Raw genomic sequence first — 70,036 nt, 5'->3', positions numbered from 1 at the left:
GGCTGACATGGATCTTTGGGTACTTCTGGAGTCTCCCCAGGGGATTCAGGCCTCGTCTCGAGTGGGGGCATGCACGTGCGCTTTCCTTCCAGGCTGTAGCAGCAATGTCACGCTTTCCGTCGCGTGGATCAAAGGATCTGTGGTTTTCCCTCGAGGCTTTCCCTCGAGGCTTTCCCACATGGCTGTGCCACGTGCCACCGTGGTGTGAGTCGATCCTCGGCGTGAAAGATGAGCCAGTGCAGGGCAAAGAGGTTCCTCTGGAATGGACTGAGACATCTGGGGGACTCTTGGAATGGTGGTACGACCATGGAGTTCCTCTCGCCTTTCCTGTTGAGAGTGCCTCCTCTTGAGATGCGACGGGAATGACGGGAATACTTTCCCGTTGAAAGCAGGGAAAGGATCCCTCATCTCGAGCTACGAGGGGGAAACGGGGCTCCTCTGGATGTGGGCGGGACCATCGTGCTTCCTCTCGAGTGGAGACGGGTATGGCGGTGAACTTCTTGAGTTGCAGCAAGTGTGTGAAAGACCCTTTCGAAGTTCCAGAGGTTAGGTGTCATTAGTCTCCAGACGCCTCATCGGAAATAGGCCTCATCTCGCCTGCAAGGGAGAACTTCCTTGATTTTCTCGAGTTGCGGTAGGTGTTCTCGAGTTACGACGGGGACCTCAGGGACCCGCCCTGGTTGCCTCAAGAGGCCAGTCCCCATGCGATTTGCTACGGGGCCTCTCGGGATTCCTCTCCCGTCGATACCGGGGCCAAAAACCTTGTGTGGAGTCAGGGCCGTAACCGAGGATTCCTCTCAGGGGCTGACATGGATCTTTGGGTACTTCTGGAGTCTCCCCAGGGGAGTCAGGCCTCGTCTCGAGTGGGGGCATGCACGTGCGCTTTCCTTCCAGGCTGTAGCAGCAATGTCACGCTTCCCGTGGCGTGGATCAAAGGATCTGTGGTTTTCCCTCGAGGCTTTCCCACAGGGCTGTCCCACGTGCCACCGTGGTTTGAGTCGATCCTCGGCGTGAAAGATGAGCCAGTGCAGGGCAAAGAGGTTCCTCTGGAATGGACTGAGACATCTGGGGGACTCTTGGAATGGTGGTACGACCATGGAGTTCCTCTCGCCTTTCCTGTTGAGAGTGCCTCCTCTTGAGATGCGACGGGAACGCCGGGAATTCTTTCCCGTTGAAAGCAGGGAAAGGATCCCTCATCTCGAGCTACGAGGGGGAAACGGGGCTCCTCTGGATGTGGGCGGGACCATCGTGCTTCCTCTCGAGTGGACACGGGTATGGCGGTGAACTTCTTGAGTTGCAGCAAGGTTGTGAAAGACCCTTTCGAAGTTCCAGAGGTTAGGTGTCATTAGTCTCCAGACGCCTCATCGGAAATAGGCCTCATCTCGCCTGGAAGGGAGAACTTCCTGGATTTTCTCGAGTTGCGGCAGGTGTTCTCGAGTTACGACGGGGACCTCAGGGACCCGCTCTGGTGGCCTCAGGAGAGGCCAGTCCCCATGCGAGGTGCTAGGGGGCCTATCGGGATTCCTCTCCCGTCGATACCGGGGCCAAAAACCTTGTGTGCAGTCAGGGCCGGAACCAAGGATTCCTCTCAGGGGCTGACATGGATCTTTGGGTACTTCTGGAGTCTCCCCAGGGGAGTCAGGCCTCGTCTCGAGTGGGGGCATGCACGTGCGCTTTCCTTCCAGGCTGTAGCAGCAATGTCACGCTTCCCGTGGCGTGGATCAAAGGATCTGTGGTTTTCCCTCGAGGCTTTCCCACAGGGCTGTCCCACGTGCCACAGTGGTGTGAGTCGATCCTCGGCGTGAAAGATGAGCCAGTGCAGGGCAAAGAGGTTCCTCTGGAATGGACTGAGACATCTGGGGGACTCTTGGAATGGTGGTACGACCATGGAGTTCCTCTCGCCTTTCCTGTTGAGAGTGCCTCCTCTTGAGATGCGACGGGAACGCCGGGAATTCTTTCCCGTTGAAAGCAGGGAAAGGATCCCTCATCTTGAGCTACGAGGGGGAAACGGGGCTCCTCTGGATGTGGGCGGGACCATCGTGCTTCCTCTCGAGTGGAGACGGGTATGGCGGTGAACTTCTTGAGTTGCAGCAAGGGTGTGAAAGACCCTTTCGAAATTCCAAAGGTTAGGTGTCATTAGTCTCCAGACGCCTCATCGGAAATAGGCCTCATCTCGCCTGGAAGGGAGAACTTCCTGGATTTTCTCGAGTTGCGGCAGGTGTTCTCGAGTTAAGACGGGGACCTCAGGGACCCGCCCTGGTGGCCTCAGGAGAGGCCAGTCCCCATGCGAGGTGCTAGGGGGCCTCTCGGGATTCCTCTCCCATCGATACCGGGGCCAAAAAGCTTGTGTGGAGTCAAGGCCGGAACCGAGGATTCCTCTCAGGGGCTGACATGGATCTTTGGGTACTTCTGGAGTCTCCCCAGGGGAGTCAGGCCTCGACTCGAGTGGGGGCATGGACGTGCGCTTTCCTTCCAGGCTGTAGCAGCAATGTCACGCTTCCCGTCGCGTGGATCAAAGGATCTGTGGTATTTCCTCGAGGCTTTCCCTCGAGGCTTTCCCACAGGGCTGTCCCACGTGCCACCGTGGTGTGAGTCGATCCTCGGCGTGAAAGATTACCCAGTGCAGGGCAAAGAGGTTCCTCTGGAATGGACTGAGACATCTGGGGGACTCTTGGAATGGTGGTACGACCATGGAGTTCCTCTCGCCTTTCCTGTTGAGAGTGCCTCCTCTTGAGATACGACGGGAACACCGGGAATTCTTTCCCGTTGAAAGCAGGGAAAGGATCCCTCATCTCGAGCTAAGAGGGGGAAACGGGGCTCCTCTGGATGTGGGCGGGACCATCGTGCTTCCTCTCGAGTGGAGACGGGTATGGCGGTGAACTTCTTGAGTTGCAGCAAGGGTGTGAAAGACCCTTTCGAAGTTCGAGAGGTTAGGTGTCATTAGTCTCCAGACGCCTCATCGGAAATAGGCCTCATCTCGCCTGGAAGGGAGAACTTCCTGGATTTTCTCGAGTTGCGGCAGGTGTTCTCGAGTTACGACGGGGACCTCAGGGACCCGCCCTGGTGGCCTCAGGAGAGGCCAGTCCCCATGCGAGGTGCTAGGGGGCCTCTCGAGATTCCTCTCCCGTCGATACCAAGGCCAAAAACCTTGTGTGGAGTCAGGGTCGGAACCGAGGATTCCTCTCAGGGGCTTATATGGATCTTTGGGTACTTCTGGAGTCTCGCCAGGGGAGACAGGCCTCGTCTCGAGTGGGGGCATGCACGTGCGCTTTCCTTCCAGGCTGTAGCAGCAATGTCACGCTTCCCGTCGCGTGGATCAAAGGATCTGTGGTTTTCCCTCGAGGCTTTCCCTCGAGGCTTTCCCACAGGGCTGTCCCTCGTGCCTCCGTGGTGTGAGTCGATCCTCGGCGTGAAAGATGAGCCAGTGCAGGGCAAAGAGGTTCCTCTGGAATGGACTGAGACATCTGGGGGACTCTAGGAATGGTGGTACGACCATGGAGTTCCTCTCGCCTTTCCTGTTGAGAGTGCCTCCTCTTGAGATGCGACGGGAACGCCGGGAATTCCTTCCCGTTGAAAGCTGGAAAGGATCCCTCATCTCGAGCTCCGAGAGGGAAACGGGGCTCCTCTGGATGTGGGCGGGACCATCGTGCTTCCTCTCGAGTGGAGACGGGTATGGCGGTGAACTTCTTGAGTTGCAGCAAGGGTGTGAAAGACCCTTTCGAAATTCCAAAGGTTAGGTGTCATTAGTCTCCAGACGCCTCATCGGAAATAGGCCTCATCTCGCCTGGAAGGGAGAACTTCCTGGATTTTCTCGAGTTGCGGCAGGTGTTCTCGAGTTAAGACGGGGACCTCAGGGACCCGCCCTGGTGGCCTCAGGAGAGGCCAGTCCCCATGCGAGGTGCTAGGGGGCCTCTCGGGATTCCTCTCCCGTCGATACCGGGGCCAAAAAGCTTGTGTGGAGTCAGGGCCGGAACCGAGGATTCCTCTCAGGGGCTGACATGGATCTTTGGGTACTTCTGGAGTCTCCCCAGGGGAGTCAGGCCTCGACTCGAGTGGGGGCATGCACGTGCGCTTTCCTTCCATGCTGTAGCAGCAATGTCACGCTTCCCGTGGCGTGTATCAAAGGATCTGTGGTTTTCCCTCGAGACTTTCCCACAGGGCTGTCCCACGTGCCACCGTGGTGTGAGTCGATCCTCGGCGTGAAAGATGAGCCAGTGCAGGGCAAAGAGGTTCCTCTGGAATGGACTGAGACATCTGGGGGACTCTTGGAATGGTGGTACGACCATGGAGTTCCTCTCGCCTTTCCTGTTGAGAGTGCCTCCTCTTGAGATGCGACGGGAACGCCGGGAATTCTTTCCCGTTGAAAGCAGGGAAAGGATCCCTCATCTCGAGCTACGAGGGGGAAACGGGGCTCCTCTGGATGTGGGCGGGACCATCGTGCTTCCTCTCGAGTGGACACGGGTATGGCGGTGAACTTCTTGAGTTGCAGCAAGGGTGTGAAAGACCCTTTCGAAGTTCCAGAGGTTAGGTGTCATTAGTCTCCAGACGCCTCATCGGAAATAGGCCTCATCTCGCCTGGAAGGGAGAACTTCCTGGATTTTCTCGAGTTGCGGCAGGTGTTCTCGAGTTACGACGGGGAACTCAGGGACCCGCCCTGGTGGCCTCAGGAGAGGCCAGTCCCCATGCGATGTGCTAGGGTGCCTCTCGGGATTCCTCTCCCGTCGATACCGGGGCCAAAAACCTTGTGTGGAGTCAGGGCCGGAACCGAGGATTCCTCTCAGGGGCTGACATGGATCTTTGGGTACTTCTGGAGTCTCCCCAGGGGAGTCAGGCCTCGTCTCGAGTGGGGGCATGCACGTGCGCTTTCCTTCCAGGCTGTAGCAGCAATGTCACGCTTCCTGTCGCGTGGATCAAAGGATCTGTGGTTTTCCCTCGAGGCTTTCCCTCGAGGCTTTCCCACAGGGCTGTCCCACGTGCCACCGTGGTATGAGTCGATCCTCGGCGTGAAAGATGAGCCAGTGCAGGGCAAAGAGGTTCCTCTGGAATGGACTGAGACATCTTCGGGACTCCTTGAATGGTGGTATGACCATGGAGTTCCTCTCGCCTTTCCTGTTGAGAGTGCCTCCTCTTGAGATGCGACGGGAACGCCGGGAATTCTTTCCCGTCTAAAGCAGGGAAAGGTTCCCTCATCTCGAGATACGAGGGGGAAACGGGGCTCCTCTGGATGTGGGCGGGACCATCGTGCTTCCTCTCGAGTGGAGACGGGTATGGCGGTGAACTTCTTGAGTTGCAGCAAGGGTGTGAAAGACCCTTTCGAAGTTCCAGAGGTTAGGTGTCATTAGTATCCAGACGCCTCATCGGAAATAGGCCTCATCTCGCCTGAAAGGGAGAACTTCCTGGATTTTCTCGAGTTGCGGCAGGTGTTCTCGAGTTACGACGGGGACCTCAGGGACCCGCCCTGGTGGCCTCAGGAGAGGCCAGTCCCCATGCGAGGTGCTAGGGGGCCTCTCGGGATTCCTCTCCCGTCGATACCGGGGCCAAAAACCTTGTGTGGAGTCAGGGCCGGAACCGAGGATTCCTCTCAGGGGCTGACATGGATCTTTGGGTACTTCTGGAGTCTCCCCAGGGGAATTAGGCCTCTCCTCGAGTGGGGGCATGCACGTGCGCTTTCTTTCCCGGCTGTAGCAGCAATGTCACGCTTCCCGTGGCGTGTATCAAAGGATCTGTGGTTTTCCCTCGAGGCTTTCCCACAGGGCTGTCCCACGTGCCACCGTGGTGTGAGTCGATCCTCGGCGTGAATGATGAGCCAGTGCAGGGCAAAGAGGTTCCTCTGGAATGGACTGAGACATCTGGGGGACTCTTGGAATGGTGGTACGACCATGGAGTTCCTCTCGCCTTTCCTGTTGAGAGTGCCTCCTCTTGAGATGCGACGGGAACGCCGGGAAATCTTCCCCGTTGAAAGCAGGGAAAGGATCCATCATCTCGAGCTCCGAGTGGGAAACGGGGCTCCTTTGGATGTGGGCGGGAACATCGTGCTTCCTCTCGAGTGGAGACGGGTATGGCGGTGAACTTCTTGAGTTGCAGCAAGGGTGTGAAAGACCCTTTCGAAGTTCCAGAGGTTAGGTGTCATTAGTCTCCAGAAGCCTCATCGGAAATAGGCCTCATCTCGCCTGGAAGGGAGAACTTCCTGGATTTTCTCGAGTTGGGGCAGGTGTTCTCGAGTTACGACGGGGACCTCAGGGACCCGCCCTGGTGGCCTCAGGAGAGGCCAGTCCCCATGCGAGTTGCTAGGGGGCCTCTCGGGATTCCTCTCCCGTCGATACCGGGGCCAAAAACATTGTATGGAGTCAGGGCCGGAACCGAGGATTCCTCTCAGGGGCTGACATGGATCTTTGGGTTCTTCTGGAGTCCCCCCAGGGGAGTCAGGCCTCGTCTCGAGTGGGCGCATGCACGTGCGCTTTCCTTCCAGGCTGTAGCAGCAATGTCACGCTTCCAGTCTCGTGGATCAAAGGATCTGTGGTTTTCCCTCGAGGCTTTCCCTCGAGGCTTTCCCACAGGGCTGTCCCACGTGCCACCGTGGTGTGAGTCGATCCTCGGCGTGAAAGATGAGCCAGTGCAGGGCAAAGAGATTCCTCTGGAATGGACTGAGACATCTGGGGGACTCTTGGAATGGTGGTACGACCATGGAGTTCCTCTCGCCTTTCCTGTTGAGAGTGCCTCCTCTTGAGATGCGACGGGAACGCCGGGAATTCTTTCCCGTTGAAAGCAGGAAAAGGATCCCTTATCTCGAGCTACGAGGGGGAAACGGGGTTCCTCTGGATGTGGGCGGGACCATCGTGCTTCCTCTCTAGTGGAGATGGGTATGGTGGTGAACTTCTTGAGTTGCAGCAAGGGTGTGAAAGACCCTTTCGAAGTTCCAGAGGTTAGGTGTCATTAGTCTCCAGACGCCACATAGGAAATAGGCCTCATCTCGCCAGGAAGGGAGAACTTCCTGGATTTTCTCGAGTTGCGGCAGGTGTTCTCGAGTTACGACGGGGACCTCAGGAACCCGCCCTGGTGGCCTCAGGAGAGGCCAGTCCCTATGCGAGTTGCTAGGGGGCCTCTCGGGATTCCTCTCCCGTCGATACCGGGGCCAAAAACCTTGTATGGAGTCAGGGCCGGAACCGAGGATTCCTCTCAGGGGCTGACATGGATCTTTGGGTACTTCTGGAGTCTCCCCAGGGGAGTCAGGCCTCGTCTCGAGTGGGGGCATGCACGTGCACTTTCCTTCCAGGCTGTAGCAGCAATGTCAGGCTTCCCGTCGCGTGGATCAAAGGATCTGTGGTTTTCCCTCGAGGCTTTCCCACAGGGCTGTCCCACGTGCCACCGTGGTGTGAGTCGATCCTCGGCGTGAAAGATGAGCCAGTGCAGGACAAAGAGGTTCCTCTGGAATGGACTGAGATATCTGGGGGACTCTTGGAATGGTGATACGACCATGGAGTTCCTCTCGCCTTTCCTGTTGAGAGTGCCTCCTCTTGAGATGTGACGGGAACGCCGGGAACTCTTTCCCTTTGAAACCAGGGAAAGGATCCCTCATCTCGAGCTACCAGGGGAAAACGGGGCTCCTCTGGATGTGGGCGGGACCATCGTGCTTCATCTCTAGTGGAGACTGGTATGGCGGTGAACTTCTTGAGTTGCAGCAAGGGTGTGAAAGACCCTTTCGAAGTTCCAGAGGTTAGGTGTCATTAGTCTCCAGACGCCTCATCAGAAATAGGCCTCATCTAGCCTGGAAGGGAGAACTTCCTGGATTTTCTCGATTTGCGGCAGGTGTTCTCGTGTTACGACGGGGACCTCAGGGACCCGCCCTGGTGGCCTCAGGAGAGGCCAGTCCCCATGCGAGTTGCTAGGGGGCCTCTCGGGATTCCTCTCCCGTCGATACCGGGGCCAACAACCTTGTGTGGAGTCAGGGCCGTAACCGAGGATTCCTCTCATGGGCTGACATGGATCTTTGGGTACTTCTGGAGACTCCCCAGTGGAGTCAGGCCTCGTCTCCAGTGGGGGCATGCACGTGCGCTTTCCTTCCAGGCTGTAGCAGCAATGTCACGCTTCCCGTCGCGTGGATCAAAGGATCTGTGGTTTTCCCTCGAGGCTATCCCTCGAGGCTTTCCCACAGGGCTGTCCCACGTGCCACCGTGGTGTGAGTCGATCCTCGGCGTGAAAGATGAGCCAGTGCAGGGCAAAGAGGTTCCTCTGGAATGGACTGAGACATCTGGGGGACTCTTGGAATGGTGGTACGACCATGGAGTTCCTCTCGCCTTTCCTGTTGAGAGTGCCTCCTCTTGAGATGCGACGGGAACGCCGGGAATTCTTTCCCGTTGAAAGCAGGGAAAGGATCCCTCATCTCGAGCTCCGAGGGGGAAACGGGGCTCCTCTGGATGTGGGCGGGACCATCGTGCTTCCTCTCGAGTGGAGACGGGTATGGCGGTGAACTTCTTGAGTTGCAGCAAGGGTGTGAAAGACTCTTTCGAAGTTCCAGAGGTTAGGTGTCATTAGTCTCCAGACGCCTCATCGGAAATAGGCCTCATCTCGCCTGGAAGGGAGAACTTCCTGGATTTTCTCGAGTTGCGGCAGGTGTTCTCGAGTTACGACGGGGACCTCAGGGACCCGCCCTGGTGGCCTCAGTAGAGGCCAGTCCCCATGCGAGTTGCTAGGTAGCCTCTCGGGATTCCTCTCCCGTCGATACCGGGGACAAAAACCTTGTGTGGAGTCAGGGCCGGAACCGAGGATTCCTCTCAGGGGCTGACAAGGATCTTTGGGTACTTCTGGAGTCTCCCCAGGGGAGTCAGGCCTCGTCTCGAGTGGGGGCATGCACGTGCGCTTTCCTTGCAGGCTGTAGCAGCAATGTCACGCTTCCCTTCGCGTGGATCAAAGGATCTGTGGTTTTCCCTCGAGGCTTTCCCTCGAGGCTTTCCCACAGGGCTGTCCCACGTGCCACCGTGGTGTGAGTCGATCCTCGGCATGAAAGATGAGCCAGTGCAGGGCAAAGAGTTTCCTCTGGAATGGACTGAGACATCTGGGGGACTCTTGGAATGGTGGTACGACCATGGAGTTCCTCTCGCCTTTCCTGTTGAGAGTGCCTCCTGCTGAGATGCGACGGGAATGACGGGAATACTTTCCCGTTGAAAGCAGGGAAAGGATCCCTCATCTCGAGCTACGAGGGGGAAACGGGGCTCCTCTGATTGTGGGCGGGACCATCGTGCTTCCTCTCGAGTGGAGACGGGTATGGCGGTGAACTTCTTGAGTTGCAGCAAGGGTGTGAAAGACCCTTTCGAAGTTCCAGAGGTTAGGTGTCATTAGTCTCCAGACGCCTCATCGGAAATAGGCCTCATCTCGCCTGGAAGGGAGAACTTCCTGGATTTTCTCGAGTTGCGGCAGGTGTTCTCGAGTTACGACGGGAACCTCAGGGACCCGCCCTGGTGGCCTCAGGAAAGGCCAGTCCCCATGCGAGTTGCTAGGGGGCCTCTCGGGATTCCTCTCCCGTCGATACCGGGGCCAAAAACCTTGTGTGGAGTCAGGGCCGGAACCGAGGATTCCTCTCAGGGGCTGACATGGATCTTTGGGTACTTCTGGAGTCTCCGCAGGGGAGTCAGGCCTCGTCTCGAGTGGGGGCATGCACGTGCATTTTCTTTCCATGCTGTAGCAGCAATGTCACGCTTCCCGTCGCGTGGATCAAAGGATCTGTGGTTTTCCCTCGAGGCTTTCCCACAGGGCTGTCCGACGTGCCACCGTGGTGTGAGTCGATCCTCGGCGTGAAAGATGAGCCAGTGCAGGGCAAAGAGGTTCCTCTGGAATGGACTGAGACATCTGGGGTCTCTTGGAATGGTGGTACGACCATGGAGTTCCTCTCGCCTTTCCTGTTGAGAGTGCCTCCTCTTGAGATGCGACGGGAACTCCGGGAATTCTTTCACGTTCAAAGCAGGCAAAGGATCCCTCATCTCGAGCTACGAGGGGGAAACGGGGCTCCTCTGGATGTGGGCGGGACCATCGTGCTTCCTCTCGAGTGGAGACGGGTATGGCGGTGAACTTCTTGAGTTGCAGCAAGGGTGTGAAAGACCCTTTCGAAGTTCCAGAGGTTAGGTGTCATTAGTCTCCAGACGCCTCATCGGAAATAGGCCTCATCTCGCCTGGAAGGGAGAACTTCCTGGATTTTCTCGAGTTGCGGCAGGTGTTCACGAGTTACGACGGGGACCTCAGGGACCCGCCCTGGTGGCCTCAGGAGAGGCCAGTCCCCATGCGAGTTGCTAGGGGGCCTCTCGGGATTCCTCTCCCGTCGATACCGGGGCCAAAAACCTTGTGTGGAGTCAGGGCCAGAACCGAGGATTCCTCTCAGGGGCTGACATGGATCTTTGGGTACTTCTGGAGTCTCGCCAGGGGAGACAGGCCTCGTCTCGTGAGGGGGCATGCACGTGCACTTTCCTTCCAGGCTGTAGCAGCAATGTCACGCTTCCCGTCGCGTGGATCATAGGATCTGTGGTTTTCCCTCGAGGCTTTCCCTCGAGGCTTTCCCACAGGGCTATCCCACGTGCCACCGTGGTGTGAGTCGATCCTCGGCGTGAAAGATGAGCCAGTGCAGGGCAAAGAGCTTCCTCTGGAATGTACTGAGACATCTGGGGGACTCTTGGAATGGTGGTACCGCCATGGAGTTCATCTCGCCTTTCCTGTTGAGAGTGCCTCCTCTTGCGATGCGATGGGAACGCCGGGAATTCTTTCCCGTTGAAAGCAGGCAAAGGATCCCTCATCTCGAGCTACGAGGGGGAAACGGGGCTCCTCTGGATGTGGGTGGGACCATCCTGCTTCCTCTCGAGTGGAGACGGGTATGGAAGTGAACTTCTTGAGTTGCAGCAAGGGTGTGAAAGACCCTTTCGAAGTTCCAGAGGTTAGGTGTCATTAGTCTCCAGACGCCTCATCGGAAATAGGATTCTTCTCGCCTGGAAGGGAGAACTTCCTGGATTTTCTCGAGATGCGGCAGGTGTTCTCGAGTTACGACGGGGACCTCAGGGACCCGCCCTGGTGGCCTCAGGAGAGGCCAGTCCACATGCGAGTTGCTAGGGGGCCTCTCGGAATTCCTCTCCCGTCGATACCGGGGCCAAAAACCTTGTGTGGAGTCAGGGCCGGAAACCAGGATTCCTCTCAGGGGCTGACATGGATCTTTGGGTACTTCTGGAGTCTCCGCAGGGGAGTCAGGCCTCGTCTCGAGTGGGGGCATGCACGTGCGCTATCCTTCCAAGCTGTAGCAGCAATGTCAAGCTTCTCGACCCATGGATCAAAGGATCTGTGGTTTTCCCTCCAGGCTTTCCCACAGGGCTGTCCCACGTGCCACCGTGGTGTGAGTCGATCTTCGGCGTGAAAGATGAGCCAGTGCAGGGCAAAGAGGTTCCTCTGGAATGGACTGATACATCTGGGGGACTCTTGGAATGGTGGTACGATCATGGAGTTCCTCTCGCCTTTCCTGTTGAGAGTGCCTCCTCTTGAGATGCGACGGGAACGCCTGGAATTCTTTCCCGTTGAAAGGACGGAAAGGATCCCTCATCTCGAGCTACAAGGGGGAAACGGGGCTCCTCTGGATGTGGGCGGGACCATCGTGCTTCCTCTCGAGTGGAGACGGGTATGGCGGTGAACTTCTTGAGTTGCAGCAAGGGTGTGAAAGACCCTTTCGAAGTTCCAGAGGTTAGGTGTCATTAGTCTCCAGAAGCCTCATCGGAAATAGGCCTCATCTCGCCTGGAAGGGAGAACTTCCTGGATTTTCTCGAGTTGCAGCAGGTGTTCTCGAGTTACGACGTGGACCTCAGGGACCCTCCCTGGTGGCCTCAGGAAAGGCCAGTCCCCATGCGAGTTGCTAGGGGGCCTCTCGGGATTCCTCTCCCGTCGATACCGGTGCCAAATACCTTCTGTGGAGTCAGGGCCGGAACCGAGGATTCCTCTCAGGGGCTGACATGGATCTTTGGGTACTTCTGGAGTCTCCCCAGGGGAGTCAGGCCTCGTCTCGAGTGGGGGCATGCACGTGTGCTTTCCTTCCAGGCTGTAGCAGCAATGTTACGCTTCCCGTCGCGTGGATCAAAGGATCTGTGATTTTCCCTCGAGGCTTTCCCTCGAGGCTTTCCCACAGGGCTGTCCCACGTGCCTCCGTGGTGTGAGTCGATCCTCTGCGTGAAAGATGAGCCAGTGCAGGGCAAAGAGCTTCCTCTGGAATGGACTGAGACATCTGGGGGACTCTTGGAATGGTGGTACGACCATGGAGTTCCTCTCGCCTTTCCTGTTGAGAGTGCCTCCTCTTGAGATACGACGGGAACGCCGGGAATTCTTTCCCGTTGAAAGCAGGCAAAGGATCCCTCATCTCGAGCTACGAGGGGGAAACGGGGCTCCTCTGGATGTGGGCGGGACCATCCTGCTTCCTCTCTAGTGGAGACGGGTATGGAAGTGAACTTCTTGAGTTGCAGCAAGGGTGTGAAAGACCCTTTCGAAGTTCCAGAGGTTAGGTGTCATTAGTCTCCAGACGCCTCATCGGAAATAGGCCTCATCTCGCCTGGAAGGGAGAACTTCCTGGATTTTCTCGAGGTGCGGCAGGTGTTCTCGAGTTACGACGGGGACCTCAGGGACCCGCCCTGGTGGCCTCAGGAGAGGCCAGTCCACATGCGAGTTGCTAGGGGGCCTCGCGGGATTCCTCTCCCGTCGATACCGGGGCCAAAAACCTTGTGTGGAGTCAGGGCCGGAAACGAGGATTCCTCTCAGGGGCTGACATGGATCTTTGGGTACTTCTGGAGTCTCCGCAGGGGAGTCAGGCCTCGTCTCGAGTGGGGGCATGCACGTGCGTTTTCTTTCCAGGCTGTAGCAGCAATGTCACGCTTCCCTTCGCGTGGATCAAAGGATCTGTGGTTTTCCCTCGAGGCTTTCCCACAGGGCTGTCCCACGTGCCACCGTGGTGTGAGTCGATCCTCGGCGTGAAAGATGAGCCAGTGCAGGGCAAAGAGGTTCCTCTGGAATGGACTGAGACATCTGGGGGACTCTTGGAATGGTGGTACGACCATGGAGTTCCTCTCGCCTTTCCTGTTGAGAGTGCCTCCTCTTGAGATGCGACGGGAACTCCGGGAATTCTTTCCCGTTGAAAGCAGGCAAAGGATCCCTCATCTCGAGCTACGAGGGGGAAACGGGGCTCCTCTGGATGTGGGCGGGACCATCGTGCTTCCTCTCGAGTGGAGACGGGTATGGCAGTGAACTTCTTGAGTTGCAGCAAGGGTGTGAAAGACCCTTTCGAAGTTCCAGAGGTTAGGTGTCATTAGTCTCCAGACGCCTCATCGGAAATAGGCCTCATCTCGCCTGGAAGGGAGAACTTCCTGGATTTTCTCGAGTTGCGGCAGGTGTTCTCGAGTTACGACGGGGACCTCAGGGACCCGCCCTGGTGGCCTCAGGAGTGGCCACTCACCATGCGAGTTGCTAGGGGGCCTCTCGGGATTCCTCTCCCGTCGATACCGGGGCCAAAAACCTTGTGTGGAGTCAGGGCCAGAACCGAGGATTCCTCTCAGGGGCTGATATGGATCTTTGGGTACTTCTGGAGTCTCGCCAGGGGAGACAGGCCTCGTCTCGTGAGGGGGCATGCACGTGCACTTTCCTTCCAGGCTGTAGCAGCAATGTCACGCTTCCCGTCGCGTGGATCAAAGGATCTGTGGTTTTCCCTCGAGGCTTTCCCTCGAGGCTTTCCCACAGGGCTGTCCCACGTGCCACCGTGGTGTGAGTCGATCCTCGGCGTGAAAGATGAGCCAGTGCAGGGCAAAGAGTTTCCTCTGGAATGGACTGAGACATCTGGGGGACTCTTGGAATGGTGGTACGACCATGGAGTTCCTCTCGCCTTTCCTGTTGAGAGTGCCTCCTCTTGAGATGCGACGGGAACGCCGGGAATTTTTTCCCGTTGAAAGCAGGAAAAGGATCCCTCATCTCGAGCTACGAGGGGGAAACGGGGCTCCTCTGGATGTGGGCGGGACCATCGTGCTTCCTCTCGAGTGGAGACGGGTATGGCGGTGAACTTCTTGAGTTGCAGCAAGGGTGTGAAAGACCCTTTCGAAGTTCCAGAGGTTAGGTGTCATTAGTCTCCAGACGCCTCATCAGAAATAGGCCTCATCTCGCCTGGAAGGGAGAACTTCCTGGATTTTCTCGAGTTGCGGCAGGTGTTCTCTAGTTACGACGGGGACCTCAGGGACCCGCCCTGGTGGCCTCAGTAGAGGCCAGTCCCCATGCGAGTTGCTAGGGGGCCTCTCGGGATTCCTCTCCCGTCGATACCGGGGCCAAAAACCTTGTGTGGAGTCAGGGCCGGAACCGAGGATTCCTCTCAGGGGCTGACATGGATCTTTGGGTACTTGTGGAGTCTCCCCAGGGGAGTCAGGCCTCGTCTCGAGTGGGGGCATGCACGTGCGCTTTCCTTCCAGGCTGTAGCAGCAATGTCACGCTTCCCTTCGCGTGGATCAAAGGATCTGTGGTTTTCCCTCGAGGCTTTCCCTCGAGGCTTTCCCTCAGGTCTGTCCCACGTGCCACCGTGGTGTGAGTCGATCCTCGGCATGAAAGATGAGCCAGTGCAGGGCAAAGAGTTTCCTCTGGAATGGACTGAGACATCTGGGGGACTCTTGGAATGGTGGTACGACCATGGAGTTCCTCTCGCCTTTCCTGTTGAGAGTGCCTCCTCTTGAGATGCGACGGGAATGACGGGAATACTTTCCCGTTGAAAGCAGGGAAAGGATCCCTCATCTCGAGCTACGAGGGGGAAACGGGGCTCCTCTGGATGTGGGCGGGACCATCGTGCTTCCTCTCGAGTGGAGACGGGTATGGCGGTGAACTTCTTGACTTGCAGCAAGGGTGTGAAAGACCCTTTCGAAGTTCCAGAGGTTAGGTGTCATTAGTCTCCAGATGCCTCATCGGAAATAGGCCTCATCTCGCCTGGAAGGGAGAACTTCCTGGATTTTCTCGAGTTGCGGCAGGTGTTCTCGAGTTACGACGGGGACCTCAGGGACCCGCCCTGGTGGCCTCAGGAAAGGCCAGTCCCCATGCGAGTTGCTAGGGGGCCTCTCGGGATTCCTCTCCTGTCGATACCGGGGCCAAAAACCTTGTGTGGAGTCAGGGCCGGAACCGAGGATTCCTCTCAGGGGTTGACATGGATCTTTGGGTACTTCTGGAGTCTCCCCAGGGGAGTCAGGCCTCGTCTCGAGTGGGGGCATGCACGTGCGCTTTCCTTCCAGGCTGTAGCAGCAATGTCACGCTTCCCGAAGCGTGGATCATAGGATCTGTGGTTTTCCCTCGAGGCTTTCCCTCGAGGCTTTCCCACAGGGCTGTCCCACGTGCCACCGTGGTGTGAGTGGATCCTCGGCGTGAAAGATGAGCCAGTGCAGGGCAAAGAGGTTCCTCTGGAATGGACTGAGACATCTGGGGGACTCTTGGAATGGTGGTACGACCATGGAGTTCCTCTCGCCTTTCCTGTTGAGAGTGCCTCCTCTTGAGATGCGACGGGAACGCCGGGAACAATTTCCCGTTGAAAGCAGGCAAAGGATCCCTCATCTCGAGCTACGAGGGGGAAACGGGGCTCCTCTGGATGTGGGCGGGACCATCGTGCTTCCTCTCGAGTGGAGACGGGTATGGCGGTGAACTTCTTGAGTTGCAGCAAGGGTGTGAAAGACCCTTTCGAAGTTCCAGAGGTTAGGTGTCATTAGTCTCCAGACGCCTCATCGGAAATAGGCCTCATCTCGCCTGGAAGGGAGAACTTCCTGGATTTTCTCGAGATGCGGCAGGTGTTCTCGAGTTACGACGGGGACCTCAGGGACCCGCCCTGGTGGCCTCAGGAGAGGCCAGTCCACATGCGAGTTGCTAGGGGGCTCTCGGGATTCCTCTCCCGTCGATACCGGGGCCAAAAACCTTGTGTGGAGTCAGGGCCGGAAACGAGGATTCCTCTCAGGGGCTGACATGGATCTTTGGGTACTTCTGGAGTCTCCGCAGGGGAGTCAGGCCTCGTCTCGAGTGGGGGCATGCACGTGCGTTTTCTTTCCATGCTGTAGCAGCAATGTCACGCTTCCCGTCGCGTGGATCAAAGGATCTGTGGTTTTCCCTCGAGGCTTTCCCACAGGGCTGTCCCACGTGCCACCGTGGTGTGAGTCGATCCTCGGCGTGAAAGATGAGCCAGTGCAGGGCAAAGAGGTTCCTCTGGAATGGACTGAGACATCTGGGGGACTCTTGGAATGGTGGTACGACCATGGAGTTCCTCTCGCCTTTCCTGTTGAGAGTGCCTCCTCTTGAGATGCGACGGGAACTCCGGGAATTCTTTCCCGTTGAAAGCAGGCAAAGGATCCCTCATCTCGAGCTACGAGGGGGAAACGGGGCTCCTCTGGATGTGGGCGGGACCATCGTGCTTCCTCTCGAGTGGAGACGGGTATGGCGGTGAACTTCTTGACTTGCAGCAAGGGTGTGAAAGACCCTTTCGAAGTTCCAGAGGTTAGGTGTCATTAGTCTCCAGACGCCTCATCGGAAATAGGCCTCATCTCGCCTGGAAGGGAGAACTTCCTGGATTTTCTCGAGTTGCGGCAGGTGTTCTCGAGTTACGACGGGGACCTCTGGGACCCGCCCTGGTGGCCTCAGGAGAGGCCAGTCCCTATGCGAGTTGCTAGGGGGCCTCTCGGGATTCCTCTCTCGTCGATACCGGGGCCAAAAACCTTGTGTGGAGTCAGGGCCGGAACCGAGGATTCCTCTCAGGGGCTGACATGGATCTTTGGGTACTTCTGGAGTCTCCCCAGGGGAGTCAGGCCTCGTCTCGAGGGGGGCATGCACGTGCGCTTTCCTTCCAGGCTGTAGCAGCAATGTCACGCTTCCCGTCGCGTGGATCATAGGATCTGTGGTTTTCCCTCGAGGCTTTCCCTCGAGGCTTTCCCACAGGGCTGTCCCACGTGCCACCGTGGTGTGAGTCGATCCTCGGCGTGAAAGATGAGCCAGTGCAGGGCAAAGAGCTTCCTCTGGAATGGACTGAGACATCTGGGGGAGTCTTGGAATGGTGGTACGACCATGGAGTTCCTCTCGCCTTTCCTGTTGAGAGTGCCTCCTCTTGAGATGCGACGGGAACGCCGGGAATTCTTTCCCGTTGAAAGCAGGCAAAGGATCCCTCATCTCGAGCTACGAGGGGGAAACGGGGCTCCTCTGGATGTGGGCGGGACCATCCTGCTTCCTCTCGAGTGGAGACGGGTATGGAAGTGAACTTCTTGAGTTGCAGCAAGGGTGTGAAAGACCCTTTCGAAGTTCCAGAGGTTAGGTGTCATTAGTCTCCAGACGCCTCATCGGAAATAGGCCTCATCTCGCCTGGAAGGGAGAACTTCCTGGATTTTCTCGAGATGCGGCAGGTGTTCTCGAGTTATGACGGGGACCTCAGGGACCCGCCCTGGTGGCCTCAGGAGAGGCCAGTCCACATGCGAGTTGCTAGGGGGCCTCGCGGGATTCCTATCCCGTCGATACCGGGGCCAAAAACCTTGTGTGGAGTCAGGGCCGGAAACGAGGATTCCTCTCAGGGGCTGACATGGATCTTTGGGTACTTCTGGAGTCTCCGCAGGGGAGTCAGGCCTCGTCTAGAGTGGGGGCATGCACGTGCGTTTTCTTTCCAGGCTGTAGAAGCAATGTCACGCTTCCCGTCGCGTGGATCAAAGGATCTGTGGTTTTCCCTCGAGGCTTTCCCACAGGGCTGTCCCACGTGCCACCGTGGTGTGAGTCGATCCTCGGCGTGAAAGATGAGCCAGTGCAGGGCAAAGAGGTTCCTCTGGAATGGACTGAGACATCTGGGGGACTCTTGGAATGGTGGTACGACCATGGAGTTCCTCTCGCCTTTCCTGTTGAGAGTGCCTCCTCTTGAGATGCGACGGGAACGCCGGGAATTCTTTCCCGTTGAAAGCAGGGAAAGGATCCCTCATCTCGAGCTCCGAGGGGGAAACGGGGCTCCTCTGGATGTGGGCGGGACCATCGTGCTTCCTCTCTAGTGGAGACGGGTATTGCCGGGGTCCAGCCCCGGTGGATCCAGGGAATTCGAAGGGTGGACGGCGTTGGCGTGGAAAGACTTGTTTATTTATTAATATAAGATTAGATTAAGAAACTGTAGTGCAGTAGAAAGATTAAGTGGAGAAAGAGGGCTGAATAGCTTGGTTTACGCGGAAGACCAATAAAATTCCAGACAAGGAATTTGCACCATCTACGTTGGGCCACCGGTGCCCGCTTGAATATCTAAGGGTGCCTCGCCTTAAGCTCCCTTTCTCGCGGATCTTAATAACCAGGGCAAATAAGTAGACCTGGCGAGCCTCCGCGCCCCAGATGGAAATTCAGCCTGAAATTAAAGTAAAGAGCAGAGGGAAGAAAAGGGAGAGAAAAAGAGAGAGAGAGAGAGACACGGGGGGAGCCATATTCCCAAGACACCAGGCCGAGACTAGTCCGAGAAACTGGTCTGAGAATCTGGTCCCGTCCTTTATTGTTCAGAAGGCCTTTTATACTTTTGATAAAACATGGAGATCAATGGGTAACACAAAGTTATGCAGCGTTAGCAGTCCAGACTCTTATCAAAACCAGGCTTTTCTCTCTGCATACCTAATTGTATACACAAGTCTTAGGTAATTTACATCATCTTCCAACCAAAAGGGCCAATTAACATTTTACAGCCTTTTTTCTGATAAGGGTTTGTCAACCACAAGACTTATTTGTGTTGATCTTCCCAAGGTCTGGTGCCACTCTCGGAAAGCACTAAAGAAAGTTACATTCTTAGACAGCAAGGATACAGCAACTTATAACAAGTAGAGGGAGTGCAGTGATTTATAGCAAAAGAGAAGCAATTAACTCAAAAGTCTAGTGTTGCTAACATCAAAACTACTATGTATCTTTTTCTACATCCTGCTTACATTAACATCCTTCCAGGTGCCTAAAAGATAAAGAATAAGGAGGTCTGGCAGCAATCCTTGAGTCAACAGTGAAAACCCTCTACCAATATAATTTTTAACTCTTTAGAAAAGGCTCTGTATCTTTAAGATGCTTTTAAGCTTTGTGCCTCCCGCGGTTGGGGGGCTGTAAGCAATTCACAAGCTGTAAGCTTTGTGCCTCTCGCGGTTGGGGGGCTGTAAGCAATTCACAAGCTGTAAGAGGTCTGGGGAACCTGTTAGGCAGACTAGAGAGCTATCAGAGGGGTTTAACTGAAACATCCCTTTCAAATGCAGAAGACTAAAACCCTGAATTGACTTTTTTCCAGAGAATATCAGAAAAGTGGAAAAGCAGAGCACAAAAGCCGGCAGATTTTTGCTGGGGTACATGCTTAGGAATATCCAGAGGGGTCCCTGAAGTCTGAGCACGCCTTGCGTATGTCAGCTTCCTTCCTCATGACCTTGTCACGGGCGGGATTCCTCACACTGGCTTCCGGCAACTCCCCCTTCTTTATTAGTTTTTTAAAAAAATTAGGTGCAGTTCAGTCGCGAGATTCCGAATGCTCTGCCGAAGAGTCCTGACAACACAAGGAAGCACGATTACAAGGAGCAGGATTATGGCACCCACAGCAGCATAGCTAGAGACAGTAGTCAGAAGAGTTTTTCCAGAAATGAAGTCAGAGAAGGTGTGGAAAAAGTCATTGGCTTCTCCTGCGGCGGTAAAATCTAATCGGGAGTGTTCCAAGGTCTGAATCTGATTATGAAGTTTCCCTAAATCTAAACTAATATCTGAGCTGTTCCAGACACCTAAAATATGATTTTTGACCCTCTCCCATTTAAAATCTGTCTCATTTACTTTCAGGGATGTAACACATATCCACCGGTAATCGGCATGACATGAAAGAGCCAATTTCATTTTCAGACTCTGTAATTCATTCCCAATATGCATTACTGCTTCTTCTAAGGCATCAATCCTTATTTCTAGCTTCCTATCTATAATTTCCTGGGTTGCCAGCGTTAGAGAAACATTTTTGGATACGGTGTCAACATATTGGGCAGTATACACTTGTTGAGACAATGATAATGCCGCCACAGTAACAGAAGTAATTGCGGTTATCAAAGCTGATATTCCCAAAACAAGTAAGCCCACAAACCGTCGTGTTCGCATTAAATCTTGTAGCTGTTGCAGTACAGCTAGGCCATGGTTATCATACCAATACGTGGCTACAGTTACAGGTACCATGAGATAGGGCGGACGTTTTAAAACCATGAAAGAGCAAACTTTATATTGAGGAGTTAAACAGGATGAAAGCATACATTGTTCACAAGACACTACATGGGGTCCACCTGTATAATTCAATTGTATGTTAAGTCTTTCAGAATCATTAGTGAAAAGAAAAACATAAGGAGAGGGTAGACAAGCTAAAATAGAGTAAATAGAGGTATTTTTTGGTCGGATTAAAATAATAGGGGCGGTAGCCGCAAGGGCTCTCCAAATTTCTGGCTGCCAAAAGGTTTTACCTCTAGTTATATAAGACAGCATAGGGGGAACAAATTGGTTATGATGCCGTCTGGTGGCAACTAACGGCCAAGAAATTGAATATTCTTTCCAATTATCCAATCTATTGATAAAGTCATCGTCAGACTCAGGGTCTTGACCTGGATTTGGGTTGCTCCAGTCCTGAATCGCACAATTTCTTCCTCCCGGCATATTGTAATCTACTCTCGAATTATAAATACAAGATTTCCAAATCGGATATCCTGAATGATCATCTATAGTTTTCCAAATAACATCTGAGGGAGCAACATCATCACAATTTGGATATTCTGATGGAGTTTTGAGAGACAAAGACTTATAGGGGCCAAGGACCCCAGGCATACGGGCTCGTAATATCCAAGCAGACCGATCCCCTATAGATGCAAATTTAGAGGTTGGGGAATCTGTCATAACTGCTTTTGTGGAGGCTCCAATGCATCCTGTCTTGGTAAAGAAGTCTCCTGTAAGGCCAGGAGGAAAATTAAAGCAGACAGGAAAATCATCTGCTAGTCCTTTAAAGGTATAATTGAAATTAATAGGGTATTGGTCTTTTGTATAGGAAGTATAAGATCCTCCCAAAAGGCGAGGCTGGTCTGTACTAACTCGTATGGGGTCACTGTTCCAAGTAACAACTTGGAAAGTTGGAGGATCCGGGAGAAACGCCCAATATTTGGTTGGAATGGGAGCAGCGCTTACCTGGCAAGAGAGCAAGGCAAGCATGGCAATAAACACCTTTTCAGGAGAGACTGACGATCCCTGTAGGGTAGCTATCCCCTGTGCCTGGCGACAGAGAGCTTTAATCTGTCCCCAGGTGGGCAAGGAGGCTTGTTGGGTTGACTGAGCTGGGCGTCCTAATGGATTCCTGCGAGGCAAAAAATCAGGGGGTGCAATATCCTGTATCTGAAGTCGTGACATCTGTCCAGTGGGTGGCTCCGATCCGCGCCTATCCGGGATCTCCAATGTCAGCTGTCCTGGGGTCAGCGGCGTTTCCCGTGCTGGCGGAGGGAGCGGGGGAAGAGGGAGTTTCTTCCTTTTTAGAGATCGCGGTGGCGGGGGATTCTGGTATCCGGGGAGCTGAGACATGGCGAATTAGTCTGTCTGGAACCCAAATCGGAGCGTCCGCGTCCTGTGGAAAAACACAAGCATACCCTCGCCCATTGGTTAATAAGGGGTCAGGACCTTTCCATTGTCCGGAAAGAAGGTCCCTCCATTTTACTAATGGTTTTGCATTCAATTGCTCTGGGCACCAATGGCGAAGCATTGCAGTGTTTCCGGATGAATCAGCATTTAAGTTATTTATTACGAAAAGAGCATGTTGCAAAATCTGATGGGGGGAACTATATTTAAATTCCCCTTCTTTTAGTTTTTGAATATGGATTTTCAGTGTTTGATGTGCTCTTTCCACAATGGCTTGTCCTTGTGGGTTATAAGGGATGCCGGTGTTATGTTTAATTTGAAATCTTGTACAGAATTGCTGAAAAGATTTAGAAGTGTAAGCAGGAGCATTATCAGTTTTTAAAGCTTTTGGCAAGCCCAGATAGGAAAAGCATGTAAAAAGATGTTGTATTACATCTTTAACTGCTTCCCCTGTACGAGCAGTGGCAATAATAACATGAGAGAAGGTATCTACAGTTACATGAACAAAAGACAGTTTTCCAAATGAAGAGACATGGGTTACATCCATTTGCCAGAGTGCATTAGGTTTGAGACCGCGAGGGTTAACTCCCAGAGGCAAAGCATTCACGGTAGTAGGACAATGTGAACAAGAACGAACAATCTCTCGGGCAGATTCTCGAGGAATTTGAAACTGGTATCGTAAGGCAGTGGCATTTTGGTGATGAAGTGAGTGAGAAGCTCGAGCTTCTTCAAAAACAGAAGCCACTGAAATCCTGGTTAACGAATCTGCCAATTCATTGAGAGCATTTAAAGGGCCAGGCAGGCCGGAATGAGCCCGAATGTGGCCGATAAAGAACGCCCGATTTCTTTTCCATATTTGCTGCTGCAGTTTAGTTAACAAATGGAAGATAGCAGTTTTGTTTTCAGGCAAAACTGCAGTCTCAATGTGTGGAAACAGCCTGACCACATACTGAGAGTCAGAATAAAGGTTAAATTCTTTCTCCGCAAACATAACAAAGGCCTCAATAACAGCTGTGATTTCAGCCCTTTGAGCTGAAGTTTCTTGTGTTTCCAAAAGTTTTTGATGATCTCTTGTGACTATAGAGGCTCTACCGTTAGCCGATCCATCAGTAAAGACTACCTGAGCATCTGAAATAGGGAACTGTTTACACCGGACAGGAAAAATAACTGGATGGTTAGACATAAAATTTAGTAAAACATGCGAGGGTAAATGATGCAAAATTTGACCACAGTAATTCCCTATGGCAATCTGCCAGTCTTCATCAAACATTAAAAGAGCATCAAGCTGCTCCTTATTATATGGAATTACAATCTCTGATGGCTCTTTACCAAACAATTCAATGCTCCGCTTCCTTCCTTTTAGCATTAATGTGGCAATTAAACCAGGATAAGAAGCCACGACTTTTTTAGCTTGGGTAGGAAGATGGATCCATTCTAAAGGGCCGCGTTGCCACAGAACTCCCGTAGGCGCCGTTGGAGTAGCTAGGCAAAGGAACTGCCACGTCATCGTCAAATCAATTCTTTTTACATAGCTATTTGATAAGGCTGCTTCTACTTTGCCTAGGGCTTCTTGAGCCTCAGCTGTTAATTGTCTTTTTGAGGTTGGATCAGGATCCCCGCGTAAAGTGTTAAAAAGAGGTTTTAATTCGGCAGTGGTTAATTTTAAATATGGTCTAATCCAATTAATATCACCTAAGAGTTTTTGATAATCATTTAAAGTAATAAGATGGTCTTTTCTCAATTGCAGCGGGGTATGAGTCACCGTTTCCGAATTTATGACTCTTCCTAAGTAAGTTATGGGCGGATTGATTTGAATTTTTTCTGGGGCAATTTTTAGGCCTCTGTCTGTCAATGCCTGGGTCAGGTCCTGGAGCACAGTCTGCAGGTGAACTCTATCAGGATGAGCTATTAAAATATCATCCATATAGTGAATCATATACACGTGTTCATATTTAGCCCTAGTATCTTCTAGAGCGGCATTAACAAATTTTTGGCATAAAGTAGGGCTATTTTTCATTCCCTGAGGCAGAACCTTCCACTGAAACCGTAAATAAGGCTGTTTAAGATTTTCTGATGGCAGACTAAAGGCAAATCGCTTTTTATCCTCAGGATTTAAGGGAATAGTGAAAAAACAATCTTGTAAATCAATAACAATTATATTATATCCCTCTGGAACGGCTACTGGGGAAGGGAGCCCAGGCTGTAAGGCCCCCATGTCCTCCATGGTGGCATTAATAGCTCTCAAATCCTGTAAAAGTCGCCATTTACCAGATTTTTTCTTAATGACAAAAATAGGAGTGTTCCAGGGGCTATTGGAGGGCTCAATATGTCCCAATTCTAATTGTTCAAAGATTAATGCTTTAGCTGCCAATAATTTTTCCTTATGCAGAGGCCACTGTTCTACCCACACCGGATCTTGAGATTTCCATGTGATGGGGTCGGCAGCAAAAACAATGGCCTCAATTATAAATTTGGATATCCCAATCCAGCACGTAGCTTGCGAGGAGTTGGGCAAATTGGCTCAATTATTCCTGTCTGTTGTTTACCCAATCCTTTTGATGGATCATAGCCCATCTGCAACATCTGAGAGGTCACTTTATCATCAGGGCTAAAAAGTAACACTCCCATTTGAGATAGCACGTCCCTCCCCCACAGGGTAAGGGGGAGCGAAGGAACGACATAAGGTTGGAAAGTTCCACGGGTATCCTCAAATTGCCAATCTAAAATTTTTGCACTTTTGGCTATTGTGGGGGCTCTTCCTATCCCCACCAAGTTATTTTCAGTAGTATGTGTGGGCCAGGAGCTGGGCCAGTCTTTTCCTGAAATGCAAGAAACATCTGCTCCTGTGTCTAATAACCCCACAATAGACTTGCCATTAATCAGGATAGTCTTCATAGGACGTTTCTGAGTAATTTCTGTTATCCAAAAAACCATATCACTAGACCCAAATCCTTTATCCTGCCTTTCATTTTGAGTAGCTGTGCGCCCAATTGCAGTGTGGTAAGGCAAAAGCAAAAGTTGGGCTATTCTTTGTCCCTGATGTATTTGGAAAGTTTTAGTTGGGGGTGAAATCATTATCTGGATTTCTCCTGTATAATCTGAGTCAATTACTCCAGGGATGATTGTGAGACCTTGCATAGCTAAGGAACTTCTGCCTAGTATAATTCCTACTAAACCTGTTGGTAATGGGCCTTTAACTCCTGTAGGTATTTTTACAGTGGGGCTATCTGGTGTTAATATTGCTGAGGTGGTGGAACTGAGGTCCAGTCCTGCGCTGCCTGGGGTTGCTCTGATGAGTTCTGCGATGGGACGAAGGGAATGAATGGGTTCAGTGAGGCTGCCCCAATTGTTGTCGGGGCCTGAGGCTGGCCCCTCAATCCGTTTCCCGACTGCTGGTCGGGGCCCAAAAAGGCTCCATTTCTATGGAATTGTGACCTACATTCTTTTGCCCAGTGATATCCTTTTTGACAACGAGGGCAGAGAGATCTAGGGAGATTAGTAGGCACAGCCGGGGAGGGAGAATTCGGCAGAGAAGAACCGGCTGCTTTTTGGGGACAAGCTCGCATAAGGTGCCCTTCCCGTCCGCAAGAGAAGCAGGCCTTGGATAAACCAATATTCTGGCCTGGACTACTGGAATGACTCTTTGACGGGTTATTTCTATTTGTAAAAAAGGACTGTACTGCCTGCTGGTAAGAATTTCCCTTTATGGCTGCAGCTATGGCAACGCCCTGCATCATCGCTGGTCCTACATCTGCACATTGCCTGATATAATCTATTATTTCCCCAGTTTTTTTAATAGGACGTAAAATGGCCTGGCAGGTAGAATTAGCATTTTCAAATGCCAGTTGTTTTATCAATATACTAGCTGCCTCAGTGTTGGAAATTACTCTGTTGACTGCCTCTGCAAGTCTTGATATAAAGTCTTCATATGGCTCTTCTGGTTTTTGTTTAACATTTGAGAAGGAAGAGGTAGATTCTTTCCCTTCAGGCAACAAACGCCAAGCCCCAAGGGCGCAGGCGGTTACTTGATCTAAAGTGGTTTTATCTAATCCCATTTGATCTCTAAGTGTTCCAAAATCATTAGTCCCTGCCAACATATTTTTTATAATATATCTTGGGCCATATTTTTGGTTAGCATCAGCCTGTTTTTGGGCTAGATCTTCATATTCAGTTCTCCAAAGTACATATTGACCTCCAGACAGACAAGCTTTAGCGACTGTCTTCCAGTCATGGGGTGTCATCCATCTGCCCGCTAAAGCTTCCACCAATGATACAGTGTACGGGGCTTTAGGCCCATACAAAGCACAAGCCTGTTTGAGTTCTTTAATCATTTTCATTGGAATGGGTTCCCAGTGGGGGGCTGTTCTCCCACCACTTCCACCAAATATTATGGGGAAACAAGCCTCAAGGTGGGGATCAAGTTCATCATCTGGGCTAGAGAAAACTCTTCTTCGGGGAGCTTCTAGTGGAGGCCCCTCACCCTTATAGGGAGGGGGGGGCAAGGGGTGTCCTATGTCACTTTCTTCGTACTTTGGGAATTTTTTATCCGTTCTGTGTTTAGGTCTTACGGATGTTTTATCTGGGGAATCTGGCCTTAAACTCTCAGGTGCATATAATCTGATGGGGGACATTTGTCTTGAGCCTCTGGAAGCAGAAGGCTTAATTAAGGAAATTTCTCTTGAATTTGTGGAAGCAGGTGGTCTGGTTGGGGAAGTTTTTATTAAGCTCTTTGGAGCAGATAATCTAATTGGAGAAGTTTCTCTTAAACTCCTTGGAGCATCTTTATTTAATAAAGACCAGTCCTCATCAGAATGATCTTGACTTACTTCCTCTTCCAAATCTTCCTCATCTGAAAGCTGCTCTTTTTTGTCATCTCTATCTATTACCTTTTCTTGGGCAGTCATTGCAGCTATCATTTGACTCAACTGCCGATAGTTAGGTGTAGCCTCCTTTTCATCACTCTCCTCTTCGATAGATACCTTTTTCTCTGCACTTTCCTCTTTAAGATGTACCTTTTCAGATTCAGGGGCAGGGTCTAGAGCGTCCCTAATTATATTCCATAAGGAAAAGGCGTCAGTAGGCACCTTTTGTGAGCCATGTTCAGCATGGTAAGTTTTTAGTTGTTTTCCTACTCTCTCCCAGGTGTCTAAGTTAACAGTGCCTTCTTCTGGAAACCAGGGACACTGTTCTTGTACAAAGGAAAAAAATGAATGAATATTGGATTTTTTAACTTTAATTCCTCGTTTAGTTAGTAACTGCAAGATTACTCCTGTAAAAAGCTGTCTTTCTTTTGATTCACTGTTACCCATGTCAGAAAATTAAGTCTTATAGAAAAGTCTACCTCAACAAAAAGGTTTTACCTTTGGCGAGGGGGGTTTTGTTTTCAACCCTAAGATAGCAGGTTTCTTTTCAACCTCTAGAGCACCAGGTTTCTCTTAAACCCTTGAACACTTCCCACTCCTCCTCACCCTGTCTATCCTACAGGGGGGTCCGCGGCACCCTGAGTGGGGTCCTAGCCGTCCCGAACACTCAACACTGGGGGAGTACCCGAAAGTACTCCGGGGGGAGTGATTAAGTCACTCCGGGGGGGAGCAACAGAGAGTGCTCCGGGGGGAGCAACAGAGAGTGCTCCGGGGGGAGCTACAGAGAGTGCTCCGGGGGGAGCTTTTGCTCCGAGGAACCTACCTTCGAATAGCCTGTTCCGGGCGCCACTTGCCGGGGTCCAGCCCCGGTGGATCCAGGGAATTCGAAGGGTGGACGGCGTTGGCGTGGAAAGACTTGTTTATTTATTAATATAAGATTAGATTAAGAAACTGTAGTGCAGTAGGAAGATTAAGTGGAGAAAGAGGGCTGAATAGCTTGGTTTACGCGGAAGACCAATAAAATTCCAGACAAGGAATTTGCACCATCTACGTTGGGCCACCGGTGCCCGCTTGAATATCTAAGGGTGCCTCGCCTTAAGCTCCCTTTCTCGCGGATCTTAATAACCAGGGCAAATAAGTAGACCTGGCGAGCCTCCGCGCCCCAGATGGAAATTCAGCCTGAAATTAAAGTAAAGAGCAGAGGGAAGAAAAGGGAGAGAAAAAGAGAGAGAGAGAGAGACACGGGGGGAGCCAGATTCCCAAGAAACCAGGCCGAGACTAGTCCGAGAAACTGGTCTGAGAATCTGGTCCCGTCCTTTATTGTTCAGAAGGCCTTTTATACTTTTGATAAAACATGGAGATCAATGGGTAACACAAAGTTATGCAGCGTTAGCAGTCCAGACTCTTATCAAAACCAGGCTTTTCTCTCTGCATACCTAATTGTATACACAAGTCTTAGGTAATTTACATCATCTTCCAACCAAAAGGGCCAATTAACATTTTACAGCCTTTTTTCTGATAAGGGTTTGTCAACCACAAGACTTATTTGTGTTGATCTTCCCAAGGTCTGGTGCCACTCTCGGAAAGCACTAAAGAAAGTTACATTCTTAGACAGCAAGGATACAGCAACTTATAACAAGTAGAGGGAGTGCAGTGATTTATAGCAAAAGAGAAGCAATTAACTCAAAAGTCTAGTGTTGCTAACATCAAAACTACTATGTATCTTTTTCTACATCCTGCTTACATTAACATCCTTCCAGGTGCCTAAAAGATAAAGAATAAGGAGGTCTGGCAGCAATCCTTGAGTCAACAGTGAAAACCCTCTACCAATATAATTTTTAACTCTTTAGAAAAGGCTCTGTATCTTTAAGATGCTTTTAAGCTTTGTGCCTCCCGCGGTTGGGGGGCTATAAGCAATTCACAAGCTGTAAGCTTTGTGCCTCTCGCGGTTGGGGGGCTGTAAGCAATTCACAAGCTGTAAGAGGTCTGGGGAACCTGTTAGGCAGACTAGAGAGCTATCAGAGGGGTTTAACTGAAACATCCCTTTCAAATGCAGAAGACTAAAACCCTGAATTGACTTTTTTCCAGAGAATATCAGAAAAGTGGAAAAGCAGAGCACAAAAGCCAGCAGATTTTTGCTGGGGTACATGCTTAGGAATATCCAGAGGGGTCCCTGAAGTCTGAGCACGCCTTGCGTATGTCAGCTTCCTTCCTCATGACCTTGTCACGGGCGGGATTCCTCACACTGGCTTCCGGCAGGGTATGGTGGTGAACTTCTTGAGTTGCAGCAAGGCTGTGAAAGACCCTTTCGAAGTTCCAGAGGTAAGGTGTCATTAGTCTCCAGACGCCTCATCGGAAATAGGCCTCATCTCGCCTGGAAGGGAGAACTTCCTGGATTTTCTCGAGTTGCGGCAGGTGTTCTCGAGTTACGACGGGGACCTCAGGGACCCGCCCTGGTGGCCTCAGGAGAGGCCAGTCCCCATGCGAGTTGTTAGGGGGCCTCTCGGGATTCCTCTCCCGTCGATACCGGGGCCAAAAACCTTGTGTGGAGTCAGGGCCGGAACCGAGGATTCCTCTCAGGGGCTGACATGGACCTTTGGGTACTTCTGGAGTCTCCCCAGGGGAGTCAGGCCTCGTCTCGAGTGGGGGCATGCACGTGCGCTTTCCTTCCAGGCTGTAGCAGCAATGTCACGCTTCCCGTCGCGTGGATCAAAGGATCTGTGGTTTTCCCTCGAGGCTTTCCCTCGAGGCTTTCCCACAGGGCTGTCCCACGTGCGACCGTGGTGTGAGTCGATCCTCGGCGTGAAAGATGAGCCAGTGCAGGGCAAAGAGGTTCCTCTGCAATGGACTGAGACATCTGGGGGACTCTTGGAATGGTGGTACGACCATGGAGTTCCTCTCGCCTTTCCTGTTGAGAGTGCCTCCTCTTGAGATGCGACGGGAACGCCGGGAATTCTTTCCCGTTGAAAGCAGGGAAAGGATCCCTCATCTCGAGCTCCGAGGGGGAAACGGGGCTCCTCTGGATGTGGGCGGGACCATCGTGCTTCCTCTCGAGTGGAGACGGGTATGGCGGTGAACTTCTTGAGTTGCAGCAAGGGTGTGAAAGACCCTTTCGAAGTTCCAGAGGTTAGGTGTCATTAGTCTCCAGAGGCCTCATCGGAAATAGGCCTCATCTCGCCTGGAAGGGAGAACTTCCTGGATTTTCTCGAGTTGCGGCAGGTGTTCTCGAGTTACGACGGGGACCTCAGGGACCCGCCCTGGTGGCCTCAGGAGAGGCCAGTCCCCATGGGAGTTGCTAGGGGGCCTATCGGGATTCCTCTCCCGTCGATACCGGGGCCAAAAAGCTTGTGTGGTGTCAGGGCCGGAACCGAGGATTCCTCTCAGGGGCTGACATGGATCTTTGGGTACTTCTGGAGTCTCCCCAGGGGAGTCAGGCCTCGTCTCGAGTGGGGGCATGCACGTGCGCTTTCCTTCCAGGCTGTAGCAGCAATGTCACGCTTCCCGTCGCGTGGATCAAAGGATCTGTGGTTTTCCCTCGAGGCTTTCCCTCGAGGCTTTCCCACAGGGCTGTCCCACGTGCCACCGTGTTGTGAGTCGATCCTCGGCGTGAAAGATGAGCCAGTGCAGGGCAAAGAGGTTCCTCTGGAATGGACTGAGACATCTGGGGGACTCTTGGAATGGTGGTACGACCATGGAGTTCCTCTCGCCTTTCCTGTTGAGAGTGCCTCCCCTTGAGATGCGAAGGGAACGCCGGGAATACTTTCCCGTTGAAACCAGGGAAAGGATCCCTCATCTCTAGCTACGAGGGGGAAACGGGGCTCCTCTGAATGTGGGCGGGACCATCGTGCTTCCTCTCGAGTGGAGACGGGTATGGCGGTGAACTTCTTGAGTTGCAGCAAGGGTGTGAAAGACCCTTTCGAAGTTCCAGAGGTTTGGTGTCATTAGTCTCCAGACGCCTCATCGGAAATAGGCCTCATCTCGCCTGGAAGGGAGAACTTCCTGGATTTTCTCGAGTTGCGGCAGGTGTTCTCGAGTTACGACGGGGACCTCAGGGACCCGCCCTGGTGGCCTCCGGAGAGGCCAGTCCCCATGCGAGTTGCTAGGGGGCCTCTCGGGATTCCTCTCCCGTCGATACCGGGGCCAAAAACCTTGTGTGGAGTCAGGGCCGGAACCGAGGATTCCTCTCAGGGGCTGACATGGATCTTTGGGTACTTCTGGAGTCTCCCCAGTGGAGTCAGGCCTCGTCTCGAGTGGGGGCATGCACGTGCGCTTTCCTTCCAGGCTGTAGCAGCAATGTCACGCTTCCCGTCGCGTGGATCAAAGGATCTGTGGTTTTCCCTCGAGGCTTTCCCTCGAGGATTTCCCACAGGGCTGTCCCACGTGCCACCGTGGTGTGAGTCGATCCTCGGCGTGATAGATGAGCCAGTGCAGGGCAAAGAGGTTCCTCTGGAATGGACTGAGACATCTGGGGGACTCTTGGAATGGTGGTACGACCATGGAGTTCCTCTCGCCTTTCCTGTTGAGAGTGCCTCCTCTTGAGATGCGACGGGAACGCAGGGAATTCTTTCCCGTTGAAAGCAGGGATAGGATCCCTCATCTCGAGCTACGAGGGGGAAACGGGGCTCCTTTGGATGTGGTCGGGACCATCGTGCTTCCTCTCGAGTGGAGACGGGTATGGTGGTGAACTTCTTGAGTTGCAGCAAGGGTGTGAAAGACCCTTTCGAAGTTCCAGAGGTTAGGTGTCATTAGTCTCCAGACGCCTCATCGGAAAGAGGCCTCATCTCGCCTGGAAGGGAGAACTTCCTGGATTTTCTCGAGTTGCGGCAGGTGTTCTCGAGTTACGACGGGGACCTCAGGGACCGGCCCTGGTGGCCTCAGGAGAGGCCAGTCCCCATGCGAGTTGCTAGGGGGCCTCTCGGGATTCCTCTCCCGTCGATACCGGGGCCAAAAAGCTTGTGTGGAGTCAGGGCCGTAACCGAGGATTCCTCTCAGGGGCTGACATGGATCTTTGGGTACTTCTGGAGTCTCCCCAGGGGAGTCAGGCCTCGTCTCGAGTGGGGGCATGCACGTGCGCTTTCCTTCCAGGTTGTAGCAGCAATGTCACGCTTCCCGTCGCGTGGATCAAAGGATCTGTGGTTTTCCCTCGAGGCTTTCCCTCGAGGCTTTCCCACAGGGCTGTCCCACGTGCCACCGTGTTGTGAGTCGATCCTCGGCGTGAAAGATGAGCCAGTGCAGGGCAAAGAGGTTCCTCTGGAATGGACTGAGACATCTGGGGGACTCTTGGAATGGTGGTACGACCATGGAGTTCCTCTCGCCTTTCCTGTTGAGAGTGCCTCCTCTTGAGATGCGACGGGAACGCCGGGAATTCTTTCCCGTTGAAAGCAGGGAAAGGATCCCTCATCTCGAGCTCCGAGAGGGAAACGGGGCTCCTCTGGATGTGGGCGGGACCATCGTGCTTCCTCTCGAGTGGAGACGGGTATGGCGGAGAACTTCTTGAGTTGCAGCAAGGGTGTGAAAGACCCTTTCAAAGTTCCAGAGGTTAGGTGTCATTAGTCTCCAGACGCCTCATCGGAAATAGGCCTCATCTCGCCTGGAAGGGAGAACTTCCTGGATTTTCTCGAGTTGCGGCAGGTGTTCTTAAGTTACGACGGGGAACTCAGGCACCCGCCCTGGTGGCCTCAGGAGAGGCCAGTCCCCATGCGAGTTGCTAGGGGGCCTCTCGGGATTCCTCTCCCGTCGATACCGGGGCCAAAAACCTTGAGTGGAGTCAGGGCCGGAACCGAGGATTCCTCTCAGGGGCTGACATGGATCTTTGGGTACTTCTGGAGTCTCCCCAGGGGAGTCAGGCCTCGTCTCGAGTGGGGGCATGCACGTGCGCTTTCCTTCCAGGCTGTAGCAGCAATGTCACGCTTCCCGTCACGTGGATCAAAGGATCTGTGGTTTTCCCTCGATGCTTTCCCTCGAGGCTTTCCCACAGGGCTGTCCCACGTGCCACCGTGGTGTGAGTCGATCCTCGGCGTGAAAGATGAGCCAGTGCAGGGCAAAGAGTTTCCTCTGGAATGGACTGAGACATCTGGGGGACTCTTGGAATGGTGGTAAGACCATGGAGTTCCTCTCGCCTTTCCTGTTGAGAGTGCCTACTCTTGAGATGCGACGGGAACGCCGGGAATTCTTTCCCGTTGAAAGCAGGGAAAGGATCCCTCATCTTGAGCTACGAGGGAGAAACGGGGCTCCTCTGGATGTGGACGGGACCATCGTGCTTCCTATCGAGTGGAGACGGGTATGGCGGTGAACTTCTTGAGTTGCAGCAAGGGTGTGAAAGACCCTTTCGAAGTTCCAGAGGTTAGGTGTCATTAGTCTCCAGACGCCTCATCGGAAATAGGCCTCATCTCGCCTGGAAGGGAGAACTTCCTGGATTTTCTCGAGTTGCGGCAGGTGTTCTCGAGTTACGACGGGGACCTCAGGGACCGGCCCTGGTGGCCTCAGGAGAGGCCAGTCCCCATGCGAGTTGCTAGGGGGCCTCTCGGGATTCCTCTCCCGTCGATACCGGGTCCAAAAAGCTTGTGTGGAGTCAGGGCCGGAACCGAGGATTCCTCTCAGGGGCTGACATGGAACTTTGGGTACTTCTGGAGTCTCCCCAGGGGAGTCAGGCCTCGTCTCGAGTGGGGGCATGCACGTGCGCTTTCCTTCCAGGTTGTAGCAGCAATGTCACGCTTCCCGTCGCGTGGATCAAAGGATCTGTGGTTTTCCCTCGAGGCTTTCCCACAGGGCTGTCAGACGTGCCACCGTGGTGTGAGTCGATCCTCGGAGTGAAAGATGAGCCAGTGCAGGGCAAAGAGGTTCCTCTGGAATGGACTGAGACATCTGGGGGACTCTTGGAATGGTGGTACGACCATGGAGTTCCTCTCGCCTTTCCTGTTGAGAGTGCCTCCTCTTGAGATGCGACGGGAACGCCGGGAATTCTTTCCCGTTGAAAGCAGGGAAAGGATCCCTCATCTCGAGCTCCGAGGGGGAAACGGGGCTCCTCTGGATGTGGGCGGGACCATCGTGCTTCCTCTCTAGTGGAGACGGGTATGGCGGTGAACTTCTTGAGTTGCAGCAAGGGTGTGAAAGACCCTTTCGAAGTTCCAGAGGTTAGGTGTCATTAGTCTCCAGAGGCCTCATCGGAAATAGGCCTCATCTCGCCTGGAAGGGAGAACTTTCTGGATTTTCTCGAGTTGCGGCAGGTGTTCTCGAGTTACGACGGGGACCTCAGGGACCCGCCCTGGTGGCCTCAGGAGAGGCCAGTCCCTAGGCGAGTTGCTAGGGGGCCTCTCGGGATTCCTCTCCCGTTGATACCGGGGCCAAAAACCTTGTGTGGAGTCAGGGCCGGAACCGAGGATTCCTCTCAGGGGCTGACATGGATCTTTGGGTACTTCTGGAGTCTCCCCAGGGGAGTCAGGCCTCGTCTCGAGTGGGGGCATGCACGTGCGCTTTCCTTCCAGGCTGTAGCAGCAATGTAACGCTTCCCGTCGCGTGGATCAAAGGATCTGTGGTTTTCCCTCGAGGCTTTCCCTCGAGCCTTTCCCACAGGGCTGTCCCACGTGCCACCGTGGTGTGAGTCGATCCTCGGCGTGAAAGATGAGCCAGTGCAGGGCAAAGAGGTTCCTCTGGAATGGACTGAGACATCTGGGGGACTCTTGGAATGGTGGTACGACCATGGAGTTCCTCTCGCCTTTCCTGTTGAGAGTGCCTCCTCTTGAGATGCGACGGGAACGCCGGGAATTCTTTCCCGTTGAAAGCAGGGAAAGGATCCCTCATCTCGAGCTACGAGGGGGAAACGGGCCTCCTCTGGATGTGGGCGGGACCATCGTGCTTCCTCTCTAGTGGAGATGGGTATTATGGTGAACTTCTTGAGTTGCAGCAAGGCTGTGAAAGACCCTTTCGAAGTTCCAGAGGTAAGGTGTCATTAGTCTCCAGACGCCTCATCGGAAATAGGCCTCATCTCGCCTGGAAGGGAGAACTTCCTGGATTTTCTCGAGTTGCGGCAGGTGTTCTCGAGTTACGACGGGGACCTCAGGGACCCGCCCTGGTGGCCTCAGGAGAGGCCAGTCCCTATGCGAGTTGCTAGGGGGCCTCTCGGGATTCCTCTACCGTCGATACCGGGGCCAAAAACCTTGTGAGGAGTCAGGGCCGGATCCGAGGATTCCTCTCAGGGGCTGACATGGATCTTTGGGTACTTCTGGAGTCTCCCCAGGGGAGTCAGGCCTCGTCTCGAGTGGGGGCATGCACGTGCACTTTCCTTCCAGGCTGTAGCAGCAATGTCACGCTTCCCGTCGCGTGGATCAAATGATGTGTGGTTTTCCCTCGAGGCTTTCCCACAGGGCTATCCCACGTGCCACCGTGGTGTGAGTCGATCCTCGGCGTGAAAGATGAGCCAGTGCAGGGCAAAGAGGTTCCTCTGGAATGGACTGAGACATCTGGGGGACTCTTGGAATGGTGGTACGACCATGGAGTTCCTCTCGCCTTTCCTGTTGAGAGTGCCTCCTCTTGAGATGCGACGGGAACGCCGGGAATTTTTTCCCGTTGAAAGCAGGGAAAGGATCCCTCATCTCGAGTTACGAGGGGGAAACGGGGCTCCTCTGGATGTAGGCGGGACCATCGTGCTTTCTCTCGAGTGGAGACGGGTATGGCGGTGAACTTCTTGAGTTGCAGCAAGGGTGTGAAAGACCCTTTCGAAGTTCCAGAGGTTAGGTGTCATTAGTCTCCAGACGCCTCATCGGAAATAGGCCTCATCTCGCCTGGAAGGGAGAACTTCCTTGATTTTCTCGAGTTGCGGCAGGTGTTCTCGAGTTACGACGGGGACCTCAGGGACCCGCCCTGTTGGCCTCAGGAGAGGCCAGTCCCTATGCGTGTTGCTAGGGGGCCCCTCGGGATTCCTCTCCCGTCGATACCGGGGCCAAAAACCTTGTGTGGAGTCAGGGCCGGAACCGAGGATTCCTCTCAGGGGCTAATATGGATCTTTGGGTACTTCTGGAGTCTCGCCAGGGGAGACAGGCCTCGTCTCGTGTGGGGGCATGCACGTGCCCTTTCCTTAAAGGCTGTAGCAGCAATGTCACGCTTCCCGTCGCGTGGATCAAAGGATCTGTGGTTTTCCCTCGAGGCTTTCCCTCGAAGCTTTCTCACAGGGCTGTCCCACGTGACACCGTGGTGTGAGTCGATTCTCGGCGTGAAAAATGAGCCAGTGCAGGGCAAAGAGGTTCCTCTGGAATGGACTGAGACATCTGGGGGACTCTTGGAATGGTGGTACGACCAAGGAGTTCCTCTCGCCTTTCCTGTTGAGAGTGCCTCCTCTTGAGATGCGACGGGAACGCCGGGAATTCTTTCCTGTTGAAAGCAGGGAAAGGATCCCTCATCTCGAGCTCCGAGGGGGAAACGGGGCTCCTCTGGATGTGGGCGGGACCATCGTGCTTCCTCTCGAGTGGAGACGGGTATGGCGGTGAACTTCTTGAGTTGCAGCAAGAGTGTGAAAGACCCTTTCGAAGTTCCAGACGTTAGGTGTCATTAGTCTCCAGACGCCTCATCGGAAATAGGCCTCATCTCGCCTGGAAGGGAGAACTTCCTGGATTTTCTCGAGTTGCGGCAGGTGTTCTCGAGTTACGACGGGGACCTCAGGGACCCGCCCTGGTGGCCTCAGGAGAGGCCAGTCCCCATGCGAGTTGTTAGGGGGCCTCTCGGGATTCCTCTCCCGTCGATACCGGGGCCAAAAACCTTGTGTGGAGTCAGGGCCGGAACCGAGGATTCCTCTCAGGGGCTGACATGGATCTTTGGGTACTTCTGGAGTCTCCCCAGGGGAGTCAGGCCTCGTCTCGAGTGGGGGCATGCGCGTGCGCTTTCCTTCCAGGCTGTAGCAGCAATGTCACGCTTCCCGTGGCGTGGATCAAAGGATCTGTGGTTTTCCCTCGAGGCTTTCCCTCGAGGCTTTCCCACAGGGCTGTCCCACGTGCGACCGTGTTGTGAGTCGATCCTCGGCGTGAAAGATGAGCCAGTGCAGGGCAAAGAGGTTCCTCTGGAATGGACTGAGACATCTGGGGGACTCTTGGAATGGTGGTACGACCATGGAGTTCTTCTCGCCTTTCCTGTTGAGAGTGCCTCCTCATGAGATGCGACGGGAACGCCGGGAATACTTTCCCGTTGAAAGCAGGGAAAGGATCCCTCATCTCGAGCTACGAGGGGGATACGGGGCTCCTCTGGATGTGGGCGGGACCATCGTGCTTCCTCTCGAGTGGAGACGGGTATGGCGGTGAACTTCTTGAGTTGCAGCAAGGGTGTGAAAGACCCTTTCGAAGTTCCAGAGGTTTGGTGTCATTAGTCTCCAGAGGCCTCATCGGAAATAGGCCTCATCTCGCCTGGAAGGGAGAACTTCCTGGATTTTCTCGAGTTGCGGCAGGTGTTCTCGAATTACGACGGGGACCTCAGGGACCCGCCCTGGTGGCCTCAGGAGAGGCCAGTCCCCATGAGAGTTGCTAGGGGGCCACTCGGGATTCCTCTCCCGTCGATACCGGGGCCAAAAAGCTTGTGTGGAGTCAGGGCCGGAACCGAGAATTCCTCTCAGGGGCTGACATGGATCTTTGGGTACTTCTGGAGTCTCCCCAGGGGAGTCAGGCCTCGTCTCGAGTGGGGGCATGCACGTGCGCTTTCCTTCCAGGCTGTAGCAGCAATGTCACGCTTCCCGTCGCGTGGATCAAATGATCTGTGGTTTTCCCTCGAGGCTTTCCCTCGAGGCTTTCCCACAGGGCTGTCCCACGTGCCACCGTGGTGTGAGTCGATCCTCGGCGTGAAAGATGAGCCAGTGCAAGGCAAAGAGGTTCCTCTGGAATGGACTGAGACATCTGGGGGACTCTTGGAATGGTGGTAGAACCATGGAGTTCCTCTCGCCTTTCCTGTTGAGAGTGCCTCCTCTTGAGATGCGACGGGAACGCCGGGAATTCTTTCCCGTTGAAAGCAGGGAAAGGATCCCTCATCTCGAGCTACGAGGGGGAAACGGGGCTCCTCTGGATGTGGGCGGGACCATCGTGCTTCCTCTCTAGTGGAGACGGTTCTGGTGGTGAACTTCTTGAGTTGCAGCAAGGCTGTGAAAGACCCTTTCGAAGTTCCAGAGGTAAGGTGTCATTAGTCTCCAGACGCCTCATCGGAAATAGGCCTCATCTCGCCTGGAAGGGAGAACTTCCTGGATTTTCTCGAGTTGCGGCATGTGTTCTCGAGTTACGACGGGGACCTCAGGGACCCGCCCTGGTGGCCTCAGGAGAGGCCAGTCCCTATGCGAGTTGCTAGGGGGCCTCTCGGGATTCCTCTCCCGTCGATAAAGGGGCCAAAAACCTTGTGTGGAGTCAGGGCCGGAACCGAGGATTCCTCTCAGGGGCTGACATGGATCTTTGGGTACTTCTGGAGTCTCCCCAGGGGAGTCAATCCTCGTCTCGAGTGGGGGCATGAACGTGCACTTTCCTTCCAGGCTGTAGCAGCAATGTCACGCTTTCCGTCGCGTGGATCAAATGATGTGTGGTTTTCCCTCGAGGCTTTCCCACAGGGCTGCCCACGTGCCACCGTGGTGTGAGTCGATCCTCGGCGTGAAAGATGAGCCAGTGCAGGGCAAAGAGGTTCCTCTGGAATGGACTGAGACATCTGGGGGACTCTTGGAATGGTGGTACGACCATTGAGTTCCTCTAGCCTTTCCTGTTGAGAGTGCCTCCTCTTGAGATGCGACGGGAACGCCGGGAATTTTTTCCCGTTGAAAGCAGGGAAAGGATCCCTCATCTCGAGCTACGAGGGGGAAACGGGGCTCCTCTGGATGTGGGCGGGACCATCGTGCTTTCTCTCGAGTGGAGACGGGTATGGCGGTGAACTTCTTGAGTTGCAGCAAGGGTGTGAAAGACCCTTTCGAAGTTCCAGAGGTTAGGTGTCATTAGTCTCCAGACGCCTCATCGGAAATAGGCCTCATCTCGCCTGGAAGGGAGAACTTCCTTGATTTTCTCGAGTTGCAGCAGGTGTTCTCGAGTTACGACGGGGACCTCAGGGACCCGCCCTGTTGGCCTCAGGAGAGGCCAGTCCCTATGCGTGTTGCTATGGGGCCCCTCGGGATTCCTCTCCCGTCGATACCGGGGCCAAAAACCTTGTGTGGAGTCAGGGCCGGAACCGAGGATTCCTCTCAGGGACTGATATGGATCTTTGGGTACTTCTGGAGTCTCGCCAGGGGAGACAGGCCTCGTCTCGTGTGGGGGCATGCACGTGCACTTTCCTTCCAGGCTGTAGCAGCAATGTCACGCTTCCCGTCGCGTGGATCAAAGGATCTGTGGTTTTCCCTCGAGGCTTTCCCTCGAGGCTTTCCCACAGGGCTGTCCCACGTGCCACCGTGGTGTGAGTCGATCCTCGGCGTGAAATATGAGCCAGTGCAGGGCAAAGAGGTTCCTCTGGAATGGACTGAGACATCTGGGGGACTCTTGGAATGGTGGTACGACCATGGAGTTCCTCTCGCCTTTCCTGTTGAGAGTGCCTCCTCTTGAGATGCGACGGGATCGCCGGGAATTCTTTCACGTTGAAAGCAGGGAAAGGATCCCTCATCTCGAGCTAGGAGGGGGAAACGGGGCTCCTCTGGATGTGGGCGGGACCATCGTGCTTCCTCTCGAGTGGAGACGGGTATGGCGGTGAACTTCTTGAGTTGCAGCAAGGGTGTGAAAGACCCTTTCGAAGTTCCAGAGGTTAGGTGTCATTAGTCTCCAGACGCCTCATCGGAAATAGGCCTCATCTCGCCTGGAAGGGAGAACTTCCTGGATTTTCTCGAGTTGCGGCAGGTGTTCTCGAGTTATGACGGGGACCTCAGGGACCCGCCCTGGTGGCCTCAGGAGAGGCCAGTCCCCATGCGAGTTGCTAAGGGGCCTCTCGGAATTCCTCTCCCGTCGATACCGGGGCCAAAAAGCTTGTGTGGAGTCAGGGCCGGAACCGAGGATTCCTCTCAGGGGCTGACATGGATCTTTGGGTACTTCTGGAGTCTCCCCAGGGGAGTCAGGCCTCGTCTCGAGTGGGGGCATGCACGTGCGCTTTCCTTCCAGGCTGTAGCAGCAATGTCACGCTTCCCGTCGCGTGGATCAAAGGATCTGTGGTTTTCCCTCGAGGCTTTCCCTCGAGGCTTTCCCACAGGGCTGTCCCACGTGCCACCGTGTTGTGAGTAGATCCTCGGCGTGAAAGATGAGCCAGTGCAGGGCAAAGAGGTTCCTCTGGAATGGACTGAGACATCTGGGGGACTCTTGGAATGGTGGTACGACCATGGAGTTCTTCTCGCCTTTCCTGTTGAGAGTGCCTCCTCTTGAGATACGACGGGAACGCCGGGAATACTTTCTCGTTGAAAGCAGGGAAAGGATCCCTCATCTCGAGCTCCGAGGGGGAAACGGGGCTCCTCTGGATGTGGGCGGGACCATCATGCTTCCTCTCGAGTGGAGACGGGTATGGCGGTGAACTTCTTGAGTTGCAGCAAGGGTGTGAAAGACCCTTTCAAAGTTCCAGAGGTTTGCTGTCATTAGTCTCCAGAGGCCTCATCGGAAATAGGCCACATCTCGCCTGGAAGGGAGAACTTCCTGGATTTTCTCGAGTTGCGGCAGGTGTTCTCGAGTTCCGACGGGGACCTCAGGGACCGGCCCTGGTGGCCTCAGGAGAGGCCAGTCCCCATGCGAGTTGCTAGGGGGCCTCTCGGGATTCCTCTCCCGTCGATACCGGGGCCAAAAAGCTTGTGTGGAGTCAGGGCCGGAACCGAGGATTCCTCTCAGGGGCTGACATGGATCTTTGTGTACTTGTGGAGTCTCCCCAGGGGAGTCAGGCCTCGTCTCGAGTGGGGGCATGCATGTGCGCTTTCCTTCCAGGCTGTAGCAGCAATGTCACGCTTCCCGTCGCGTGTATCAAAGGATCTGTGGTTTTCCCTCGATGCTTTCCCTCGAGGCTTTCCCACAGGGCTGTCCCACGTGCCACCGTGGTGTGAGTCGATCCTCGGCGTGAAAGATGAGCCAGTGCAGGGCAAAGAGGTTCCTCTGGAATGGACTGAGACATCTGGGGGACTCTTGGAATGGTGGTACGACCATGGAGTTCCTCTAGCCTTTCCTGTTGAGAATGCCTCCTCTTGAGATGCGACGGGAACGCCGGGAATTCTTTCCCGTTGAAAGCAGGGAAAGGATCCCTCATCTCGAGCTACGAGGGGGAAACGGGGCTCCTCTGGATGTGGGCGGGACCATCGTGCTTCCTCTCGAGTGGAGACGGGTATGGCAGTGAACTTCTTGAGTTGCAGCAAGGGTGTGAAAGACCCTTTCGAAGTTCCAGAGGTTAGGTGTCATTAGTCTCCAGACCCCTCATCGGAAATAGGCCTCATCTCGCCTGGAAGGGAGAACTTCCTGGATTTTCTCGAGTTGCGGCAGGTGTTCTCGTGTTACGACGGGGACCTCAGGGACCCGCCCTGGTGGCCTCAGGAGAGGCCATTCCCCATGCGATGTGCTAGGGGGCCTCTCGAGATTCCTCTCCCGTCGATACCGGGGCCAAAAACCTTGTGTGGAGTCAGGGCCGGAACCGAGGATTCCTCTCAGGGGCTGACATGTATCTTTGGGTACTTCTGGAGTCTCCCCAGGGGAGTCAGGCCTCGTCTCGAGTGGGGGCATGCACGTGCGCTTTCTTTCCAGGCTGTAGCAGCAATGTCACGCTTCCCGTGGCGTGGATCAAAGGATCTGTGGTTTTCCCTCGAGGCTTTCCCTCGAGGCTTTCCCACAGGGCTGTCCCACGTGCCACCGTGGTGTGAGTCGATCCTCGGCGTGAAAGATGAGCCAGTGCAGGGCAAAGAGGTTCCTCTGGAATGGACTGACACATCTGGGGGACTCTTGGAATGGTGGTACGACCATGGAGTTCCTCTCGCCTTTCCTGTTGAGAGTGCCTCCTCTTGAGATGCGACGGGAACGCCGGGAATTCGTTCCCGTTGAAAGCAGGGAAAGGATCCCTCATCTCGAGCTACGAGGGGGAAACGGGGCTCCTCTGGATGTGGGCGGGACCATCGTGCTTCCTCTCGTGTGGAGACGGGTATGGCGGTGAACTTCTTGAGTTGCAGCAAGGGTGTGAAAGACCCTTTCGAAGTTCCAGAGGTTAGGTGTCATTAGTCTCCAGACGCCTCATCGGAAATAGGCCTCATCTCGCCTGGAAGGGAGAACTTCCGGGATTTTCTCGAGTTGCGGCAGGTGTTCTCGAGTTACGACGCGGACCTCAGGGACCCGCCCTGGTAGACTCAGGAGAGGCCAGTCCCCAGGCGAGGTGCTAGGGGGCCTCTCGGGATTCGTCTCCCGTCGATACCGGGGCCAAAAACCTTGTGCGGAGTCAGGGCCAGAACCGAGGATTCCTCTCAGGGGCTGACATGGATCTTTGTGTACTTGTGGAGTCTCCCCAGGGGAGTCAGGCCTCGTCTCGAGTGGGGGCATGCATGTGCGCTTTCCTTCCAGGCTGTAGCAGCAATGTCACGCTTCCCGTCGCGTGGATCAAAGGATCTGTGGTTTTCCCTCGAGGCTTTCCCTCGAGGCTTTCCCACAGGGCTGTCCCACGTGCCACCGTGGTGTGAGTCGATCCTCGGCGTGAAAGATGAGCCAGTGCAGGGCAAAGAGGTTCCTCTGGAATGGACTGAGACATCTGGGGGACTCTTGGAATGGTGGTACGACCATGGAGTTCCTCTCGCCTTTCCTGTTGAGAGTGCCTCCTCTTGAGATGCGACGTGAACGCCCGGAATTCTTTCCCGTTGAAAGCAGGGAAAGGATCCCTCATCTCGAGCTACGAGGGGGAAACGGGGCTCCTCTGGATGTGGGCGGGACCATCGTGCTTCCTCTCGAGTGGCGACGGGTATGGCAGTGAACTTCTTGAGTTGCAGCAAGGGTGTGAAAGACCCTTTCGAAGTTCCAGAGGTTAGGTGTCATTAGTCTCCAGACGCCTCTTCGGAAATAGGCCTCATCTCGCCTGGAAGGGAGAACTTCCTGGATTTTCTCGAGTTGCGGCAGGTATTTTCGAGTTACGACGGGGACCTCAGGGACCCGCCCTGGTGGCCTCAGGAGAGGCCAGTCCCCATGCGATGTGCTAGGGGGCCTCTCGAGATTCCTCTCCCGTCGATACCGGGGCCAAAAATCTTGTGTGGAGTCAGGGCCGGAACCGAGGATTCCTCTCAGGGGCTGACATGGATCTTTGGGTACTTCTGGAGTCTCCCCAGGGGAGTCAGGCCTCGTCTCGAGTGGGGGCATGCACGTGCGCTTTCCTTTCAGGCTGTAGCAGCAATGTCACGCTTCCCATGGCGTGGATCAAAGGATCTGTGGTTTTCCCTCGAGGCTTTCCCTCGAGGCTTTCCCACAGGGCTGTCCCACGTGCCACCGTGGTGTGAGTCGATCCTCGGCGTGAAAGATGAGCCAGTGCAGGGCAAAGAGGTTCCTCTGGAATGGACTGACACATCTGGGGGACTCTTGGAATGGTGCTACGACCATGGAGTTCCTCTCGCCTTTCCTGTTGAGAGTGCCTCCTCTTGAGATGCGACGGGAACGCCGGGAATTCTTTCCCGTTGAAAGCAGGGAAAGGATCCATCATCTCGAGCTACGAGGGGGAAACGGGGCTCCTCTGGATGTGGGCGGGACCATCGTGCTTCCTCTCGAGTGGAGACGGGCATGGCGGTGAACTTCTTGACTTTCAGCAAGGGTGTGAAAGACCCTTTCGAAGTTCCAGAGGTTAGGTGTCATTAGTCTCCAGACGCCTCATCGGAAATAGGCCTCATCTCGCCTGGACGGGAGAACTTCCTGGATTTTCTCGAGTTGCGGCAGGTGTTCTCGATTTACGACGCGGACCTCAGGGACCCGCCCTGGTGGACTCAGGAGAGGCCAGTCCCCATGCGAGGTGCTAGGGGGCCTCTCGGGATTCCTCTCCCATCGATACCGGGGCCAAAAACCTTGTGCGGAGTCAGGGCCAGAACCGAGGATTCCTCTCAGGGTCTGACATGGATCTTTGTGTACTTGTGGAGTCTCCCCAGGGGAGTCAGGCCTCGTCTCGAGTGGGGGCATGCATGTGCGCTTTCCTTCCAGGCTGTAGCAGCAATGTCACGCTTCCCGTCGCGTAGATCAAAGGATCTGTGGTTTTCCCTCGAGGCTTTCCCTCGAGGCTTTCCCACAGGGCTGTCCCACGTGCCACCGTGGTGTGAATCGATCCTCGGCGTGAAAGATGAGCCAGTGCAGGGCAAAGAGGTTCCTCTGGAATGGACTGAGACATCTGGGGGACTCTTGGAATGGTGGTACGACCATGGATTTCCTCTCGCCTTTCCTGTTGAGAGAGCCTCCTCTTGAGATGCGACGGGAACGCCGGGAATTCTTTCCCGTTGAAAGCAGCGAAAGGATCCCTCATCTCGAGCTCCGAGGGGGAAACGGGGCTCCTCTGGATGTGGGCGGGACCATCGTGCTTCCTCTCGAGTGGAGACGGGTATGGCAGTGAACTTCTTGAGTTGCAGCAAGGGTGTGAAAGACCCTTTCGAAGTTCCAGAGGTTAGGTGTCATTAGTCTCCAGACACCTCATCGGAAATAGGCCTCATCTCGCCTGGAAGGGAGAACTTCCTGGATTTTCTCGAGTTGTGGCAGGTGTTCTCGAGTTACGACGGGGACCTCAGGGACCCGCCCTGGTGGCCTCAGGAGAGGCCAGTCCCCATGCGAGGTGCTAGGGGGCCTCTCGGGATTCCTCTCCCATCGATACCGGGGCCAAAATCCTTGTGTCCAGTCAGGGCCGGAACCGAGGATTCCTCTCAGGGGCTGACATGGATCTTTGGGTACGTCTGGAGTCTCCCCAGGGGAGTCAGGCCTCGTCTCGAGTGGGGGCATGCACGTGCGCTTTCCTTCCAGGATGTAGCAGCAATGTCACGCTTCCCGTCTCGTGGATCAAAGGATCTGTGGTTTTCCCTCGAGGCTTTCCCACAGGGCTGTCCCACGTGCCACCGTGGTGTGAGTCGATTCTTGGCGTGAATGATGAGCCAGTGCAGGGCAAAGAGGTTCCTCTGGAATGGACTGAGACATCTGGGGGACTCTTGGAATGGTGGTACGACCATGGAGTTCCTCTCGCCTTTCCTGTTGAGAGTGCCTCCTCTTGAGATGCGACGTGAACGCCCGGAATTCTTTCCCGTTGAAAGCAGGGAAAGGATCCCTCATCTCGAGCTACGAGGGGGAAACGGGGCTCCTCTGGATGTGGGCGGGACCATCGTGCTTCCTCTCGAGTGGAGACGGGTATGGCAGTGAACTTCTTGAGTTGCAGCAAGGGTGTGAAAGACCCTTTCGAAGTTCCAGAGGTTAGGTGTCATTAGTCTCCAGACGCCTCATCGGAAATAGGCCTCATCTCGCCTGGAAGGGAGAACTTCCTGGATTTTCTCGAGTTGCGGCAGGTATTTTCGAGTTACGACGGGGACCTCAGGGACCCGCCCTGGTGGCCTCAAGAGAGGCCAGTCCCCATGCGATGTGCTAGGGGGCCTCTCGAGATTCCTCTCCCGTCGATACCGGGGCCAAAAATCTTGTGTGGAGTCAGGGCCGGAACCGAGGATTCCTCTCAGGGGCTGACATGTATCTTTGGGTACTTCTGGAGTCTCCCCAGGGGAGTCAGGCCTCGTCTCGAGTGGGGGCATGCACGTGCGCTTTCCTTCCAGGCTGTAGCAGCAATGTCACGCTTCCCATGGCGTGGATCAAAGGATCTGTGGTTTTCCCTCGAGGCTTTCCCTCGAGGCTTTCCCACAGGGCTGTCCCACGTGCCACCGTGGTGTGAGTCGATCCTCGGCGTGAAAGATGAGCCAGTGCAGGGCAAAGAGGTTCCTCTGGAATGGACTGACACATCTTGGGGACTCTTGGAATGGTGCTACGACCATGGAGTTCCTCTCGCCTTTCCTGTTGAGAGTGCCTCCTCTTGAGATGCGACGGGAACGCCGGGAATTCTTTCCCGTTGAAAGCAGGGAAAGGATCCATCATCTCGAGCTACGAGGGGGAAACGGGGCTCCTCTGGATGTGGGCGGGACCATCGTGCTTCCTCTCGAGTGGAGACGGGCATGGCGGTGAACTTCTTGACTTTCAGCAAGGGTGTGAAAGACCCTTTCGAAGTTCCAGAGGTTAGGTGTCATTAGTCTCCAGACGCCTCATCGGAAATAGGCCTCATCTCGCCTGGACGGGAGAACTTCCTGGATTTTCTCGAGTTGCGGCAGGTGTTCTCGATTTACGACGCGGACCTCAGGGACCCGCCCTGGTGGACTCAGGAGAGGCCAGTCCCCATGCGAGGTGCTAGGGGGCCTCTCGGGATTCCTCTCCCATCGATACCGGGGCCAAAAACCTTGTGCGGAGTCAGGGCCAGAACCGAGGATTCCTCTCAGGGTCTGACATGGATCTTTGTGTACTTGTGGAGTCTCCCCAGGGGAGTCAGGCCTCGTCTCGAGTGGGGGCATGCATGTGCGCTTTCCTTCCAGGCTGTAGCAGCAATGTCACGCTTCCCGTCGCGTAGATCAAAGGATCTGTGGTTTTCCCTCGAGGCTTTCCCTCGAGGCTTTCCCACAGGGCTGTCCCACGTGCCACCGTGGTGTGAATCGATCCTCGGCGTGAAAGATGAGCCAGTGCAGGGCAAAGAGGTTCCTCTGGAATGGACTGAGACATCTGGGGGACTCTTGGAATGGTGGTACGACCATGGATTTCCTCTCGCCTTTCCTGTTGAGAGAGCCTCCTCTTGAGATGCGACGGGAACGCCGGGAATTCTTTCCCGTTGAAAGCAGCGAAAGGATCCCTCATCTCGAGCTCCGAGGGGGAAACGGGGCTCCTCTGGATGTGGGCGGGACCGTCGTGCTTCCTCTCGAGTCGACACGGGTATTGCAGTGAACTTCTTGTGTTGCAGCAAGGGTGTGAAAGACCCTTTCGAAGTTCCAGAGTTTCGGTGTCATTAGTCTCCAGACGTCTCATCGGAAATAGGCCTCATCTCGCCTGGAAGGGAGAACTTCCTGGATTTTCTCGAGTTGCGGCAGGTGTTCTCGAGTTACGACGGGGACCTCAGGGACCCGCCCTGGTGGCCTCAGGAGAGGCCAGTCCCCATGCGAGTTGCTAGGGGGCCTCTCGGGATTCCTCTCCCGTAGATACCGGGGCCAAAAACCTTGTGTGGAGTCAGGGCCGGAACCGAGGATTCCTCTCAGGGGCTGACATGGATCTTTGGGTACTTCTGGAGTCTCCCCAGGGGAGTCAGGCCTCGTCTCGAGTGGGGGCATGCACGTGCGCTTTCCTTCCAGGCTGTAGCAGCAATGTCACGCTTCCCGTCACGTGGATCAAGGGATCTGTGGTTTTCCCTCGAGGCTTTCCCTAGAGGCTTTCCCACAGGGCTGTCCCACGTGCCACCGTGGTGTGAGTCGATACTCGGCGTGAAAGATGAGCCAGTGCAGGGCAAAGAGGTTCCTCTGGAATGGACTGAGTCATCTGGGGGACTCTTGGAATGGTGTTACGACCATGGAGTTCCTCTTGCCTTTCCTGTTGAGAGTGCCTCCTCTTGAGATGCGACGGGAACCCCGGAATTCTTTCCCATTTTAAGCAGGGAAAGGATCCCTCATCTTGAGCTACGAGGGGGAAAAGGGGTTCCTCTGGTTATGGGTGGGACGATCGTGTTAACTCTCGAGTGGAGATGGGTATGGCGGTGAACTACTTGAGTTGCAGCAAGGGTGTGAAAGACCCTTTCGAAGTTCCAGAGGTTAGGTGTCATTAGTCTCCAGATGCCTCATCAGAAATAGGCCTCATCTCGCCTGGAAGGGAGAACTTCCTGGATTTTCTCGAGTTGCGGCAGGTGTACTCCAGTTACGACGGGGAACTCAGGGACCGGCCTGGTGGCCTCAGGAAAGGCCAGTCCCCATGCGAGGTGCTAGAGGGCCTCTCGGGATTCCTCTTCCGTCGATACCGGGGCCAAAAACCTTGTGTGGAGTCAGGGCCGGAACCGAGGATTCCTCTCAGGGCTGACATGGATCTTGGGGTACTTCTGGAATCTCCCCAGGGGAGTCAGGCCTCGTCTCGAGTGGGGGCATGCACGTGCGCTTTCCTTCCAGGCTGTAGCAGCAATGTCACGCTTCCCGTCGCGTGGATCAAAGGATCTGTGGATTTCAATCGAGGCTTTCCCTTGAGGCTTTCCCACAGGGCTGTCCCACGTGCCACCGTGGTGTGATTCGATCCTCGGCGTGAAAGATGAGCCAGTGCAGGGCAAAGAGGTTCCTCTGGAATGGACTGAGACATCTGGGGGACTCTTGGAATGGTGGTACGACCATGGAGTTCCTCTCGCCTTTCCTGTTAAGAGTGCCTCCTCTTGAGATGTGACGGGAACGCCGGGAATCCTTTCCCATTGAAAGCAGGGAAAGGATCCCTCATCTCGAGCTACGAGGGGGAAACGGGGCTCCTCTGGATGTGGGCGGGACCATCATGCTTCCTCTCGAGTCGACACGGGTATGGCGGTGAACTTCTTGTGTTGCAGCAAGGGTGTGAAAGACCCTTTCGAAGTTCCAGAGGTTAGGTGTCATTAGTGTCCAGACGCCTCATCGGAAATAGGCCTCATCTCGCCTGGAAGGGAGAACTTCCTGGATTTTCTCGAGTTGCGGCAGGTGTTCTCCAGTTACGACGGGGACCTCAGGGACCGGCCTGGTGGCCTCAGGAAAGGCCAGTCCCCATGCGAGGTGCTAGGGGGCCTCTCGGGATTCCTCTCCCGTCGATACCGGGGCCAAAATCCTTCTGTGGAGTCAGGGCCGGAACCGAGGATTCCTCTCAGGGGCTGACATGGATCTTGGGGTACTTTCGGAGTCTCCCCAGGGGAGTCAGTCCTCGTCTCGAGTGGGGGCATGCACGTGCGCTTTCCTTCCAGGCTGTAGCAGCAATGTCATGCTTCCCGTCGCGTGGATCAAAGGATCTGTGGTTTACCCTCGAGGCTTTCCCACAGGGCTGTCCCACGAGCCACCGTGGTGTGAGTCGATCCTCGGCGTGAAAGATGAGCCTGTGCAGGGCAAAGAGGTTGCTCTGGAATGGACTGAGACATCTGGGGGACTCTTGGAATGGTGGTACGACCATGGAGTTCCTCTCGCCTTTCCTGTTGAGAGTGCCTCCTCTTGAGATGCGACGGGAACACCGGGAATTCTTTCCCATTGAAAGCAGGGAAAGGATCCCTCATCTCGAGCTACGAGGGGGAAACGGGGCTCCTCTGGTTGTGGGTGGGACGATCGTGCTTCCTCTCGAGTGGAGACGGGTATGGCGGTGAACTTCTTGAGTTGCAGCAAGGGTGTGAAAGACCCTTTCGAAGTTCCAGAAGTTAGGTGTCATTAGGCTCCAGACGCCTCATCGGAAATATGCCTCATCTCGCCTGGAAGGGAGAACTTCCTGGATTTTCTCGAGTTGCAGCAGGTGTTCTCGAGTTACGACGGGGACCTCAGGGACCCGCCATGGTGGCCTCAGGAAAGGCCAGTCCTCATGCGAGTTGCTAGGTTGCCTCTCGGTATTCCTCTCCCGTCGATACCTGGACCAAAAACCTTGTGTGGAGTGAGGGCCGGAACCGAGGATTACTCTCAGGGGCTGACATGGATCTTTGGGTCTTTCTGGAGTCTCCCGAGGGGAGTCAGGCCTCGTCTCGAGTGGTGGCATGCACGTGCGCTTTCCTTCCAGGCTGAAGAAGCAAAGACACTCTTCCCGTCGCGTAGATCATAGGATCTGTGGATTTCCCTCCAGGCTTTCCCTTGAGGCTTTCCCACAGGGCTCTGCCACGTGCCAACGTGGTGTGATTCGATCCTCGGCATGAAAGATGAGCCAGTGCAAGGCAAAGAGGTTGCTCTGGAATGGACTGAGACATCTGGGGGACTCTTGGAATGGTGGTACGACCATGGAGTTCCTCTAGCCTTTCCTGTTGAGAGTGCCTCCTCTTGAGATGCGATGGGAACACCGGGAATTCTTTCCCGTTGAAAGCAGGGAAAGGATCCCTCATCTCGAGCTACGAGGGGGAAACGGGGCTCCTCTGGATGTGGGCAGGTCCATCATGCTTCCTCTCGAGTCGACACGGGTATGGCGGTGAACTTCTTGAGTTGCAGCAAGGGTGTGAAAGACCCTTTCGAAGTTCCAGAGGTTAGGTGTCATTAGTGTCCAGACGCCTCATCGGAAATAGGCCTCATCTCGCCTGGAAGGGAGAACTTCCTGGATTTTCTCGAGTTGTGGCAGGTGTTCTCCAGTTACGACGGGGACCTCAGGGAACGCCCTGGTGGCCTCAGGAAAGGCCAGTCCCCATGCGAGTTCCTAGGGGGCCTCTCGGGATTCCTCTCCCGTCGATACCGGGGCCAAAATACTTGTGTGGAGTCAGGGCCGGAACCGAGGATACCTCTCAGGGGCTGACATGGGGCTTTGGGTACTTCTGGAGTCTCCCCAGGGGAGTCAGGCCTCGTCTCGAGTGGGGGCATGCACGTGCGCTTTCCTTCCAGGCTGTAGCAGCAATGTCAATCTTCCTGTGGCGTGGATCAAAGGATCTGTGGTTTTCCCTCGAGGCTTTCCCTTGAGGCTTTCCCACAGGGCTGTCCCACGTGCCACCGTGGTATGAGTCGATCCTCGGCGTGAAAGATGAGCCAGTGCAGGGCAAAGAGGTTCCTCTGGAATGGACTGAGACATCTGGGGGACTCTTGGAATGGTGGTACGACCATGGAATTCCTCTCGCCGTTCCTGTTGAGAGTGTCTCCTCTTGAGATGCGACGGGAACGCCGGGAATTCTTTCCCGTTGAAAGCAGGGAAAGGATCCCTCATCTCGAGCTACGAGGCGGAAACGGGGCTCCTCGGGATGTGGGCGGGACCATCGTGCTTCCTCTCGAGTGGAGACGGGTATGGCGGTGAACTTTTTGAGTTGCAGCAAGGGTGTGAAAGACCCTTTCGAAGTTCCAGAGGTTAGGTGTCATTAGTCTTCAGACGCCTCATGGGAAATAGGCCTCATCTCGCCTGGAAGGGAGAACTTCCTGGATTTTCTCGAGTTGTTGCAGGTGTTCTCGAGTTACGACGGGGACCTCAGGGACCCGCCCTGGTGGCCTCAGGAGAGGCCAGTCCCCATGCGAGGTGCTACGGGGCCTCTCGGGATTCCTCTCCCGTCGATACCGGGTCCAAAATCCTTGTTTGGAGTCAGGGCCGGAACCGAGGATTCCTCTCAGGGGCTGACATGGATATTTGGGTACTTCTGGAGTCTCCCCAGGGGAGTCAGGCCTCGTCTCGAGTGGGGGCATGCACGTGCACTTTCCTTTAAGGCTGTAGCAGCAATGTCCTGCTTCCCGTGGCGTGGATCAAAGGATCTGTGGTTTTCCCTCGAGGCTTTCCCTCGAGGCTTTCCCACAGGGCTGTCCCACGTGACACCGTGGTGTGAGTCGATCCTCTGCGTGATAGATGAGCCAGTGCAGGGCAAACAGGTTCCTCTGGAATGGACTGAGACATCTGGGGGACTCTTGAAATGGTGGTACGACCATGGAGTTCCTCTCGCCTTTCCTGTTGAGAGTGCCTCCTCTTGAGATGCGACAGGAACACCGGGAATTCTTTCCCATTTAAAGCAGGGAAAGGATCCCTCATCTCGAGCTACGAGGGGGAAACGGCTCTCCTCTGGTTGTGGGTGGGACGATCGTGCTTCCTCTCGAGTGGAGACGGGTATGGCGGTGAACTACTTGAGTTGCAGCAAGGGTGTGAAAGACCCTTTCGAAGTTCCAGAGGTTAGGTGTCATTAGTCTCCAGACGCCTCATCGGAAATAGGCCTCATCTCGCCTGGAAGGGAGAACTTCCTGGATTTTCTCTAGTTGCAGCAGGTGTTCTCGAGTTACGACGGGGACCTCAGGGACCCGCCCTGGTGGCCTCAGGAACGGCCAGTCCCCATGCTAGTTGCTAGGGGGCCTCTCGGGATTCCTCTCCCGTCGATACCGGGGCCAAAAACCTTGTGTGGAGTCAGGGCCGGAACCGAGGATTCCTCTCAGGGGCTGACATGGATCTTTGGGTACTTGTGGAGTCTCCCCAGGGGAGTCAGGCCTCGTCTCGAGTGGGGGCATGCACGTGCACTTTCCTTCCAGGCTGTAGCAGCAATGTCACGCTTCCCGTGGCGTGGATCAAAGGATCTGTGGTATTCCCTCGAGGCTTTCCCTCGAGGCTTTCCCACAGGGCTGTCCCACGTGCCACCGTGGTGTGAGTCGATCCTCGGCGTGGAAGATGAGCCAGTGCAGGGCAAAGAGGCTCCTCTGGAATGGACTGAGACATCTGGGGGACTCTTGGAATGGTGGTACGACCATGGAGTTCCTCTCGTCTTTCCTGTTGAGAGTGCCTCCTCTTGAGATGCGACGGGAACGCCGAAAATACTTTCCCGTTGATAGCAGGGAAAGGACCCCTCATCTCGAGCTACGAGGGCCAAACGGGGCTCCTCTGGATGTGGGCGGGACCATCATGTTTCCTCTTGAGTGGAGACGGTTATGGCGGTGAACTTCTTGAGTTGCAGCAAGGGTGTGAAAGACCCTTTCGAAGTTCCAGAGGTTCCGTGTCATTAGTCTCCAGACGCTTCATCGGAAATAGGCCTCATCTCGCCTGGAAGGGAGAACTTCCTGGATTTTTTTGAGTTGCGGCAGGTGTTCTCGAGTTACGACGGGGACTTCAGGGACCCGCCCTAGTGGCCTCAGGAGAGGCCAGTCCCCATGCGAGTTGCTCGGGGGCCTCTCAGGATTCCTCTCCTGTCGATACCGGGGCCAAAAAACTTGTGTGGAGTCAGGGCCGGAACCGAGGATTCCTCTCAGGGGCTGACATGGATCTTTGGGTACTTCTGGAGTCTACCCAGGGGAGTCAGGCCTTGTCTCGAGTGGGGGCATGAACGTGCGCTTTCCTTCCAGGCTGTAGCAGCAATGTCTCGGTTCCCGTCGCGTGGATCAAAGGATCTGTGGTTTTCCCTCGAGGCTTTCCCACAGGGCTGTCCCACGTGCCACCGTGGTGTGAGTCGATTCTCGGCGTGAAAAATGAGACAGTGCAGGGCAAAGAGGTTTCTCTGGATTGGACTGAGACATCTGGGGGACTCTTGGAATGGTGGTACGACCATGGAGTTCCTCTCGCCTTTCCTGTTGAGAGTGCCTCCTCTTGAGATGCGACGGGAACGCCGGGAATTCTTTCCCGTTGAAAGCAGGGAAAGGATCCCTCATCTCGAGCTACGAAGGGGAAACGGGGCTCCTCTGGATGTGGGCGGGACCATCGTGCTTCCTCTCGATTGGAGACGGGTAAGGCGGTGAAATTCTTGAGTTGCAGCAAGGGTGTGAAAGACCCTTTCGAAGTTCCAGAGGTTAGGTGTCATTAGTCTCCAGAGGCCTCATCGGAAATAGGCCTCATTTCGCCTGGAAATGAGAACTTCCTGGATTTTCTCTAGTTGCGGCAGGTGTTCTCGATTTACGACGGGGACCTCAGGGACCCGCCCTGGTGGCCTCAGGTACGGCCAGTCCCCATGCTAGTTGCTAGGGGGCCTCTCGGGATTCCTCTCCCGTCGATACCGGGGCCAAAAACCTTGTGTGGAGTCAGGGCCGGAACCGAGGATTCCTCTCAGGGGCTGACATGGATCTTTGGGTACTTCTGGAGTCTCCCCAGGGGAGTCAGGACTCGTCTCGAGTGGGGGCATGCACGTGCGCTTTCCTTCCAGGCTGTAGCAGCAATGTCATGCTTCCCGTCGCGTGGATCAAAGGATCTGTGGTTTTCCCTCGAGGCTTTCCCTCGAGGCTTTCCCACAGTCCTGTCCCACGTGCCCCCGTGGTGTGAGTCGATCCTCGGCGTGAAAGATGAGCCAGTACAGGGCAAAGAGTTTCCTCTGGAATGGACTGAGAAATCTCGGGGACTCTTGGAATGGTGGTACGACCATGGAGTTCCTCTCATCTTTCCTGTTGAGAGTGCCTCCTCTTGAGATGCGACGGGAACGCCGGGAATTCTTTCCCGTTGATAGCAGGGAAAGGATCCCTCATCTCGAGCTACGAGGGGGAAACGGGGCTCCTCTGGATGTGGGCGGGACCATCGTGTTTCCTCTCGAGTGGAGACGGGTATGGCGGTGAACTTCTTGAGTTGCAGCAAGGGTGTGAAAGACCCTTTCGAAGTTCCAGAGGTTAGGTGTCATTTGTCTCCAGAGGCCTCATCGGAAATAGGCCTCATCTCGCCTGGAAGGGAGAACTTCCTGGATTTTCTCGAGTTGCGGAAGGTGTTCTCGAGTTACGACGGGGACCTCAGGGACCCGCCCTGGTGGCCTCAGGAGAGGCCAGTCCCCATGCGAGTTGCTAGGGGGCCTCTCGGGATTCCTCTCCCGTCGATACCGGGGCCAAAAACCTTGTGTGGAGTCAGGGCCGGAACCGAGGATTCCTCTCAGGGGCTGACATGGATCTTTGGGTACTTCTGGAGTCTCCCCAGGGGAGTCAGGCCTCGTCTCGAGTGGGGGCATGCACGTGCGCTTTCCTTCCAGGTTGTAGCAGCAATGTCACGCTTCCCGTCGCGTGGATCAAAGGATCTGTGGTTTTCCCTCGAGGCTTTCCCTCGAGGCTTTCCCACAGGGCTGTCCCACGTGCCACCGTGGTGTGAGTCGATCCTCGGCGTGAAAGATGAGCCAGTGCAGGGCAAAGAGGTTCCTCTGGAATGGACTGAGACATCTGGGGGACTCTTGGAATGGTGGTACGACCATGGAGTTCCTCTCGCCTTTCCTGTTGAGAGTGCCTCCTCTTGAGATGCGACGGGAACGCCGGGAATTCTTTCCCGTTGAAAGCAGGGAAAGGATCCCTCATCTCGAGCTCCGAGGGGGAAACGGGGCTCCTCTGGATGTGGGCGGGACCATCGTGCTTCCTCTCGAGTGGAGACGGGTATGGCGGTGAACTTCTTGAGTTGCAGCAAGGATGTGAAAGACCCTTTCGAAGTTCCAGAGGTTCGGTGTCACTAGTCTCCAGACGTCTCATCGGAAATAGGCCTCATCTCGCCTGGAAGGGAGAACTTCCTGGATTTTCTCCAGTTGCGGCAGGTGTTCTCGAGTTACGACGGGGACCTCAGGGACCCGCCCTGGTGGCCTCAGGAAAGGCCAGTCCCCATACGAGTTGCTCGGGGGCTTCTCGGGATTCCTCTCCCGTCGATACCGGGGCCAAAACCTTGTGTGGAGTCAGGGCCGGAACCGAGGATTCCTCTCAGGGGATGACATGGATCTTTGGGTACTTCTGGAGTCTCCCCAGGGGAGTCAGGCCTCGTCTCGAGTGGGGGCATGCACGTGCTCTTTCCTTCCAGGCTGTAGCAGCAATGTCACGCTTCCCGTCGCGTGGATCAAAGGATCTGTGGTTTACCCTCGAGGCTTTCCCACAGGGCTGTCCCACGTGCCACCGTGGTGTGAGTCGATCCTCGGCGTGAAAGATGAGCCAGTGCAGGGCAAAGAGGTTCCTCTGGAATGGACTGAGACATCTGGGGGACTCTTGGAATGGTGGTACGACCATGGAGTTCCTCTCGCCTTTCCTGTTGAGAGTGCCTCCAATTGAGATGCGACTGGAATGCCGGGAATTCTTTCCCGTTGTAAGCAGGGAAAGGATCCCTCATCTCGAGCTCCGAGGGGGAAACGGGGCTCCTCTGGATGTGGGCGGAACCATCGTGCTTCCTCTCGAGTGGAGACGGGTATGGCGGTGAACTTCTTGAGTAGCAGCAAGGGTGGGAAAGACCCTTTCGAAGTTCCAGAGGTTAGGTGTCATTAGTCTCCAGACGCCTTATCGGAAATAGGCCTCATCTCGCCTGGAAGGGAGAACTTCCTGGATTTTCTTGAGTTGCGGCAGGTGTTCTCGAGTTACGACGGGGACCTCAGGGACCCGCCCTGGTGGCCTCAGGAGAGGCCAGTCCCCATGCGAGGTGCTAGGGGGCCTCTCGGGATTCCTCTCCCGTCGATACCGTCGCCAAAAACCTTGTGTGAAGTCAGGGCCGTAACCGAGGATTCCTCTCAGGGGCTGACATGGAACTGTGGGTTCTTGTGGAGTCTCCCCAGGGGAATCAGGCCTCGTCTCGAGTGGAGGCATGCACGTGCACTTTCCTTCCAGGCTGTAGCAGCAATGTCACGCTTCCCGTCGCGTGGATCAAAGGATCTGTGGTTTTCCCTCGAGGCTTTCCCTCGAGGCTTTCCCACAGGGCTGTCCCACGTGCCACCGTGGTGTGAGTCGATCCTCGGCGTGAAAGATGAGCCAGTGCAGGGCCAAGAGGTTCCTCTGGAATGGACTGAGACATCTGGGGGACTGTTGGAATGGTGGTACGACCATGGAGTTCCTCTCGCCTTTCCTGTTGAGAGTGCCTCCTGTTGAGATGCGACGGGAACGCCGGGAATTCTTTCCCCTTGAAAGCAGGGAAAGGATCCCTCATCTCGCGCTCCGAGGGGGAAACGGGGCTCCTCTGGATGTGGTCGGGACCATCGTGCTTCCTCTCGAGTGGAGACGGGTATGGCGGTGAACTTCTTGAGTTGCAGCAAGGGTGTGAAAGACCCTTTCGAAGTTCCAGAGGTTAGGTGTCATTAGTCTCCAGACGCCTCATCGGAAATAGGCCTCATCTCGCCTGGAAGGGAGAACTTCCTGGATTTTCTCGAGTTGCGGCAGGTGTTCTCGAGTTACGACGGGGACCTCAGGGACCCGCCCTGGTGGCCTCAGGAGAGGCCAGTCCCCATGCGAGGTGCTAGGGGGCCTCTCGGGATTCCTCTCCCGTCGATACCGGCGCCAAAAACCTTGTGTGAAGTCAGGGCCGGAACCGAGGATTCCTCTCAGGGGCTGACATGGATCTTTGGGTACTTGTGGAGTCTCCCCAGGGGAGTCAGGCCTCGTCTCGAGTGGGGGCATGCACGTGCGCTTTCCTCCCAGGCTGTATCAGCAATGTCACGCTTCCCGTCACGTGGATCAAAGGATCTGTGGTTTTCCCTCGAGGCTTTCCCTCGAAGCTTTCCCACAGGGCTGTCCCACGTGCCACCGTGGTGTGAGTCGATCCTCGGCGTGAAAGATGAGCCAGTGCAGGGCAAAGAGGTTCCTCTGGAATGGACTGAGACATCTGGGGGACTCTTGGAATGGTGGTACGACCATAGAGTTCCTCTCGCCTTTCCTGTTGAGAGTGCCTCCTCTTGAGATGCGACGGGAACGCCGGGAATTCTTTCCCGTTGAAAGCAGGGAATGGATCCCTCATCTCGAGCTCCGAGGGGGAAACGGGTCTCCTCTGGATGTGGGTGGGACCATCGTGCTTCCTCTCGAGTGGAGACGGGTATGGCGGTGAACTTCTTGAGTTGCAGCAAGGATGTGAAAGACCCTTTCGAAGTTCCAGAGGTTAGGTGTCATTAGTCTCCAGACGCTTTTTCGGAAATAGGCCTCATCTCGCGTGGAAGGGAGAACTTCCTGGATTTTCTCGAGTTGCGGCAGGTGTTCTCGAGTTACGACGGGGACCTCAGGGACCCGCCCTGGTGGCCTCAGGAGAGGCCAGTCCCCATGCGAGTTGCTAGGGGGCCTATCGGGATTCCTCTCCCGTCGATACTGGGGCCAAAAACCTTGTGTGGCGTCAGGGCCGGAACCGAGGATTCCTCTCAGGGGCTGACATGGATCTTTGGGTACTTCTGTAGTCTCCCCAGGGGAGTCAGGCCTCGTCTTGAGTGGGGGCATGCACGTGCGCTTTCCTTCCAGGCTGTAGCAGCAATGTCAATCTTCCCGTCGCGTGGATCAAAGGATCTGTGGTTTTCACTCGAAGCTTTCCCTAGAGGCTTTCCCACAGGGCTGTCCCACGTGCCACCGTGGTGTGAGTCGATCCTCGGCGTGAAAGATGAGCCAGTGCAGGGCAAAGAGGTTCCTCTGGAATGGACTGAGACATCTGGTGGACTCTTGGAATGGTGGTACGACCATGGAGTTCCTCTCGCCTTTCCTGTTGAGAGTGCCTCCTATTGAGATGCGACGGGAACGCCGGGAATTCTTTCCCGTTGAAAGCAGGGAAAGGATCCCTCATCTCGAGCTACGAGGGGGAAACGGGGCTCCTCTGGATGTGGGCGGGACCATCGTGCTTCCTTTCGAGTGGAGACGGGTATGGCGGTGAAATTCTTGAGTTGCAGCAAGGGTGTGAAAGACCCTTTCGAAGTTCCAGAGGTTAGGTGTCATTAGTCTCCAGACGCCTCATCGGAAATAGGCCTCATCTTGCCTGGAAGGGAAAACGTCCTTGATTTTCTCGAGTTGCGGCAGGTGTTCTCGAGTTACGACGGGGACCTCAGGGACCCGCCCTGGTGGCCTCAGGAGAGGCCAGTCCCCATGCGAGTTGCTAGGGGGCCTCTCGGGATTCCTCTCCCGTCGATACCGGGGCCAAAAACCTTGTGTGGAGTCAGGGCCGGAACCGATGATTCCTCTCAGGGGCTGACATGGATCTTTGGGTACTTGTGGAGTCTCCCCAGGGGAGTCAGGCCTCGTCTCGAGTGGGGGCATGCACGTGCGCTTTCCTTCCAGGCTGTAGCAGCAATGTCACGCTTCCCGTCGCGTGGATCAAAGGATCTGTGGTTTTCCCTCGAGGCTTTCGCTCGAGGCTTTCCCACAGGGCTGTCCCACGTGCCACCGTGGTGTGAGTCGATCCTCGGCGTGAAAGATGAGCCAGTGCAGGGCAAAGAGGCTTCTCTGGAATGGACTGAGACATCTGGGGGACTCTTGGAATGGTGGTACGACCATGGAGTTCCTCTCGCCTTTCCTGTTGAGAGTGCCTCCTCTTGAGATGCGACGGGAACGCCGGGAATTCTTTCCCGTTGAAAGCAGGGAATGGATCCCTCATCTCGAGCTACGAGGGGGAAACGGGGCTCCTCTGGATGTGGGCGGGACCATCGTGCTTCCTCTCGAGTGGAGACGGGTATGGCGGTGAACTTCTTGAGTTGCAGCAAGGGTGTGAAAGACCCTTTCGAAGTTCCAGAGGTTAGGTGTCATTTGTCTCCAGAGGCCTCATCGGAAATAGGCCTCATCTCGCCTGGAAGGGAGAACTTCCTGGATTTTCTCGAGTTGCGGAAGGTGTTCTCGAGTTACGACGGGGACCTCAGGGACCCGCCCTGGTGGCCTCAGGAGAGGCCAGTCCCCATGCGAGTTGCTAGGGGGCCTCTCGGGATTCCTCTCCCGTCGATACCGGGGCCAAAAACCTTGTGTGGAGTCAGGGCCGGAACCGAGGATTCCTCTCAGGGGCTGACATGGATCTTTGGGTACTTCTGGAGTCTCCCCAGGGGAGTCAGGCCTCGTCTCGAGTGGGGGCATGCACGTGCGCTTTCCTTCCAGGTTGTAGCAGCAATGTCACGCTTCCCGTCGCGTGGATCAAAGGATCTGTGGTTTTCCCTCGAGGCTTTCCCTCGAGGCTTTCCCACAGGGCTGTCCCACGTGCCACCGTGGTGTGAGTCGATCCTCGGCGTGAAAGATGAGCCAGTGCAGGGCAAAGAGGCTCCTCTGGAATGGACTGAGACATCTGGGGGACTCTTGGAATGGTGGTACGACCATGGAGTTCCTCTCGCCTTTCCTGTTGAGAGTGCCTCCTCTTGAGATGCGACGGGAACGCCGGGAATTCTTTCCCGTTGAAAGCAGGGAAAGGATCCCTCATCTCGAGCTCCGAGGGGGAAACGGGGCTCCTCTGGATGTGGGCGGGACCATCGTGCTTCCTCTCGAGTGGAGACGGGTATGGCGGTGAACTTCTTGAGTTGCAGCAAGGATGTGAAAGACCCTTTCGAAGTTCCAGAGGTTCGGTGTCACTAGTCTCCAGACGTCTCATCGGAAATAGGCCTCATCTCGCCTGGAAGGGAGAACTTCCTGGATTTTCTCCAGTTGCGGCAGGTGTTCTCGAGTTACGACGGGGACCTCAGGGACCCGCCCTGGTGGCCTCAGGAAAGGCCAGTCCCCATACGAGTTGCTCGGGGGCTTCTCGGGATTCCTCTCCCGTCGATACCGGGGCCAAAAACCTTGTGTGGAGTCAGGGCCGGAACCGAGGATTCCTCTCAGGGGATGACATGGATCTTTGGGTACTTCTGGAGTCTCCCCAGGGGAGTCAGGCCTCGTCTCGAGTGGGGGCATGCACGTGCTCTTTCCTTCCAGGCTGTAGCAGCAATGTCACGCTTCCCGTCGCGTGGATCAAAGGATCTGTGGTTTACCCTCGAGGCTTTCCCACAGGGCTGTCCCACGTGCCACCGTGGTGTGAGTCGATCCTCGGCGTGAAAGATGAGCCAGTGCAGGGCAAAGAGGTTCCTCTGGAATGGACTGAGACATCTGGGGGACTCTTGGAATGGTGGTACGACCATGGAGTTCCTCTCGCCTTTCCTGTTGAGAGTGCCTCCAATTGAGATGCGACTGGAATGCCGGGAATTCTTTCCCGTTGTAAGCAGGGAAAGGATCCCTCATCTCGAGCTCCGAGGGGGAAACGGGGCTCCTCTGGATGTGGGCGGAACCATCGTGCTTCCTCTCGAGTGGAGACGGGTATGGCGGTGAACTTCTTGAGTAGCAGCAAGGGTGGGAAAGACCCTTTCGAAGTTCCAGAGGTTAGGTGTCATTAGTCTCCAGACGCCTTATCGGAAATAGGCCTCATCTCGCCTGGAAGGGAGAACTTCCTGGATTTTCTTGAGTTGCGGCAGGTGTTCTCGAGTTACGACGGGGACCTCAGGGACCCGCCCTGGTGGCCTCAGGAGAGGCCAGTCCCCATGCGAGGTGCTAGGGGGCCTCTCGGGATTCCTCTCCCGTCGATACCGGCGCCAAAAACCTTGTGTGAAGTCAGGGCCGTAACCGAGGATTCCTCTCAGGGGCTGACATGGAACTGTGGGTTCTTGTGGAGTCTCCCCAGGGGAATCAGGCCTCGTCTCGAGTGGGGGCATGCACGTGCACTTTCCTTCCAGGCTGTAGCAGCAATGTCACGCTTCCCGTCGCGTGGATCAAAGGATCTGTGGTTTTCCCTCGAGGCTTTCCCTCGAGGCTTTCCCACAGGGCTGTCCCACGTGCCACCGTGGTGTGAGTCGATCCTCGGCGTGAAAGATGAGCCAGTGCAGGGCAAAGAGGTTCCTCTGGAATGGACTGAGACATCTGGGGGACTGTTGGAATGGTGGTACGACCATGGAGTTCCTCTCGCCTTTCCTGTTGAGAGTGCCTCCTATTGAGATGCGACGGGAACGCCGGGAATTCTTTCCCCTTGAAAGCAGGGAAAGGATCCCTCATCTCGCGCTCCGAGGGGGAAACGGGGCTCCTCTGGATGTGGTCGGGACCATCGTGCTTCCTCTCGAGTGGAGACGGGTATGGCGGTGAACTTCTTGAGTTGCAGCAAGGGTGTGAAAGACCCTTTCGAAGTTCCAGAGGTTAGGTGTCATTAGTCTCCAGACGCCTCATCGGAAATAGGCCTCATCTCGCCTGGAAGGGAGAACTTCCTGGATTTTCTCGAGTTGCGGCAGGTGTTCTCGAGTTACGACGGGGACCTCAGGGACCCGCCCTGGTGGCCTCAGGAGAGGCCAGTCCCCATGCGAGGTGCTAGGGGGCCTCTCGGGATTCCTCTCCGGTCGATACCGGCGCCAAAAACCTTGTGTGAAGTCAGGGCCGGAACCGAGGATTCCTCTCAGGGGCTGACATGGATCTTTGGGTACTTCTGGAGTCTCCCCAGGGGAGTCAGGCCTCGTCTCGAGTGGGGGCATGCACGTGCGCTTTCCTCCCAGGCTGTATCAGCAATGTCACGCTTCCCGTCACGTGGATCAAAGGATCTGTGGTTTTCCCTCGAGGCTTTCCCTCGAAGCTTTCCCACAGGGCTGTCCCACGTGCCACCGTGGTGTGAGTCGATCCTCGGCGTGAAAGATGAGCCAGTGCAGGGCAAAGAGGTTCCTCTGGAATGGACTGAGACATCTGGGAGACTCTTGGAATGGTGGTACGACCATAGAGTTCCTCTCGCCTTTCCTGTTGAGAGTGCCTCCTCTTGAGATGCGACGGGAACGCCGGGAATTCTTTCCCGTTGAAAGCAGGGAATGGATCCCTCATCTCGAGCTCCGAGGGGGAAACGGGTCTCCTCTGGATGTGGGTGGGACCATCGTGCTTCCTCTCGAGTGGAGACGGGTATGGCGGTGAACTTCTTGAGTTGCAGCAAGGATGTGAAAGACCCTTTCGAAGTTCCAGAGGTTAGGTGTCATTAGTCTCCAGACGCTTTTTCGGAAATAGGCCTCATCTCGCGTGGAAGGGAGAACTTCCTGGATTTTCTCGAGTTGCGGCAGGTGTTCTCGAGTTACGACGGGGACCTCAGGGACCCGCCCTGGTGGCCTCAGGAGAGGCCAGTCCCCATGCGAGTTGCTAGGGGGCCTATCGGGATTCCTCTCCCGTCGATACTGGGGCCAAAAACCTTGTGTGGCGTCAGGGCCGTAACCGAGGATACCTCTCAGGGGCTGACATGGATCTTTGGGTACTTCTGGAGTCTCCCCAGGGGAGTCAGGCCTCGTCTTGAGTGGGGGCATGCACGTGCGCTTTCCTTCCAGGCTGTAGCAGCAATGTCAATCTTCCCGTCGCGTGGATCAAAGGATCTGTGGTTTTCCCTCGAAGCTTTCCCTAGAGGCTTTCCCACAGGGCTGTCCCACGTGCCACCGTGGTGTGAGTCGATCCTCGGCGTGAAAGATGAGCCAGTGCAGGGCAAAGAGGTTCCTCTGGAATGGACTGAGACATCTGGGGGACTCTTGGAATGGTGGTACGACCATGGAGTTCCTCTCGCCTTTCCTGTTGAGAGTGCCTCCTCTTGAGATGCGACGGGAACGCCGGGAATTCTTTCCCGTTGAAAGCAGGGAAAGGATCCCTCATCTCGAGCTCCGAGGGGGAAACGGGGCTCCTCTGGATGTGGGCGGGACCATCGTGCTTCCTCTCGAGTGGAGACGGGTATGGCGGTGAACTTCTTGAGTTGCAGCAAGGGTGTGAAAGACCCTTTCGAAGTTCCAGAGGTTAGGTGTCATTAGTCTCCAGACGCCTCATCGGAAATAGGCCTCATCTCGCCTGGAAGGGAGAACTTCCTGGATTTTCTCGAGTTGCGGCAGGTGTTCTTAAGTTACGACGGGGAACTCAGGGACCCGCCCTGGTGGCCTCAGGAGAGGCCAGTCCCCATGCGAGTTGCTAGGGGGCCTCTCGGGATTCCTCTCCCGTCGATACCGGGCCCAAAAACATTTTTTGGAGTCAGGGCCGGAACCGAGGATTCCTCTCAGGGGCTGACATGGACCTTTGGGTACTTCTGGAGTGTCCCCAAGGGAGTCAGGCCTCGTCTCGAGTCGGGGCATGCACGTGCGCTTTCCTTCCAGGCTGTAGCAGCAATGTCACGCTTCCCGTCGCGTGGATCAAAGGATCTGTGGTTTTCCCTCGAGGCTTTCCCTCGAGGCTTTCCCACAGGGCTGTCCCACGTGCCACCGTGGTGTGAGTCGATCCTCGGCGTGAAAGATGAGCCAGTGCAGGGCAAAGAGGTTCCTCTGGAATGGACTGAGACATCTGGGGGACTCTTGGAATGGTGGTACGACCATGGAGTTCCTCTCGCCTTTCCTGTTGAGAGTGCCTCCTCTTGAGATGCGACGGGAACGCCGGGAATTCTTTCCCGTTGAAAGCAGGGAAAGGATCCCTCATCTCGAGCTACGAGGGGGAAACGGGGCTCCTCTGGATGTGGGCGGGACCATCGTGCTTCCTCTCGAGTGGAGACTGGTATGGCGGTGAACTTCTTGAGTTGCAGCAAGGGTGTGAAAGACCCTTTCGAAGTTCCAGAGGTTAGGTGTCATTAGTCTCCAGACGCCTCATCGGAAATAGGCCTCATCTCGCCTGAAAGGGAGAACTTCCTGGATTTTCTCGAGTTGCGGCAGGTGTTCCCGAGTTACGACGGGGACCTCAGGGACCCGCCCTGGTGGCCTCAGGAGAGGCCAGTCCCCATGCGAGTTGCTAGGGGGCCTCTTGGGATTCCTCTCCCGTCGATACCGGGGCCAAAAACCTTGTGTGGAGTTAGGGCCGGAACCGAGGATTCCTCTCAGGGGCTGAAATGGATCTTTGGGTACTTCTGGAGTCTCCCCAGGGGATTCAGGCCTCGTCTCGACTGGGGGCATGCACGTGCGCTTTCCTTCCAGGCTGTAGCAGCAATGTCACGCTTCCCGTCGCGTGGATCAAAGGATCTGTGGTTTTCCCTCGAGGCTTTCCCTCGAGGCTTTCCCACAGGGATGTCCGACGTGCCATCGTGGTGTGAGTCAATCCTCGGCGTGAAAGATGAGCCAGTGCAGGGCCAAGAGGTTCCTCTGGAATGGACTGAGACATCTGGGGGACTGTTGGAATGGTGGTACGACCATGGAGTTCCTCTCGCCTTTCCTGTTGAGAATGCCTCCTATTGAGATGCGACGGGAACGCCGGGAATTCTTTCCCCTTGAAAGCAGGGAAAGGATCCCTCATCTCGCGCTCCGAGGGGGAAACGGGGCTCCTCTGGATGTGGTCGGGACCATCGTGCTTCCTCTCGAGTGGAGACGGGTATGGCGGTGAACTTCTTGAGTTGCAGCAAGGGTGTGAAAGACCCTTTCGAAGTTCCAGAGGTTAGGTGTCATTAGTCTCCAGACGCCTCATCGGAAATAGGCCTCATCTCGCCTGGAAGGGAGAACTTCCTGGATTTTCTCGAGTTGCGGCAGGTGTTCTCGAGTTACGACGGGGACCTCAGGGACCCGCCCTGGTGGCCTCAGGAGAGGCCAGTCCCCATGCGAGGTGCTAGGGGGCCTCTCGGGATTCCTCTCCCGTCGATACCGGCGCCAAAAACCTTGTGTGAAGTCAGGGCCGGAACCGAGGATTCCTCTCAGGGGCTGACATGGATCTTTGGGTACTTGTGGAGTCTCCCCAGGGGAGTCAGGCCTCGTCTCGAGTGGGGGCATGCACGTGCGCTTTCCTCCCAGGCTGTATCAGCAATGTCACGCTTCCCGTCACGTGGATCAAAGGATCTGTGGTTTTCCCTTGAGGCTTTCCCTCGAAGCTTTCCCACAGGGCTGTCCCACGTGCCACCGTGGTGTGAGTCGATCCTCGGCGTGAAAGATGAGCCAGGGCAGGGCAAAGAGGTTCCTCTGGAATGGACTGAGACATCTGGGGGACTCTTGGAATGGTGGTACGACCATGGAGTTCCTCTCGCCTTTCCTGTTGAGAGTGCCTCCTCTTGAGATGCGACGGGAACGCCGGGAATTCTTTCCCGTTGAAAGCAGGGAATGGATCCCTCATCTCGAGCTCCGAGGGGGAAACGGGTCTCCTCTGGATGTGGGCGGGACCATCGTGCTTCCTCTCGAGTGGAGACGGGTATGGCGGTGAACTTCTTGAGTTGCAGCAAGGATGTGAAAGACCCTTTCGAAGTTCCAGAGGTTAGGTGTCATTAGTCTCCAGACGCTTTTTCGGAAATAGGCCTCACCTCGCGTGGAAGGGAGAACTTCCTGGATTTTCTCGAGTTGCGGCAGGTGTTCTCGAGTTACGACGGGGACCTCAGGGACCCGCCCTGGTGGCCTCAGGAGAGGCCAGTCCCCATGCGAGTTGCTAGGGGGCCTATCGGGATTCCTCTCCCGTCGATACTGGGGCCAAAAACCTTGTGTGGCGTCAGGGCCGGAACCGAGGATTCCTCTCAGGGGCTGACATGGATCTTTGGGTACTTCTGGAGTCTCCCCAGGGGAGTCAGGCCTCGTCTTGAGTGGGGGCATGCACGTGCGCTTTCCTTCCAGGCTGTAGCAGCAATGTCAATCTTCCCGTCGCGTGGATCAAAGGATCTGTGGTTTTCCCTCGAAGCTTTCCCTAGAGGCTTTCCCACAGGGCTGTCCCACGTGCCACCGTGGTGTGAGTCGATCCTCGGCGTGAAAGATGAGCCAGTGCAGGGCAAAGAGGTTCCTCTGGAATGGACTGAGACATCTGGGGGACTCTTGGAATGGTGGTACGACCATGGAGTTCCTCTCGCCTTTCCTGTTGAGAGTGCCTCCTCTTGAGATGCGACGGGAACGCCGGGAATTCTTTCCCGTTGAAAGCAGGGAAAGGATCCCTCATCTCGAGCTCCGAGGGGGAAACGGGGCTCCTCTGGATGTGGGCGGGACCATCGTGCTTCCTCTCGAGTGGAGACGGGTATGGCGGTGAACTTCTTGAGTTGCAGCAAGGGTGTGAAAGACCCTTTCGAAGTTCCAGAGGTTAGGTGTCATTAGTCTCCAGACGCCTCATCGGAAATAGGCCTCATCTCGCCTGGAAGGGAGAACTTCCTGGATTTTCTCGAGTTGCGGTAGGTGTTCTCGAGTTACGACGGGGACCTCAGGGACCCGCCCTGGTGGCCTCAGGAGAGGCCAGTCCCCATGCGAGGTGCTAGGGGGCCTCTCGGGATTCCTCTCCCGTCGATACCGGCGCCAAAAACCTTGTGTGAAGTCAGGGCCGGAACCGAGGATTCCTCTCAGGGGCTGACATGGATCTTTGGGTACTTGTGGAGTCTCCCCAGGGGAGTCAGGCCTCGTCTCGAGTGGGGGCATGCACGTGAGCTTTCCTCCCAGGCTGTATCAGCAATGTCACGCTTCCCGTGGCGTGGATCAAAGGATCTGTGGTTTTCCCTCGAGGCTTTCCCTCGAAGCTTTCCCACAGGGCTGTCCCACGTGCCACCGTGGTGTGAGTCGATCCTCGGCGTGAAAGTTGATCCAGGGCAGGGCAAAGAGGTTCCTCTGGAATGGACTGAGACATCTGGGGGACTCTTGGAATGGTGGTACGACCATGGAGTTCCTCTCGCCTTTCCTGTTGAGAGTGCCTCCTCTTGAGATGCGACGGGAACGCCGGGAATTCTTTCCCGTTGAAAGCAGGGAATGGATCCCTCATCTCGAGCTCCGAGGGGGAAACGGGTCTCCTCTGGATGTGGGCGGGACCATCGTGCTTCCTCTCGAGTGGAGACGGGTATGGCGGTGAACTTCTTGAGTTGCAGCAAGGATGTGAAAGACCCTTTCGAAGTTCCAGAGGTTAGGTGTCATTAGTCTCCAGACGCTTTTTCGGAAATAGGCCTCACCTCGCGTGGAAGGGAGAACTTCCTGGATTTTCTCGAGTTGCGGCAGGTGTTCTCGAGTTACGACGGGGACCTCAGGGACCCGCCCTGGTGGCCTCAGGAGAGGCCAGTCCCCATGCGAGTTGCTAGGGGGCCTATCGGGATTCCTCTCCCGTCGATACTGGGGCCAAAAACCTTGTGTGGCGTCAGGGCCGGAACCGAGGATTCCTCTCAGGGGCTGACATGGATCTTTGGGTACTTCTGGAGTCTCCCCAGGGGAGTCAGGCCTCGTCTTGAGTGGGGGCATGCACGTGCGCTTTCCTTCCAGGCTGTAGCAGCAATGTCAATCTTCCCGTCGCGTGGATCAAAGGATCTGTGGTTTTCCCTCGAAGCTTTCCCTAGAGGCTTTCCCACAGGGCTGTCCCACGTGCCACCGTGGTGTGAGTCGATCCTCGGCGTGAAAGATGAGCCAGTGCAGGGCAAAGAGGTTCCTCTGGAATGGACTGAGACATCTGGGGGACTCTTGGAATGGTGGTACGACCATGGAGTTACTCTCGCCTTTCCTGTTGAGAGTGCCTCCTCTTGAGATGCGACGGGAACGCCGGGAATTCTTTCCCGTTGAAAGCAGGGAAAGGATCCCTCATCTCGAGCTCCGAGGGGGAAACGGGGCTCCTCTGGATGTGGGCGGGACCATCGTGCTTCCTCTCGAGTGGAGACGGGTATGGCGGTGAACTTCTTGAGTTGCAGCAAGGGTGTGAAAGACCCTTTCGAAGTTCCAGAGGTTAGGTGTCATTAGTCTCCAGACGCCTCATCGGAAATAGGCCTCATCTCGCCTGGAAGGGAGAACTTCCTGGATTTTCTCGAGTTGCGGCAGGTGTTCTCGAGTTACGACGGGGACCTCAGGGACCTGCCCTGGTGGCCTCAGGAGAGGCCAGTCCCCATGCGAGTTGCTAGGGGGCCACTCGGGATTCCTCTCCCGTCGATACCGGGTCCAAAAACCGTGTGTGGAGTCAGGGCCGGAACCGAGGATTCCTCTCAGGTGCTGACATGGATCTTTGGGTATTTCTGGAGTCTCCCCAGGGGAGTCAGGCCTCGTCTCGTGTGGGGGCATGCACTTGCGCTTTCCTTCCAGGCTGTAGCAGCAATGTCACGCTTCCCGTGGCGTGGATCAAAGGATCTGTGGTTTTCCCTCGAGGCTTTCCCTCGAGGCTTTCCCACAGGGCTGTCCCACGTGCCACCGTGGTGTGAGTCGATCCTCGGCGTGAAAGATGAGCCAGTGCAGGGCAAAGAGGTTCCTCTGGAATGGACTGAGACATCTGGGGGACTCTTGGAATGGTGGTACGACCATGGAGTTCCTCTCGCCTTTCCTGTTGAGAGTGCCTCCTCTTGAGATGCGACGGGAACGCCGGGAATTCTTTCTCGTTGAAAGCAGGGAAAGGATCCCTCATCTCGAGCTACGAGGGGGAAACGGGACTCCTCTGGATGTGGGCGGGACCATCGTGCTTCCTCCCGAGTGGAGGCGGGTATGGCGGTGAACTTCTTGAGTTGCAGCAAGGGTTTGAAAGACCCTTTCGAAGTTCCAGAAGTTAGGTGTCATTTATCTCCAGACGCCTCATCGGAAATAGGCCTCATCTCGCCTGGAAGGGACAACTTCCTGGATTTTCTCGAGTTGCGGCAGGTGTTCTCGAGTTACGACGGGGACCTCAGGGACCCGCCCTGGTGGCCTCAGGAGAGGCCAGTCCCCATGCGAGTTGCTAGGGGGCCTCTCGGGATTCCTCTCCCGTCGATACCGGGCCCAAAAACATTTTTTGGAGTCAGGGCCGGAACCGAGGATTCCTCTCAGGGGCTGACATGGACCTTTGGGTACTTCTGGAGTGTCCCCAAGGGAGTCAGGCCTCGTCTCGAGTCGGGGCATGCACGTGCGCTTTCCTTCCAGGCTGTAGCAGCAATGTCACGCTTCCCGTCGCGTGGATCAAAGGATCTGTGGTTTTCCCTCGAGGCTTTCCCTCGAGGCTTTCGCACAGGGCTGTCCCACGTGCCACCGTGGTGTGAGTCGATCCTCGGCGTGAAAGATGAGCCAGTGCAGGGCAAAGAGGTTCCTCTGGAATGGACTGAGACATCTGGGGGACTCTTGGAATGGTGGTACGACCATGGAGTTCCTCTCGCCTTTCCTGTTGAGAGTGCCTCCTCTTGAGATGCGACGGGAACGCCGGGAATTCTTTCCCGTTGAAAGCAGGTAAAGGATCCCTCATCTCGAGGTACGAGGGGGAAACGGGGCTCCTCTGGATGTGGGCGGGACCATCGTGCTTCCTCTCGAGTGGAGACAGGTATGGCGGTGAACTTCTTGAGTTGCAGCAAGGGTGTGAAAGACCCTTTCGAAGTTCCAGAGGTTAGGTGTCATTAGTCTCCAGACGCCTCATCGGAAATAGGCCTCATCTCGCCTGAAAGGGAGAACTTCCTGGATTTTCTCGAGTTGCGGCAGGTGTTCCCGAGTTACGACGGGGACCTCAGGGACCCGCCCTGGTGGCCTCAGGAGAGGCCAGTCCCCATGCGAGTTGCTAGGGGGCCTCTTGGGATTCCTCTCCCGTCGATACCGGGCCCAAAAACCTTGTGTGGAGTTAGGGTCTGAACCGAGGATTCCTCTCAGGGGCTGAAATGGATCTTTGGGTACTTCTGGAGTCTCCCCAGGGGATTCAGGCCTCGTCTCGACTGGGGGCATGCACGTGCGCTTTCCTTCCAGGCTGTAGCAGCAATGTCACGCTTCCCGTCGCGTGGATCAAAGGATCTGTGGTTTTCCCTCGAGGCTTTCCCTCGAGGCTTTCCCACAGGGATGTCCGACGTGCCATCGTGGTGTGAGTCGATCCTCGGCGTGAAAGATGAGCCAGTGCAGGGCAAAGATGTTCCTCTGGAATGGACTGAGACATCTGGGGGACTCTTGGAATGGTGGTACGACCATGGAGTTCCTCTCGCCTATCCTGTTGAGAGTGCCTCCTCTTGAGATGCGACGGGACCGCCGGGAATTCTTTCCCGTTGAAAGCAGGGAAAGGATCCCTCATCTCGAGCTACGAGGGGGAAACGGGACTCCTCTGGATGTGGGCGGGACCATCGTGCTTCCTGGCGAGTGGAGACGGGTATGGCGGTGAACTTCTTGAGTTGCAGCAAGGGTGTGAAAGACCCTTTCGAAGTTCCAGAATTTAGGTGTCATTTATCTCCAGACGCCTCATCGGAAATAGGCCTCATCTCGCCTGGAAGGGAGAACTTCCTGGATTTTCTCGAGTTGCAGCAGGTTATCCCGAGTTACGACGGGGACCTCAGGGACCCGCCCTGGTGGCCTCAGGAGAGGCCAGTCCCCATGCGAGTTGCTAGGGGGCCTCTCGGGATTCCTCTCCGGTCGATACCGGGCCCAAAAACATTTTTTGGAGTCAGGGCCGGAACCGAGGATTCCTCTCAGGGGCTGACATGGATCTTTGGGTACTTCTTGAGTGTCCCCAAGGTAGTCAGGCCTCGTCTCGAGTCGGGGCATGCACGTGC

Source organism: Capricornis sumatraensis, unplaced genomic scaffold, assembly GCF_032405125.1.
Source record: "Capricornis sumatraensis isolate serow.1 unplaced genomic scaffold, serow.2 scaffold7, whole genome shotgun sequence".
In the NCBI taxonomy this organism is placed as follows: Eukaryota; Metazoa; Chordata; class Mammalia; order Artiodactyla; family Bovidae; genus Capricornis; species Capricornis sumatraensis.
Note: the sequence above shows the minus strand (reverse complement) of the source record.